Genomic DNA, 52268 nt, shown 5'->3' with positions numbered 1-52268 from the left:
CCTCGGTGGGGAGAGCCGGTGGATGAACCGTCCTGGGCTGAACCCGTGCTGCGAGGCCGCCCCGGTGCCCTGCTTGGCCGGGGTGTGGGTGCAGGAGGGCCCTGCGTCCGTGGGCCCTGCATCCAGTGCTCAGGCCGTTGTCCGTCCGGCTGTCGGGGTCTCAGCCCCCCCGGCTCAGCTGCTGCCCTTTGGTCACGGTGGGTGAGCCAGGCTTTGCCTCTCCGCTTGGGAAACGTGACTGCAGCAAGCTGTCAGCCTGTGGCAAGTGGGGCATCTCCTGCTCGTAAAGAGGAGGTGAAGGCAGAGTTTGGTGGGGACTCAGATCTGGTGGAGTGTAGGTTGGAAAAATTCCCACATGACAGACTTCTTCGACTCCTTACAGCAGCACTGGTTCTCACCTAGGAGCTGTTGGACTGACATAGCGTGTGTGTGTGTTTGTTTTTTAAAGGCTGACGTTTAGAAAATGTAAGAGATCTGTCAGCAGTGCCACTTTCGTGAAGTTAGGATGAGCCCATGACTCACCGTGTCTTAGACTGGTTTTTGAGATTGGCCTGGTTTAACTTGTTTAAAGAGTTTTATTTATTCTTCTCGCAAAACAAGTCATCAGGGAAATTCAGGTGCTCTTTTCTCCTACAGTATCCATTCACTTACGGATTTTTCCAAGTTTCTGTTCTGCTAGGGTAAAGAGTTCGCAGAGCAGCGGGTCGGGTTCCCCCTCTCTCCGGTACAGGTGCAGCAGAGCCTTTTAGTTCAGAGACTCAGTTTCTGCATGAGTCCCTTGCCTTGCTGGTGGTGACATCCTCAGGGCTGTGTGATGGAGGGAGCCAGGTCCCCCTGTTTTGTTTGGAGGGGGTGCAAGATCTTCTCAAATACAGTCATTACACCTTGTCTTGTTGCAGGTTGGTCTTCAGTAAGAATGGTGGTGTGGAGGAGATGAAAGGGGGAAAACTGCCCATAAAAATTCTTCAGCTGCGTTGACAGTCTTAGCAAATCTAACCTGCTTTTTTAGTGGGGTGGGAACTAGCTTCTTGGGCTGCTAGGACAGACAAATGTCACTGCTAGGTTACAGCGGGACTCTGCGTGTCCTTCGGGTGGCTGGGGGCTTTCCCAGTGTGGGAGACTGGCCGTGAGCTGTCAGCTGAGCTGTGGCTGTGGTACCATGGGCACCGCTGGCAATTTTCTTACAGCTCAGAGTCTGCACCTGATTTCTGTTGGTATTTAGGATTTTAGATACAGACCGGATTAATTATAACCACCACATGCAATGAGCATTAAACTGCTTCTTTCAAATCATCTGTTGTTTCTGTACTGCTGTAATTACCTGGACTGGAATTTAATGGTGTGTTGGGTTTCAGCCAGCGTGCTTGCCAAGGTAACCCTGCCACACACGTGACGTTGGGTTTGTACGTTTTGCACGCACCCTGGAAGGGGTCTCCTGACCCAGGTGCTGCCAAAGAGCATTCCATGGGTGGTACCTCCCTTGTAAAACCGAACAGCTAATGCTTTCGACCAGCTGATTGAAGAAAAATATTGGTATTTCCTTTAAAGGCTTTGGATACGGTTAGATGTTTGTCAATTAACTTTCTGTTGCATTTGCTTGTGCTCTTTCTGAAAGCATACTGGCTTTAGGCTGGACCTTCCTCTTCACTTTCTTCAGGTTTATCTAACAAGGATCCTCTTGACTTTGGGAAGGGAGAAGAGCTGTTCAAGTTCAAGATGATTCTAAGCAGAAGAGGAGGTCAGGAACACTTCTAAGCTGGAGACTGAAGGAAGGTTCCAGACCACCGGAACAGTAAGGGCTGTTAGGATGGCACCCCGCACCCCTTCTTCAGATCAAATGTGTTGAGAAGGACACTGTTCCTTCTGGTCCTACAGTCCTAAGTGTGTTTGTCTTGGGGCTCGAAGGATTGCCCGTGACTGGTGTAAAACCTGACGGTGAAGATGACTGGAAGTGTGTGTGTGTAGTTTTATTTGATTTTGTAAAGCAAGTTGGAAATAGTACAACAAGTGCTTAGGCTAAATGGTTGCTAATTAGTTCTAACTTGACCCTGTGCTGCTGCTGAGTGCCTGGCTGGAAGAAGCCAGGTTTCCATCAGCTGTGTTCTGTGTGTGAACGTGTGCGCTGGCGCTCTCCTGGCTGCTCAGAGGGCCTCTGAAAGGCTGGAAGTGCGGTGAGGGAGCGTTACCTGAGGTTACCTGTCTGCTGGAGTCTCGCGCGGCACTGAGGGATGTCCATCACCTTTTGCGTTCTTTCCCTCCGAGTCTCTGGTTTAAGCAGATCTTGGCTTACTGCGGGTGTCTGGGTGAGCTGCTGTGGCTCTGGTCAGCTGCTGTCCATGGCTGGCATCAGTTCGAAGGATGTGGGTTTGCATTCTGGAGCAAATACACCACCTCAGAGGAAGGCCATGTTGTGCCAGGAAATAAGCATAAAATACAGATATCCTGGCTGTAATTTAGGGAGTACGTCAGCCTGCCTGGGAAAAGGCATACAACTGCTTTACCAGGTCCTACGAAGTGCTGGCACCTTGTTGAGTCACAGCTGGTTGCCAGTGTGGTGGTGAATATTTAGTTCTCGTTTATTGACTTCTGATGTGGTTATTGCTGTGTCAGTCACGTGCTCCCTGGAGGATTGAGCAGGTTGTTGTTGAATCCACCTTGGTCTTTATAAGCCAGAGTCCCTAATGAGGCATTTGTTTAACAGCTTTGTCACAACCAGTATGCAGTTCTGTAGTTAAAAGTCCTCTGAAAATGCCCTGCTTATTCCTCCAAGGCTCTGGGTAGGGACCATCTGCATTTCCCCTCCTGCATCTTGGGGCAGGGGCTGCTGAAGTGCTGTAAGACAACACCCGATTCCCTTCTCTAATACCTCTTCGCTGGTGCCTTTCAACCTTTCTTGCTTTATGGAGACTGCTGGTGTTGTAGATGCCTGACCAGTTGGGAGCGGGTTGGAGGAGGGCCTGGTTTGTACAGAAGAATTAGTACCTCCATGAAACGGGCCAAAAATGGGTAGTTGCAAGGAACAGTCTTGATCTTTGCTGTGCTTCAGTGCTTGAAGCAGTAAAACGGTCCGTGTTCTCGCATGCAGTCTCAGGATGCCCCTATTGCTTTAGCAACCAGTGAGCAATGCACCAGTGCTTTCTGCAGCTCCTTCGTCAGCTCGTCTCGTGTTCCAGGGAGCTCATCTGCAGTGTGGAGCAACACAGGGAGCACGTGCCCTTGAGATGGCTTTTCTCCTCTGGAGTAGGCTCTTGAAAGAGAATGGCAGACCCTGGCCGTTTCTGGGAGGAAGTTGGCCACCACCCCCCTGGTGACACCTGCCCTTCCTGCCTTCTCCCCAGCTACCCACGAGAACCAGAGAACCAGACTGGAGCGCTCGTGGGGCACAAGCAGTTGCTTTTGTGACTCGTTTGTTGCTGGATTGTATTTAACCCAGCTCAGAGCCACGCTCCTGTTTGCTACCTGGTCACTTTTGGTCGCCCCGCAGGGATGGGCTATGGGGAAGGTGAGTTGGCCTCATCCAGCCGTGGTGCTGGTCCTGGCTCAGGCTGTGTCTAGGACTGTGCTGTCAGCCCGTCCCTCAGCATGCCGCCGTGGTAGGTGTCTGGCTGAGTAATTAATAAGGATTCAGTTTCTGCTGCTTCACTGGTAATTCTAATAATGGTGAGAAGCCTAAATGGACATGTAATTGCTTTCCATTAATGAAGATTGTCCAAAACAGCCCTTGTTTTCATGGGGCTGCAGTTGTGTTGCTGGCTCTGTGCTCCTGCCCGTTGCAGGTGGTATGTTCCCTGCCCCCGTGTCACTCGTGCATCACATCCGCGTGTTGGTTTGTGTGGCCACCGGGCTAGGATGCTGGCTCTGGGAAACCATGACTTAGGGAGCAGGCTGGTGCTTAGCGCTGGTGCGTTATGCCAGTAAAACCCCTGCACCATCCCGGACTGAACGTGAAGCAGTTAGCTGCTGTTTGATACCTTGGAGAAGCCTTGGGTTCCCGTTTGGTTTTGCAGGGGATGAATCAACGAGTTCTTGGCCGTTCTGGGTGACCCAGTGGGCTTTTTTCCAGCCACCGTAACGTTTTCCACCACAACAATCTCTTACACCTGCTACCTAAGGTAGTGGGCACTCACGTAGGGTACTTAATCTGCTTCAGCGGTGTCACCCGTTCGTATTCTTTTATCTAATGCTCTCCAGTGTTTTGTCCTGGTTACTCTGGGGAAGTAAAGTCAAAAACACATTTTTTCTTTGCTGTGGTTTCTTACCGTGTTTCCTCCTTGGTTATTTGTGAATGATTCTTTCCTTGTGAGTTGCTGTGTTTTCCTGGAGGATTTCTGATTGGAGCAGTTCTGTGGAGGATCAATCCAAAGATTTTTTTGCTTTTCTTTTTTTTCCTGCCAAAGAGGATGGTGCTTAGCATCCCCCTTGTGTCCTTCGCGACAGGGCTCTGTGTAAAGCTGGCCTTGCAACACCTGCGTAAGGTAGGTCAAGGTTGGTTTATGGACAGGGGGACGTGCGAGAGCAGGGTTCAAGAGGCATGGTAGTCTGTCTGAAAGCCTACAGCTGTCTAGAGTTGGAAATAGAACCTAGAGGTGGAGCTGCAGCAGGATTTTAATGCATAGAAAATATATACAAGCCTTTCAGAGACCTAAAAAATCCTGTATCTTGTGGGGACATCACAGTGACCAGAAAAGAGGACATCCCATTTTTTCATTCTTGAAGTTTCTCTGTCCTTGTAGTCCTTGGTGTGATGTTTACAGAGTGTTTTGTCTCCAGCTTGGGCAAACTCGGAGTTGCTTGTGACGGGTTGAGAGGAGTAATGCATAACTGTGGTCTTACCTTAGCGTGGTGTTCTAGCAGCTGATTTCTGAAAGCTTGCAATAGAATATCTTTCTGTAGCTGCTAAAAACTGTGTTACAAATTTGTGAAGACAGTTTGCTGCAGTCTCTGTTAGTTTTGCTGTTCAGACCTCGTGTCCGCGGCCGCTGGTGTACCTGTAGCAGCACTGGGAGTGCAGGGATGTTGTGCCCCGCAGTGGATTCCCCTCTGAGCTCCTCAAAGTGATTTTTCTCATGCTCTTTGTGACTAACTACACTGACTATGGTTCTTGTTTGCTTGTGAAGGAAGCACCTCTGGGAGGAAAAACTGCACGCTGCAGGAGGTGACTTGGGAAGATGAAGGGAGCCTTCCGTCTGAGCGTGGAGTTGAAGCTGTGGTTTCCAGTTAGGGGCTGCTCTGTTGTGGGGAGTAGCACAGTCTGTTTGTGAGAAATCCTCACCATTTGTTAGAGATCTCAAAAGCAGTTCTACATGGAGCACAGACAGTGCAGCAGGTGCCTTGAACATGCTAGTTGTGCATCTTGGTGGTGTTCCAGTTGTACGAGAGAGACATTTTCATCCCAAGGTGCTGGAGGGGCTGCCGGGCGATGCTCTCCCAGAGAGCTGGCTCCCCGCACGCGTGGGGTTTCGGTGGTGGCGAGCAGTCCTTGCCTGCTGGACCTCTGCATCCTCTGCACCTGGGATGCAGACCTTCTGCAAAAAAACCTCTGCTCTGAATTTGTGCAATATAGGTTTACAGAGGTGAGTCAAGCCCCAGGATGTCTCGTCCATGGGATGCGAGGGAGCTGTCTGCCTCTGATCCCAGAGAATCAGCTGCTGGGGTTCTGCAGCAGCCTGCACAAGTGTTGTCTTTACAGTTAATTGATGAAATGTTCCAAACCACAATCCTACTTAACCCACGTAAAATGTGAAATTTATTCCTAAACTCCAGTGTTCATCATGCTTTTCTGAACCCGAATATAAGCATAAACCACCACGATATATCTTGGGTGGAGAGGCTGTACCAAGCCAGCTGTGCTTGGAGATTATATGCAGATTAGCTTTTTAATTTGTTGCTGCTGGGAGGGGTGGGAAAAGATATCCTGTCATTTGCAGCACCTACATTTTGTTATGCTGATTGTGTAGGGCAGATTCTAGGTAGATTCTGGACCTGCACTGAAACTGGCTGTTGCATCTGGAAAGAAGGATGTGCTTCTATACTGTAAACATCTGGATGCTTGTAAGCTGAGCTCAGCAATAGCTGAGCACTGCCATCGCCGTGAAAGCACTCCCATCTGTGCAGGGTAAGAAGAGCCTTTCTTGGAGCATAAAGGAAAAAAGCCTTAATGGAAAAACAGAGCTGTTGATGAGAGCCCTTCCATTTCAGAGTAAATCATGCCTACTGCTAGCTGGGGGGACTGCAGATCCTTCCGTAATGCCTCCATAACCATTCGGATGATTAGTTGCTGCTTCTGTAATGACTCGTTTTGAAACCAGTTTTATGCTGTGTAGGCATTGCACCTGGGGAAGAGAATGTACCTTTGGCTCAGTCCTTTCATCACACACATGAAAAACCCCCACTGGGAAACTTCAAGGGAGATGGCTTGGGTGGAGCTTTTTATTTTAGTTCTCTCCTGATACTTCTCTGAAGTTTAACGCCGTGTGGTTCGTATCTGAGAGTGAAGTCTTTCTAGGAAGGAGCAACTTTTGTGATACTCTCATACATCTGAATCGATGCGACTGACTGCAGAATCTCAGGGGTCTTGCACATGCTTCATCTCCTGAAATTTGAACTGTAGTGCGTCACCTTAACGATGAATGAAACAATCCTGTGGTGAAGCTTTCAGAGCTGAGGTTGAGTTTAGTTTAGGGGTTGTCTCTTACAGGCACCCATGTTTCTGCATTTAGAACTGTCAGAGTTATTAATTAAATTCAGCATCAAGGCATATGGTCTCTCGCACTCACAGGGAAGGTTTTGTGTGGGTTTTTGTGTGGATACGGGGGTGAAAGAAGGGAGGGGAGGCAGGCTGTGCCCGACGGGAGCCCCTCTGGCTGTGCAGGGTGTTGCAGGGACGGAAGCCCCATCCTTCTCTGAGCAGGTCGAGGGTGTTTGTGGGACTGGACTTCACACTGGAAGGTGGAGAAAAGAGGAATAATTCATCATAATTGAGCAGTATTGGAAAGAGCTGACTCTTACTGCCAGCTTACTGTCCCTTCTCTGGAAAACAAGTTAAAATGGAATTATTTCTACTGGAATGATTTGTTCTAGGGTTGGTTTTTCCCCCTGCTTCTACTGTTGGCAGTGGCCATCAATAGTACAGGGAAGGAGTGAACTAGCAAGTATTCTCTGTCTTGTGCTCTTTTATACTGTGAATTAAAAACTGCACAGACCGGCTGTTCTCTGGGAAGCACTCATTTAGAGATCTTTTTTCATTCCCTTGTTTTTTTTTTTGTTTTTGTTTTTGTTTTTTTTTTTTTTTTTCTCTAGGAAACTACTTTGCAAGTCACTTCTTTATGGGAGGTGAGAAGTTTGACACCCCTCACCCTGAGGGCTACCTTTTTGGCGAGAACATGGATCTGAACTTCCTCGGGAATAGACCTGTTCAGGCAAGTTCCTATATGCTGTCTATTTTACCCTTTTGTTTTCTGCCTGTTTGGAAAATCTTGTGTGTAGGGCTTGTAGAAGAGGATAGCACAGATTTAAGAGACACTCGCTACTGGAGGAGCATCATTCCAGTCTGAGCTGCAAGAGCGTTTTCCCACCCCATGTCCCAGCTTGCTAGCTGCCATAGCTGATGAGATGCAAGCAGAGTTCTTCTAAGAAGCAGTCTTCACCTTCCAGGCTTATTTTCACTTCGGGCAGAATTAAGAAGTAGTAGGAGAAGAAGGGCAGGGACTCAGGAGCCCAGATTTTGGGACTAATTCCGATTGCTTGCCTGAGCAAGTGTAAAACATGCTACAGAGAGGAGAAGGCTGGGAAGCGGATCCACTCGCAGAGCCTGAACTTCACAGGGCTCCTGGGCACGTTGGGTGGAGTCCAGCCAGTGTTCAGTGTGTGCTGTTCTCTGTGCAGACGAGTGCCTGCTGGGTACAGGGCAGTGCTAAGACAAGTTTTGATATTTGGTGATTTTTGTTTGCTTTGTATCCTAGGTGGGATGCTCAGAAGGTCTCTCCTTTAGTTTTCCCAACTGGAACATGGACGTATTTCTGGGCTCAGAGGTGTCTTATGAGATGAGAAAAGCTACCTGCTTGAGTGATTGGCTTGTTCTTTTGTTGTGAACAGGGAGTAGCACTGTTGTGAGGGACAGACAGGAATTTTATGCAAGTGTTATGTTTTGGATTTCTCTTGCATCTCAGAACTGCTTAAGAAGAACCAAAAGGTAATAGAGAGGGAGCAATTTGGAGATGTTTTCAGAGTGCTGGAGAGGAAAGGGAAGAGAGCTGCTTGCTTTGCCAGCCATCTTCCTAGTTGTTTCTGCAGCTTCAAAACATGAAAATGAAAAATTGATGTCATGGTTCTCATCTTCAGAAAAGCTATGACTTAGTTAATTCAGAGGCAGAGGCAATCTGTTTCACAGATGGGGGAAACTGAGGCAAGATGACTCAGTGTTTGAATTTGGACTGGTGAAAAGCATGTTCTGCTTTCTGAGTTGTCCTCAGGCTGTGCCATTGGTGTTCTCAGCACCACAGTTCGTTATCAGGACTCTCTGGGGGGGAGGACAAGTGAGAACCTGGATTGCCCCTGTTCCAGCAGGAAGTGCAGATGAGCAACAGAATTAGGAAGGAGGGACTTTACATTGGAATTGTCTGGACATAACAGTGCTCTGCCGGCATGGGCGTGCTCACCACATACCCCACACCGTGTCTGCATGCAGGGCCGGTGCAGGACAGTTAAAAGCTGACCATTTCTTTGCTCTGCACCTAGCAGCTGCACAGCTCTCCAGCAAAAGGAGGAGATGCAGCTGTTAGCTAAATACCCCATGTGCCTGCGGCTGTGGGGACTAACTTTGCAGAGTTAAACTGACTGCATGTCTCAGCTTGGGTTTACTTGTAGACATCCTGGCACTGAATTTCCTCATTTCTTCAGAGGGGAGTGGGTGAGAATGCTATTAACACAGTAGGACGATTGCCAAATAGGTTTAAGAGAGGAAGGCTGTCGTGGTATATGGTTTGCCTATGTAAAGTTAACGCCCTTTGGCAGCTCTGATTAATCTTCAAGGAAAAAACCACTTGAATATGGAGCAGCAAAACTGCTTTCTGGAAGAGGGCCAAGTTCTCACTTTGGAGTAACTGAGGTCTTGACTGCTCTGTGTAGAGCAGTGCTACCAACCACAGTACCCAGCAGCCGGGGAGCAAGGGAAGTGGCTGCTGCTGCCCTGTGAATTCTCTGCTGCCTGTGGCTGTGGCACGGGGTCTCTGTGCCGTTCTCATGTCGGTCAGGAAACAGCACCTTTTTCCTTCGGGCTCTGGCTTTTGCCGCACCAATACGTTTCTTTGGTCTGAGGGGACAACGCTGAAGGATTGTGTCCTGGAGCTGCCCTGATGTTCAGCTGCAGCAGCGGTTGGCTGCTGGTTTAGCGGACGTTTCTAAGAAAACACGTATATTGGCAGTCCCTGGTACTTGTGTTCCTTGTTGGTCACTCTCTCTACACCTCTGCAGGGCTCCTCGTAGATGTATGTTTGAAGGACCCCAACTCCGATGAGGCTGCTTGGTGGCACTGTTGGTGGGTCATTCGGAGCACCCTGCTGCCTGCAAACCTGTCCCGTCGCTCTGCACCTTTGTGTCATGCCATTGCTCCGACTTGGAGCGTGCCTGTGTTTTCATTCTGAGCACTTGCCAAACTTCGCAGTTGAGTGAGGGGATGTTTCAGCTTCAGACTTCCCCGAGCAAATGGGAGATCTGGCAGGCAGGTCTGTAGCTGTACAGGCTGTGGTCACCCCAGTAAGCAGTTTCCTTTGCATTTCTTGCTGGAGACTCTGTGATCAGTAAAGAGAATTACAGTCTGAAGCATTACCATGCTCTAAATAAAGGACAATCCGTGAGAGAAGGTCTTTTGACGGTAGGATAGAATGAGGCCCCCCAGCCCTGTCTCCTTTTCTTTTCCAGAACATTTGTCCCATTGTTTCAGAGTAAAAGAGTTTTCCCCCAGTAATCCAGAGCTTCGGCATACTGATTAGCAGTCAAGTCACTGTTTGCTTGCTGTAACACACATGAAAGAGCTGCATTTCTTCTGCTCAAGCTGGAGGTAGTTTCTTTAGTGGAAATAAAAGCTTGTGAGAGCAAGGCTTTCCAGACTGAGAGTTCAGGGGGCAGAAAAAGAGCTTGTGAAAATGCCCTTTCTTAAAGTGTGTACTCCCAATGTGAGCTATTGCTGGGCAGAGCAGGATTTTCACCCTGAAACATGCTTGATTTGTCTGTAAATAGAATTCTCTATTACTCTTCCTTTTGGCTGTTGTACTGAGTACCCTTCGATGTTGGTGTTTCTTGGTTTGGGTAAATTGTATGTCAGGTAACACGCTGCTACCTTTTATAGTGTAATAATAGAAGAATTATTTGCCTTTTTGTTCCAGTTTCCCTATGTAACTCCAGCTCCACATGAGCCTGTGAAGACACTGAGAAGTTTGGTGAATATCCGCAAAGACTCTCTCCGTCTTGTGAGGTACTGTCATTGCCTGAACCATTCATTTTACTCGACCCAGTGATCTGGTATCCAGAACCAAACTATATTTGATAAGGTTTTGGGGAGATAGGTGAATTCCAGATCCTTGTTGGTACACATGTGCAAAGGGTTCTGTGTTCCCTTGTGATCAGAGCTTTCAGGTCATTTATGTGCTCCTTATCCCTAGATTTGAGAAATCTGTGTTTCCATACAGGACCAGTGATGTGTCTGTCCCTACAGGAGACTAGAGTGGTAAACAAAACCATGAAATCATTAGCATGGATGGAAGATATTAGTCAGGCCAGTAAACCCTACAGACAGATTCCTTTGTGCAAAGAGAAGCCAGAAAATAGCTGATCCTGGTGCAGGTCACAGGGCAGGATGACTGATTGGTCTTGAGTGAAACTTCCTCAGGTTTCTCCTGCTGCCAAGATAAAGTTTGCTCCTAGTGTTATGCGTTTGTTGCAATGGCTTGTGTCCCATGCAGAAGGGAAGGAGGTCTGGGTAATCATGGAGGTCTGTTACCTTTCACTGCTCTACACTGAGATCTAACACAGCACTGGCTGGATTAAACGCAATGGCTAACGCTTTGACCCATGGCTGCCCTCTTCCAAACAGCTGGCTGAAGTACAGGGGCCCAGCATACAGTGCTTTGTTTTGGTCTGAGTGACCGGGCAGATGTCCAGGCAGAGCATTTCTCAAAGACTCTGGAGTCTCTCTAAATTCTGCGTTACAAGTGCAGGGCTGGAGTACTGGCAGAAGGCCAGCTTCAACTCCTGGCCAAGGTGGTTCTGAGAGCATGGTGTAACGTGAGTACTTTGAGTCATAACCACACGAAACCCTCCGTTTCTTTTTATCTCAAAAATGAAGGTTGGTTTTGTTTTGTTTTGTTTTTAAATGAGCAATACCCGTGGTTTCAAAACTGATTGAACAGGAAAAGAGAGAAGAACTTACGGAATAGTAACCATTGGTGAACTGCTCTGAATGCTGTCTGGCTTTTTCAGCTAAAGGGTGAAGTATTTCTCTAGGAAAAGTCTTGCTTTCCTCCCAGACTCGCCGTGGAAAGGGTATTGCATTTCCCTTTCAGACAACCACGTAAACAGCGTAACATCTCTGAGAAGCCGAATGGGAAGTGGCTTTCTCGCTGGAAGAGAGCTTGCTGTGAGAAGAGGATTCGGTGGGGTTTAGCGTGTACAGTTCTGTCACTGTGCTTTCTGTGGTTGCCTGTCCTGTGCCTGAAGCAGAGTTGCAGCTCTGGACTATTTGAAATACAGCGTCCATGCACCTTGACGGTGTGTAGGTTTGCATCCTTCTAATTCCCAGTACCGTTGGTTCTTTCTCTGCCTCATGAGCTCTCCAGGCTTTTGTGCTGTGGTGTTAGTGCTGACGACAACACCGCCAACATTATTGTATTTGATTTTATACTGATGGAGACCCAAAATGAGATTTTAATTGCCAGTCTCCAAGGGCACATTCTGTCTCGTGCTTTTCTACTGTTCTGGACTAGAGGTTTTTCCTTTCTCCCTCTGTGCACCTAAAGACACTTTGTGCCCTCTCCAGCTTGGCTCATTCGCAGCCAGTGGTTGAGGCTTACGCATTTTCCAGAACTAGTTAAAGTTTAATTTACTACCTCCTCCACCAAATAAAATGATGCTGAGCTGAGTGTCTAAGTGTAAGGTAGGCTCTGATGGTAAAGTCCTCACAGGCTTTTTGTTTTTCCTTGTGTTTAATTGAAAATTCATTGTTCACCTGTGAAGAGGGTGTTGATCCATAACGTGGCATGCAGGGCTTTATGGAGGAATATGAGGAGGTTTCCACTCTGGGCTTCCTGCCCTGCTCTGACCAGACAAGATTCTGAGCTTTGCCAAATCTTGAATATTTACAGCAGCTTTGGAGAGAAGCAATAAACCTGTGGATATTGGTGTTGAAGTTCTGAGTCTTTGACACTTTGTGTGAGTGCTTGCTTCCCAGCGGGATGAGACTCCGTGAACCTCAGAGGAGAGCAGAATGGTTTTTGCTGTTAACCATTAACAGAAAGAGACTGCCTCGTGTCTGTCGTGTGTCCCTCTTTTGGCCCTGGGCTGGAAGCTTTCCTTCAGAGCTGGAGCACCTAATGGGCTGGTGCTGGCTCTGTTCTCTGACCTTGGAAGCACTTCCAGTTGCAGGAGGAAGATCACTCATGAGGCATTGTGTTTCATGGAAGAGTTGTACCCTGGGTCAGCCTTTCTGCTTCAGGCTCTGGGCTTCAGGCAGCATTGTGGGACAGAAGTGCTGAAGGAATCAGTGGCTCTGGCGGTTTGGGAATGTGTTTGAAGCAGCAGCAGTATCACGGAGAGCAGAGACACCACCAAGCATTTCGGACAAGGGCCTAAGAGGGAGGATGGCAATAGGGACCAAGGGGAGACAAGTGAGTCATTGTGAGGGAGAGAGGGGAAATCCTTTCTCTTCCCTCTCCAGCACAGCAGGGCTGACCTTGATCCTTGGGGCGGTTCATCGTGCGGTGGTGGGGGTGCTGGGACTGCTTGCTCTGCAGCCCTGAATAGCGTTGAACTGTACAGATCTCTGCAGAACCCCCAGATAGGAAAGCCTCCATTTGATGATGATCTCCCCCCATGAAAGTCAAAGCTGATAGAGATGTCAGCTGGTTCTTACTTCATTTGGTGCCTGCTCTAACACTGTTGTAATGTATATCTCACAATACTAAGCCAAGCAATACTTGGCATTTATCCTGCATGTCTACTGAGTTGTTGGTCAAACTTTTTAATATCCTCAAAGGATGAAATCGGGTTTGATTCGACCTCTTATTTCTACAAAATTGTCGTGGCTGCTGTTAATTACGTTTTTATCTTTTAATTCTTTAACAGACAAACAAAAAGGTCCAGTATTTCCATTGTTTTATCCAGAAGTGATGTCAGACCAAGTGGCCACAGCTCCCTTGGTCATCCTGCTTTGCCTTTTTCATCATAGCATTGGATCAGCTCTCTGTTCTCGAAGGTGGTCAGTCTCTTCTGCTGTATACACGTGATTGTGAAGGCTATGCGATTAATTTGTGTGCATGACCAAAGGGCACACCTGGCAGAGTCACTGGTTTCTAAATTTGTGCATGCATCTGTGGCCACCTCACCTCAACACTGTCTGTAAGGCTTGGCTAAACGTACACTGTGAACTTCAAGTGAGGTGCAGACAGAAGAGCTCTTGAACCACTCCTGAGCCACCTCCTTGTCTGCCATGTTCCTTGCAAAGAAAGAAGGAATGCAAAATGTGTGAATTTCTCTCATTACTTCCCTGAAGTTACATCCCACCGTTCCTGCACCTCAGGTGGAACATGAGATGTCTCTGCCAGTCCTTTCTTGTTCCTTGGTTCGGCTACCGGCTGGCACAGCTGCTTATGCAGTGGTTTCTCACCTGAGCTATGTGGCAGGCTGTTTTCTTAACCTCAAGCTCTGGGTGTGTTACAACAGGAAGATGTGTACACAGCCCTGCTGTGACTGTCACCATTCAGGCACGTGTACTTTGCCTCCTGCTCGAGAGATGTTCCAGGCAGACAGGGCTCTGACTCTACTTCTTCCCAGCAGATGCATCCTCCAGAATCCTTCTCTTCAGGCACTGCAGTTGGTAGTGGCCCCTCGGTGGTTTCCCAGGGCAACAGATCTATTCTAGTCTAGGTTTAACCCCCTTTCTTCCCGAAAGGCTGGAAGCACGTTCTGGGTGCTGGCAAGGAGATGCAGAGGGGAAGCTGGGAGCAGGAGGTGATCTGGGCACCCGTATGTTTTGTGGTGTTGATCGGTCACTCACGCAGGTGCCGGGCATCTCTGTTTGAATACCTGCCTATATATGCGGTGAGTGTAGGTCTGTGAAGTAGCCTTCACTGGTGCCTGCCCAGAAGTTGTGTTGGTTCTCCCCTACCCTGCTTCTTCTGGAAGAAATGGCAAGTGTGTCGTAGCCTAGATCCTTCACTGACGACTTCGGATCGATGGAGAGCGGTGCAGCAAGAGATAATTTGCAGAAGCTTGTGCTGCTGCTTTCACAACACTCATGAGCGGATTGTTGCCATCTGTGTTCTTGGGTCAGTCCAGCACAAAATGTTGAGGCTACCCCTGTGCTTTCTAGGCAGACCTGCCCTGCTGGCTAGAGTGTTTCTTGTTTGCATCCTTCAAGTGCCATGATTTTATTCTCTGAACGCAACTAGCCTGTGTGACAATACCATCTTGCTCTACACTGCACACTGTATCCAGGCTGCTGCCGATGTTCAGACTCTCAGTTCTTGGGATTTGTTGTTCTTACACTAGCATGTTGGGTGTATTCTAGTTTGATTTGCTGTTCTGACCTAGACGAACCTCTGGCAAAGGTCTTCTTTGGAGCTCTCCGAGTCCTTCAGACGGAAATGTGAGTGTATGCTATAGTGATTTCCTAGGGTTACGTTAGTACACGTACGTGTGTTAGTATTTGGTTACACTGCTCTTAAATTTTATTTTGCACATTCTGTATTAAATTGCTGAAGCTGAACATTTCATTTGTGTTCATTGTGGTGTTAAATAAAATTCATGCTGGAACCCTCTTAATTAGGCAGCAGTTATTAATCTCGGTGAACTCGGTAAATAAGGATTCCCTTGACGGTTTTTCAGTTGAATTATGGAGGTATGCCTAGCCCATTTCTGAGTGTTTTCAACAGTGCAGCACATTCATCAAGGCTGTTTAATGAAGGGAGAGGTCGACTGATACTGTGAAGTCCGAGATGGTGCCAAGCTTTTCCTGAATAGTTTAGCTGCTTGGCTTTGACCCAGGCATCGTGGCAATTAAGATAATGCGAAGTGAGGCTGGAGCAGGGCGGCAAACCAAGTAGTGCTGTGCACCTCTCAAAGGCAACTGGCTGCGTTCACCGTTCCGTTCTTTCTGTCACTTTGCGCTTCAAGACGGGGAGGTCTTCTCATGGTGTGTTGTGTTGGCTACTTGTTCCAGGGTCTGCTGGTCTCCCTGGCCACTCCTGGCAGCCATCACTCGCTGCTTGTCCATGGCCATCGCTCGCTGCCCTGGAGCTTGCTTCGTACCACGCTCTTCACCACATTTGTTACCTGCCTGTTCCTGCAGGAGGGAGAAGGAGTAGTACTGGGCAGCGGTGGTCACCCAGTGGGATCCAGCTGTACAGTAACCCACAGCCAAGTTATGACTCACCTTTATCTTAATTGAAATAACTTCTGAACTCATTCTTGTATTGGTTATCATGTGTTCATACAGTAAATGTGTGCAAGCTTCAGTCATTAGCAGTGTCAGAGGTTTAGCTGATGATTTGTACATTTAAAGCTATTTGAAGTTCCTATATTTGGATGCTTTCTGATGTGAATATCATCTTCTGTGCGATACTGGAGGTACCTTTTAGTGAGCTTCAGGAGTTCTTTGTGTTACAGAAGCCTTGGTTTTTTGCCAGTCATGCACCATGTCATTTGCAGTGTTAAAAGAATTTGGCTTTAGACTTCTCAGGCTCATGCAGGACTTCTGTAGCCCAAATGCTGAGCCTAATGTGAAGATTTAAAAGGAAGGAGAATGTTTCTTCTCCTAAGGGTTTGACATTCAGAAGTTCACTTTCTTGTCTCATTCTGCGCCTTGGCACTGTAAGGCTGGATGAGATCCCTCAATGCTATCACTACATAATTCACTTTAATAACTTAGTCAAATCTTGGAAGAACCTTCCTCAGAGGAAAGAATGGAAATTTCCTGGGAAGCCCCAGCTGGGAGCCCATGGTGCCTTGACTGCCCAGAACACCTACGCTGGAGTACTCTTGTCCTGATTTCCAGAGTGATCTTAATGATATCTCATAAATTTGCATTCTAATCCTATGGCATTGTCTTCCAGGTATAAAGATGATGTTGACAGTCCTACGGAGGAGACCGGAAAGCAGAAGGTCCTTTACAGCCTGGAGTTCACATTTGATGCGGATGCTCGCGTTGCCATCACCATCTACTGCCAGGCTACAGAAGAGTTTGTTGGTGGCATGGCAGTGTAAGTCCTGGGCTTGTGGGCGTGTGGAGGGGCACGGGAGCTCTCACGTGATGAGCCTGTCAAACATCTCTCGTTAATTACCCCCAAGGGCAGCGCTGCCACAGATGGTGGAGAGCAAAATCTCTTATTTTTCTGTTTTGTTTTATATATTCTGATAGCTTTGAATATTACTTTCACTTCTCTCCCCCACATAGCCAATATCCTCTCTTGTTCCCTTTTTTGGTTTGTTTTTTGGGTGTGGAGAAACCATTCTGTGTGTAACAAAGGAGAGGAACTCACAGCTGTGTGCTTTGTCAGCATCATGTTCTATGAAATTAAAAAAAACCAACCACCCTTCCCTTCAAATATTACCTGTTTTTTTCCAGATCACCTAATTCGCTGGATTTCTGTGTTCCCTTTGACGGGAGCATCTGGGCCTCCAAAGTAAAGTGCAGTTTGACATTTACATAGCAAGTCTGTGTGGAATTGAGGCCCACACAAAGCCCCTTTTGGGATAAATTATCATCTCAACACAGGCTGTTGTGAGATGGCTATCAGGAGGATTTACTGCCTGAAACCCTGGCTGTGCGGTTTCTGCCAGGTACACATATTAGCCTTTGGCTAGCTGTAGAAAGAATGATCAAAACATGGAGTCTTTCTCATATCCTGGTAGCACATCCCTACAGATTTCAAAACATTTTTATTTAAATTGGCCCGTTTCAACCATTGCAATCAACACTATGTCCCATAAGACTATGAAAAGTTTCTTCTCTGTATTAAGAGCTAAGGTGGGTGAAACGTGCTCTCCCTGGTGTCAGTTGGGTGCACGTGAGCTGCTGGTACGTTATGGCAGGCTTCCGATGGCCATGGGACAAAGGATTCCTTTTGTTCTATGGGGAAAGGAAGATTCAGGCTGCAGAAGCTCTTGGCTTCCTCTAGTAGAGGCTTGTGGCTGGTCAGCGGCTCTGTGCACGTAGTGCTGATGGCTTCTGCAGTGGTGCTCTGGATTTGGGCGTAACCTTATGTTTCATTAAAGGGATCTGCAAGTTTCAGCAAGGAGAAATATGTATGACAAACCATAAAATGGCTTATGTGTTTTATGCAAAATATAAACATCCCACTAATGATCAGTGACTAGTGTCTTTTTAGAAATGAGACAAGCTCTATGCTCCCATCCAGATGTGTGCTCCTCCAAACTGGAGGATATCCCCATCCAGAATTTTTGTTTAGGCCCCTTCTCTTCTTCTGTTGAAGCCTATGGCTGCCTTTATTTTGGGGAGGTCATAAATCAGCTCCTTTTAAGTGCTTGAAAAATATCTCTCAACAAACTCTGAAACCCCTTCTATTTAGATCCTGCTTTTCCTGAGCAGAGCTGAATGCAGCAGGATGCCTTAGAAATCCTGATAAAAGTTTCCGTGTTCTGTCTCTTAGGTCCTTAGGTTTCCTGTGAATTTAGTGCTAGTGAAGGTGTTGGAATGGCAGCCTTGGAGATTGAAGTCCTCTTTTCCTAATACAGGTACAACGTGGAGAGGTGGCCCGTGTCCCTCGTGCTGCCCTGCGCTGTTCCTTGGGTTCTGACCTAAGAAGGAAACCGTCTGTGGGGAGAACTGAGGGCCTCTATGGCCAGGGTGGATGTATTCACATTGCCAGACTTCAGCTGTGGCTTAAATCAGCAAGTCTTGTTTTAAATAATCTATTTGAATCTTGTTTTGCATATTCACTTGTTGGTTTACCCCAAAGGAGAGTTTGTTTGTCACTGGTCAGTAACAATGAAACATCTGTGTTTACAGCTCAGTGCAAACTTCATATCAAACTTCCTACTGCATTTTACAAAGCACTTACATCTGTAAAGAGTGTGCATATAGTTTAAAACTTATATTTTCAGACTCCTAGTTTTGCATTTTGTCATGTTAAAATAGCAAAAAAATCTTATCCTTAAAAGAAGAATAACTTTTTTTTTTTTAACCTGTGTCTTGAACCAAGCTGTGTTGGAAGTGCAGCTGAATCACCGAGACCAGCAGTGTGGGATTCTCGTTGGTTGAACTGCTCTATGTTGGACTCTTAAGAGACTGTCTTGTCAAGTTTTGCCTTGAATCATAGTTGCCTAAAGGTAGTATTATAGTTACCAAATATAACTAACCGCTTCTGGACAGAGTGTGTTTTCAGTCTTCTGTAACTAGTAGCTCTCCTCTCAGAACTCTGTCGGTTGGTTGGAGGAGGAAAACACAGTTTCTGTTTCACTTAAAAGAACGTGTTTTACTGAAATTTAGTGCCATGCTCTAAGCCAGTGACTGTCACCAGTTCTGTTTGTTCTTTAAAGCTTAGGCAGTGAACATGGACTACCTAATTGCTGTTTAAATTTAATTTAAACAATTCCTAGATAGAGTTTCTGAAAGTTAATACAAATATCAACTTCAAAGAAAAATATTTTTCTCGAATTTGAAGTTTTTAATCCACCCTGTCCATGGTTCATTGAGAGATGGATCTCTGTGCAGATGGTGGAGGAGAAGCCTTTGTTCATGAACCCTACCTGCCTCTGCACGAAACCAGGATCAGCAGTCAGCAGTCATTACCTCGCTAACGAAATAGAGCTGACGATGCAGTGCTGCCCTGTTCGGGTGCCAGCAGTCTCCAGTGCACTAAACCTTTACATCAAAAGTCAAAGCACTTGGATTCAGCTTTGGCTTCCACCACTGGCCTTTTATTCAATAAATCATACTTTAATTTCCCCATAGTACTGGAGTGATGAACTGTCCGTCTCTGCTCTGGAGCTCTTGGACAATGAATGTTGTGTAAGTGTGGGGTGTGGGGGGCTGCACCAAAAGCCAGGGAACATTTTGGAAGGCATGATCCTGATTTCATGCAGATGTGTAGGTAATAAGGGCTGGGGGAAGTGAGATACAAATATAGACTTTATAAGCTGCTTTAATTCAACCCAGGCTATTTTTCCATGTGGAAGTGGCTCATGAAGCACGTCTTGGGGCTAGTGCAGCTGCCCGAAGTAGGCATCTCTGCTTCTCTGGATTTGCTGGCTGCTAGTAAAAACCTTTTGAAGCTCTGATTTCGGCTTTGCAAAGCGATTCTGAAAGGGCAGTGCTATAATTACTTTGATTTACTCTTTTCAAATTCTAGTGGAAAAAAAAAATCTGGGCTGCATTCTTCGGGCTCTAAGTGGAGTGAGTGCATTTTTAGAGCACTAATAGGAATGCAGCTTCCCCCTGCCTGGGCTGGTAGGTTTTACTTTTTCTCAATTTCTTTTGGTGCTAACAGCTACATTCAAAAAACAAGCACGTGTAAAAGCTGCACTGTGTATAAATTCAAAACTTTTTCTATTGCTGTGTCCAGTAGTTGATTGGGAAGAAGATGCTTCTTAAAACAAAACTTTTTTTTTCCACTCTCCTGAATTGATGCTAAATCCTAAAATGGGAGAAACTTTCTGGACCCTTGTCAAAAGCAGAAATTTTCTCCCAGTCCCCAGCCTGCAGCATGCCTCCTTAGAAGCGCTAAACAAGTTATTCTTGCTTCTCTGCTGAAACAACCACTGATCCTGATAGTATCAGCGCTGGGAATGTTGTTATGTTCTTACAATTTGGGGTAAGAGGAGGAAGGCGGCTCTCCCTGAGCAGAGGCATTGCTTGTTGTAGCCTTTGCTCATCTGAGAGCCACTGCACTCCGTGTATCGTGGGCCTGCCTTCAGGATTAGCTGGTCTCCATGACCAAAGGGAAGCCTTTCTCTCTGCAAGCCGGTAAGCTTCCTCCTGGAGTTATGTGGGCTCTGTTTAAAAGCTGGTGGCTTTATCAGTATGCGCTGCCTGTCCTAACCTGTCTCAAAGGAGCGCTCAGCACTTTCCCAGGTAATTGTGCTGGGAGATATGCTCAGCTATACCATTTCCCAGCCGAGATGCTGGGAACACATAGATTCCAACCGCTGCCTGCCTCTTGTCCTCAGCTGTTGAACTCTTGAGTTTGACGGGGAGCTGTATTGTCACCACTGTGGGACCACAGTTGACCAGTAAGGTCTGGAGAAGGCAGATGCATGGCTGTTGGTGATGGCAGGGGTGTCTTCACCTCTGCAGCCCCCTGCCCCAGGGAAGGTACCCAGCACTTTCTGCTGCTAGTGCAGATAGCTGTAGGAACCTCTTGGATGAAATGGGAATTAGTTTAAATCTAGAGGGGACTGCTACTCTCACCTTCTGAATATCTTTTGCCTGGTTACTTTGCGGTGAGCCTACAGACTCCCTAGAGTAAAACAGGTTAGTTCTCAGAGGATGGGCTGGTGCATTACCCCCAGGGTCACAGAGACCAGATCTGCTTACGTCCAAAATCCCTTTAATGGCATGGAATTAGTGGTGACCTGCCTCTGAAACACTCAAGACCCCTGGTATCCTCAGTTTATTTATTTTTCTGGTTGTGTCCATTTTCCCTGGTTTTGGAAGTTGGCAAAGTGTTCAGCTGTGCTTCTGTTTCCTGTGCCAGGCCCTCCAGTGAGCTTTAGCACAGCATCTTGCGCGAGGATCTGCTCTCATCCCTGGTTAGTGGTGGGTGTGCTCTTGGGGAGTTGGTCTGAGATCTATCTGCCTTGGAGAGAGTGATTTTTCTCAGTTTGATCTTTTCTTTGGCTTCAGCTTCCTGGCAGCTGGGTAGAAAGCAGGAAACCATCGTAACAGCTTGACTGCCCACCCATGAGGACAAGCCTTGTATTGCTCTGTGTCACTGAGGCACAGCTATACCTGTCAGCTGTCCTACAAACAAAGAGAAAGGTGCTGCCAGAATCCATGATGCTAGCTGGGTTTTAAGACTCTCCAGCCAGAGAGGCAGCCCAGTGCCTGCCGTAGAGGTGATGGGCACGTGCAGCAAGGAAGGTTCAGCCATCACAGCTGAAAGGGGAAGGGTGAGCAGGATGGGTCCTCTCAAAATGGCATGAGAATCTCTGCCTTAGCATATAGGAGGCACAAACATGTAGGTGTGTGAGCTGTGCCTCGACTGCTTGCTAGTGACTGCCCATAAGCGTGTGATTTCCCCCCCAGATAAATGCGAGGGACCTCTGTATTGCATTTCCATTGCAGGGCTGGCACTGCTCCTCAGCGGCTCCTAGAGAATAGCTGAAGGACTCCCAGTTCGTGTTGTGGCTTCTCCTGCAGTAACTGGTTCATGTGTTCGCACCCTTAGATGTCTTTGGGTTAGGAGACAGGTGTGTTTTTGGAGCAGGCTGCAGAGATGTTAGTATTCTCTTTTTGCGTGTGCTCTGTGAACATACCCTTTCCTTTTCTGGCAAAAGCCTCGATGTGCACGCTGTTAGCCTGTTCCTGGGAGGGCCCCTGGGACTTTTCCAGCTGTAGGTATCCTGCTGACTAGCAGGAAGGATTGCGTAGTTAAAACATGACAGCGGCGGTTGTCTCCTCAGGGGAGGAAGTCAAACCAGCCCCGTAGCTGGAAGCAGTTAAAACAGCCAGCGCTAAAGACATGAGCAATCCCGGCAGATCAGGAGCTGATGATAAATATGACATGAGAGGTTTGAGTTTTGCAGCCCATTCTTATGAAAAAGATCTTCCTCTTTGGACAGAAAAGGTTCTCTTTGTATCCTAGGAACATTGCCAAGCTCTGTTTCCTCATTATAAAGAGAAAACACGACAAAAATAGGTCACTCTAGCTCCGCAATCCTTGCCCTTTTTCAGGGCTGTGCTGTTTGTGTTGCTGATGCACAATTGGGTGTACTGGATTTTTTTTTTTTTAATCTCATTTCCTTGTTTGTTTTGCAGTGCCTGCTACACTCATCTCAAACATCCTACCGCAGTCTTTTAAGCTGACAGTGACACTGCAATAGGTTATGTATTCTGTCTGTAGGTGGAAGTTTGTTTTTTTAAATGAAATCCAACTGAAGGAGGTAGCTCAGTGCATGGCTGTTTTCACTAAAGCTTGCATAGGAGAGACAGAGGCACTCGGGTATTGCTTTGGTTATTTAATAGCCTCTGTCTATTCAGGACCTTTGAAAGGTGCTCTTGCCGCTTTTGGCTGCAGACTGTGGTGATTAATATGAATTCTTTGTGCGGAGAGTTTTCTTCTGTGTGAAGAAATCGGAGGCAAGTGCTGTTTTCTGCTCGGCACAAGCCTTTACAGCCGGAGTCTGCTTTGATCTGGGCAGACACTGGTCCCCAAGGGAACACTGTAGTGTGCAAAGTTCACAGGCTGGAGGGCTGAATTCAATAGATCTCATAGAGCAGACAAACCCTCTGTCTTTAATAAGAGCTCTGGCCTTTGTGCTGGGCTGTGTAGCTGTTGTGTAAGCCGCGGGCTTTGAAGCCGGATGGAGTGGCGAGCACAGTTCTCTCCGCAGCGAGTGCAGCGGCTGCGGGCAGACCTGTGTGGGTGCTGGAGCAGGTCACAGGCTGGAGGGCTGAATTCAATAGATCTCATAGAGCAGACAAACCCTCTGTCTTTAATAAGAGCTCTGGCCTTTGTGCTGGGCTGTGTAGCTGTTGTGTAAGCCGCGGGCTTTGAAGCCGGATGGAGTGGCGAGCACAGTTCTCTCCGCAGCGAGTGCAGCGGCTGCGGGCAGACCTGTGTGGGTGCTGGAGCGGGAGGTGGGCGGCAGGGTTTCGGCTGCCTGGTAAGGTGTTTGCTTCCTCCTGCCTGGAGGAAACTCAGTCCTGGGAGGAAGCAGGAGGGGAGGAGAAGAGTGGCAGGGAGTGCAAGGCACCAACTTAGCACCCGGTTAACCTCCAGACTCTGCGCGGGAGACTCGCTGGGCTGGATCTTGCCTAAATCTGAGACCTGGGGCTACGGCCTTCTTATATTTTGGTAGTGTTTCCTTTATAAAGAAAAATAACTTTGAGTTGAGACACTTGTTCAACTTCCCTCTTTCCCAAAAGCTGACCTGTGAGATCTTGGCCCAAAATGAAAGGGGAGTGTGCAGGTGGGAGAGAGGGGGCCGGTGTGCTGCTCCACGTCAGCTCCTGGCCCCTGTGAGCACCAGCAGAACGGGACTGGCTCCCTCCTCGTCCCCTGTAAGAGAACGTGGAGCCTGCCAGGCAGTCACAGCCTGCAGCAGTGGAAGGATTGGTTCCTGAGTACCCTCTAAAGCTCTCATGTGACTCTGCCTTGTCCTCAGTTCACTGCAAATTGCTGTGTGATGTTCGTAGCTGTTACTGAAGAAAGAGGGCTCTTCTTTTGTCCACAGGCTCTTCAAAGCACAGGCTGTCTCAAAACCAGTACCTTGGGGCAGCATTGCTACGTGCATCCTGCTTTTCTTCTGCTTTTCTCTGAGGACTAGGGTCTGGGGCAGTGCTTTGCATAACTCTGAGGCAAGCAGGCTTGGATCCCCCCTTGGTCCTCCTCAGTCAGGGGTCCCAGTGTGCCTCTGGTAATGGGAACCATGTTCTGACTGTCTGAGGCAGCCCAGTGCCAGGCAGAGCCGAGCGTGAGGAACTCGGCATCAGCACGAGCTGGGAGTGGCGCCTTGCTGAGAACTTCCCCAGGCGCCGATGAGCGAGAGGGGGAAACGCCCCACACATTCGTATTGCATCTCCTGTGAGCATGTAGCAAAGGAAGTTTAGCTCTGCTTAGCCAGAGGTTCCCAAACACTACCATGCCATTGGGAGCTCCGTTGGGTCTGCAGGTGCCGGTAGCGAGTCTGGAGTGCGTACAGGGAGAAGCCCACATGAGCCAAGGCATGACCTTCTCTGTGCAGGCAGCAACTGCTTCTCAGCTGATGGTGGCAGAGTGAGACTGGGGGAATAATTTTAGTTTGTTTCCTGTTCTTTCAAAAATCACTGGGATGTAGTCACAGGGCTTCTCATCTGCCGGTTTCCAATACACAGCTGGCTTTAGGGGGTGGGAGGGTTTGGCGTAGAGGAAGGAGGCAGTGCAGGGTGTAAGCTTTGCTTTGGGGGAGTAGAGATGGGTCGAACTGCTTACAGGAGGAGATGGGCTGCATGAATCTTGAGGACAGAGCTGGGGGCTGCTGCTGCAGGCAGTAGCGTGGTACCTCGTGTTGCTGGTGATTCTCATGCTGTCAGGGGTACCTGAGCAAGCAAACAAGTTTAAAAAATTGTGACCAGAGATTTCTGTTTGGTCCTGACCTAACAGGACAGACCCCATTTCTCCATCGTCCTGAGCTGCCAGTGATTGCAAGTAGGTTTGTTAGATCTCCCATCTGGATGGAGAGCTGGCCTGGTGCAGTCTGAAAATCTGTTCAGCTTTCAGCCTTATTGCTTCTCTGCTGTCCTTTATTCTGGATGTATGCTTTCCTTATGTAACGCATCTCCATGGCTCTACAGAGCTTCTCTGCTATTGTTTGCTTTAAGCACACAGAAGCACAGGCAGGGGATAGAAGACTTGTGAATAGAGCAGATGCCAACAAGAAGAGCTGGGGATGGGTAGAGACCCTTTAGACACTAATATGCAGGATACTTGCTTTGTGACAGCTTGCCAGGTTGTCCTCCCGTGCAGCACAGCGAGTGTGTGTTGGTGTGGTGGATCCCGTGTGTCACCTTAGAAAGATGATGGATCTCTGTGGTGATCTGGGATCATCAGCGCTTCCAGGGTATTCACCAGGCTTTTGGCCCGCGGGTGCTCGGCAGCACTGGCTGCTGACTGGGCGTCTTCAGCGTTCCGTCTGGGTGTCCAGAGCCAAGTCTGACCTGAGCTCTGGCAGTGGGGACTGGGCAGTCACACAGTCCAAGGCACAGAGCTCACTTGGTTCACTTGGGGCAGCCTCCTTGATATTTTTATCATACTCTGCAGCTCAGAAAATCTATGTACCTGCTTTATTTATTTTCTCAGGGGTAGTGAGAGCAGCAAGTCTATCCAAGCGTTGTTCTACCCCATCTTCATCAAGTAGCGTTACTTGTTTTCCTGGTGCAGATTGGTTTGGGCTTTGGTGCTGTAAGTGCAGGTCCTCCGGCCCTCCTGACACTACCATTGGCATGTTCACACCCCTTTCCCAGCGCTGCTGTGGTGCATGTCATCCAGGCAGTCTGACCTCCACTCTCTCCTCTGCACTTTATTTCTAGTTGGTTCCTGACTTGCTGTCACCTTAGATAAGTCCCTCTTCCATCCCCTGCATTTCCCAGCTGTAGAGGGAGAATTGTGCCTCTCTGCAGAGCTGGGAAGCTCTGAGAGTGCCACAAAAGGAGCTAGATACAGGCTTGCTCTATTCATTGTGCTTGACAACTCAGTAAATAAAACTTCATTCAATTGCTCGCTCTGTAATTCACGCATAAAAGACCTGTCATTCTGATCTCTCCCACACCATACTTTAAATGCATGATGGAGTGAGACCTGCTAGTGAAGTAGCGCAATTTCAGTGTGGTACAGAATGGTCTTTGAGAGTAAGTTATTGTCATAAATAACGTCACGCACCTGCCTTGGCAGGAAGAGCAGAGTGCATGTGGTGAGCCTGGCCTTCGTCATGGCCTTCCAGAGCTTAACGTGGATCTTGTGACACTTGATAAGCAGGAACTACACTAGCTTTCCAGAGAAAGGCACCAGGTCATGCTGGTGAGGACCCTGGGTTTTCCTCCTTGGCTTTGAGAGGAATTAATAAATATTCATCATCTTCTGGTATCCAGGTTCTTGTACCTTCAGCTGCTCGTGGTGCTTTAAGGCTGTGTGTTAGGCAGCGCTGGCTGGCCTGAGCCCCGGCGGGCAGCCACTGTCTCTGCAGGCTCTCGCACTCTAGCAGCAGGTAGGTAGAGCTCTTGCATGTGAAGTTTCCACAGCATCTCCTAAAGCCGAGTTTTAAGGTCCAGGCGTGTCCTCTCTCATCACTTGTGCCATCCTCCAGCCCAGTCTTCCCATCTCTGGTGGGATGTTCGGTTCTGCCGTTCTTGGTTGACTGTGCACCTTGGGCTTTTCCCACAGTTTTTACTTCACCCCCTCTGGAAGCAAGCTGCCCAGGCTGCTTGCTCCTTGCTTACAGAAACCAGAAGGCATTGCCTTGGATGCAGAAAAGCTTTGTGTTGCCATCCCCTTCTGGTGTGCTGCATTCCTCCACAAGGTGTAATTAGGCCAAAGGAGCTTGGAGCTTTCCAGCCTTTGCTTACATACCTGGTGGTGTAAGCTGTGTCTGTGTTTCAGAACAGCTGAATGTCCTCAAAAGTACAGAATCCTGTTTTTCAAGCAAGGTTTCTTTTCTTTGCCTCTGTGCACGCTCTGTTAGCTGCTCTGCTTGCCAGGGCTCAGTACTGAGTCGGTCACATTGAATGCCTTGATCTCCTCTGGTGCTGTCTCCTTTGCAGGCTGGAGTACCACTGCCGTGTTATTCTTTGAGAAATGGAATCAGGAAAATCTGAGGAGCTTGTTGTCAGGGCATCCTGTGTGGTATCCTAAGCTGAATTAAGGGAGAACTCAGCCTAGAGTTCCTGGTGCTAGTGTGACACCTGTCCCTGGAGCATGTCCCTGGGCTATCTGCTCCAAGACCAGTGGCAATCCAGTTTGAACAGTCAACAAGGCTTCAAGCCTGTAGCTGTCCAGTGTGCAGTGGCTGGAGGCCAGCGCTCTCCCAGTCTCATTGTGTGAAGCTCTGCTTAGGAAGTGATGGTTAGTGTGCAGAAGAGATAACATCCCGTTACTGTGACCAGCTGTTAAAGTCTTGTGGAGCTGGAGCCAGACCTGTCTCGTTACTGTGCCGGGGGAGGTTTTCATTTCTACAGTGTAAGCCTTTTGGGCAAGGATCTCTCCCTTTCTCTCTGGTTTGCCAACATGCAGTGAAATGTCTCTCCTGGGGCAGGTGGCACCGGGTGGGCTCTGGGTGCAGAAGATGGTGGGTGGTAGCTGTGGTCCTGTTCCAGAGATGTCCAACGCAGCCGGGCAGCACTGGCATTTCAGTGCCATGCCTTGGGACAGTGGAAGAATTGTGGCTCTTCTCTAGGTGGCCGGTGTGGAGGACAGCTCGGTGTCTCTCTGGTGGTGTTGGCAGCCCTGCAACACCTCTGGAGAAGCCCATGAGGAACAGAGGAGTGAATTGGGATGGCTCTTGCTTGCCAGGATGGTGGCAAGCCAAGCAGCGTTCTCACTGCAGAGCTGTCCCACGGAGGCATGGGAGAGCTTTCAGTGCCGTGTCGGGTTATGTGTGGTCACTTGCTCCTTCTTCTTGGGTTTCCTGCAGAAAATAAGACTGTGCTGGGCTGAAAGCCAGCATTGCCTGGATTTAGTGAGCTAGCCTTTGCCAGGCTGCCGCACCCCCCAGACTCCTCCAACACCCAGTGTTTCCAGGCAGGTCAGTATGGATCCAATCAGACCTTGCCTTGTCTGCGCTGCTTTCCCTTCCCTGTGCTCACCTTCTTGCTTTACCTTTCCCTTCCCTTTCTGTATCCCCACGGAATGGCTGCCAGCCCCTGCCAGCTCTGCCTCTTAGAGCTGCCACTTGTGATTGCCGAAAGGTGGACAGGCGTGAATGAACAAGAGTGTACCAGAGAGCAGTCATTTGTTACAGCAAGTTTTATTTTTCCCCCCTTTCTTCAGATACAGCACAAAGAATCCCTCTCTGCAGTCGGAGACGGTTCATTACAAGAGAGGGGTAAGCCAGCAATTCTCCCTCCCATCCTTCAAGATTGATTTCTCAGACTGGAAGGATGATGAGGTAAGTTTCTTCTCAGTGTCTCCTTCTTTCCACAACCCTGTTGTCCCAGAAGCACTGAATTCCATTCAATGTCAGGACGTTATGCTGGAAGACACCCTCTCCCAGCTGCCACGGCGTGTTTTGTGGGTATGATGCCATTGGGGCCCTGGGAGGAGCAGGTGTGAACACTGCATGGGAACTTGGCAGGTAGATGAGACAAACAGGGAAGAAACCCAAAGAAGAGATTTCTTATATCGCTGATCAGCTGGCATCCCAGCACCCGGTGTAGGAGGCAGACTGCAGAGATTGGCACTGGAGATCTTCCTGGAGGAACCCGCCACTCCTCAGCCTTCCTCTCCCTGCCAACCAAAGAGCTTGTGGGAGCAAGTGTCTGTGTTGATCTCTCTTTTTTTTCCTTTTTTTTCCTTTTTTTTTTTCCTGGTCTGCTAGCATAGTGGTCTCCAAAGTGGGGTGAGTGCAAGACAATTCATTGGGGTGTGGGAAGAACCTCACTGGCACATGTAAATAATAAACATGCATATATTGGGAGTGCATGCTCAACATTTCTTTACTGATGGGATGGATAATCAAAATAGTTTGGAGACCACTGCTCCAGAAGAGCCCTGCTCTGTTTAAGGGCCATGTCCTGTGTTATTAACTGTAGCAGTAGAGTTGTGGAGGGTTACTCTCCCTTCTGGGCAGATGCACACTGGTGCATTAACGCTGAATAAGAGGATGCCTTCCTCCTTTTAGTTTAACCCATAACTGCAAACAGACAAGGGCCTGGTTTTAATTAAGTTCTGTGGCTTTTACTACATAGTGAGATCTGTGTAGTGCTATTAATTTTGGTATCTTTACAAAATTCCAACCCACGCAGTAACTCTCTGCTTCTTGAGCCTCTGAACTTTGGCCCAAGGGCTTCTCCAGCATGTGATGCAGGGCAGGGAGGCCTTGGTCTTTCCCCTGCTCTGTGCAGAATTGAAAGAAGAGATTTCTGATGCAGAGGACTTGGTCTGCAGCTACTGCTAATGTATTTCTTCCCCTGGACCTCTCTCCCAGGTCAACATTTTGATACAGTGCTTATTTCCTGACCCAAGCCTGTATAAGTGTATTGTGTATGTGAAGCCCGGTAGATAACTCTACCTATTTAAAAAAACAAAAAACAAAAAAAAAAAAAAAACAGGGGAAAAAAATCTTTCATGTATTTGAAAAGATTGAATAGCTATTGTCTTGGAGTTACAGTTATAACTATAATCAGTCCCGTGCCTTAACAAACACCGTAGCAGTTACCAAGAGCCTGCAGAGTCTGGTCTCCTGATGTCTTGGCTTGTCTGCCAATATATGATTTCATAAGTTCAGCCTACAAAAGCCTGAAAAGGCTGCTTTTCAATCCCTTCTGTCATCTGAGAGAGCTGGAAAGTAAGAGCTCAGATCCCATTCTTCTTAAAGATTTGAGAAGCTTAATTTTCACTTTTGTTCCTGACAGCAATGTTTTAACTCAAGTACTAAAGTTGTGTCCCTTTGACAGCTTAAAGGGAGAGATGCTGAGGAAAACTAAGCTTCTAGCTGCCTTTGCTTGATTCTGCTGCATCCTCTGTCTCCTCTCTTTTCACTGGTGTTACTGGGAGCTCTGGTTGTGGAGAAAATATGAAACAAGCACTGTGATTTGGAGGAGCTTCTTCTCCCCTTTTAGCTCTGTGGACTTACCAGTCCCTGTCCTTTCAGGTCCAGTAGAATGCATACGGCTAAGCCTTCCCAAGTGTCCACTGAAATGCAGCACTTCAGCTGACACAGCTGGCAGAGTGTTATCGCTCAGCTGTGTACAATCGCATGCTTCAGGTCGCTTTCCGGCTTCATTACTGGCGTTGTGCAAAGAATCCAGATTTACTTCATACTTTTGCTCAGTGTAATACTCACGTATGATGTAGTTCTTGGCTGGCCAACAGAAGGGAAAATAATGTTCTGTCGGGTTGTTGTGTGGAAAGCTTTGTAAGAGTTTACTTTGTGATATACTGGTTTGCTTGCAAGCTATAGTGGATGGCTTCCATTGAGACAGTTGTTTTCAGGTCCCTAAAAATGAATGTGGAATGGACCCTTAAAGAGCCTTTTGTTTGAGAGCGCAGAAGTTTATAGCATAAAGCAACCACAATTCTATGATGTGACTTTTGCTTCAAATGGACAAACTGTTGTTGTACAGGAATAAACCAGAGCAGGAAGCAAAGCAAAACCATTAGCTTTTTTTCAGCAATTTTAATCAATTGTCCTCCATGAATTTTTCCCTCTGTGGCATGCCATAATGGTTCAAAAATGCCAGCTGGAAAATAGTGGCTCAGTGAGTCTCTACTACAACAAGTGCTGAGAGTTTAAGTGAGATTTTTGTGTTCACTCTTTTACTCTGCTGTTTTGGAAAGACAATAGATTCTGGTAGTTTAAAGGAGGAATAAAATGTAAAACCATCATACAGAGGCTGAAAATGAGTATCCCTCAGGTTTGAAGATTAGCTGGGTCAAATCATAAGGTCTTCCAGCACACGCTTTCCATTTGGAAGCAGGTTATGTGCATTTGGACGGATATGTGTGTGTGTGTGCAAAGCTTCCAGTTTCTGGACTGGCTGGAGGAAATCACGGCAAACGATGCTGGGGCTGCGGGAAGGTGAGGGAGGCCCCAAAGCACTACCTGAACGGTGCTGCGGCGCTTTGAACGGCATCTCCGTTTTCATTGGAGAACTGAAAACAGACTACCTGAAGCACTGTGGTGAAATGACATCTTTTTCTCTCTTGGCAAGAGATGAGACAACCCCCAAGTCAGTAATTAACAAAAACACCAGAAATCCAGTCTCTGACCGACCTCTGTTCCTGGTGTCATACAGTGTTTGTAAGGTTGTGTTTCTCTTGTGTTTGTAAGGTGACATGGAGCTTTTGAAGTGCTTTAATGAAGTGCAGGGCAAAGGAAAAAACTGAGTCTATTTTCCTTGCACTCAAGTGAGATCTTAACTTTTCACTCTTGCCCATTAGAAGTTCAAGGACCTGAATTTCCCAGTGTGCCAAGAGATGGAAATCAGCCTGGTGTTTCCTTCAAGTGTTGTGTGAGCTTGAAATTTTACAGATTTTTCTCTACATTTTCAAGAGCTTAATAAAAGAGACAGGGTTTCTTCTGAGGTGTAGGGAGCATACTGTGTACTGCTGGGCTATAACCAGTATATCCTGACATACAAAAGCAAAACTGTGGCACTAGGTATATTAATTAGTGAGAATTAAGTAACATAAAATCCAAACAGAGATGCTTTCCTTTGCTAGTCGCAGTTGGAGTTCAGTGCTGTGTCAATGTATGTGTGTTGTACTTATTCTGATTGACTCCCTTTGAAAGTCGGTGTTTGCATTTTAAATCCTCTTGCTTTGTTGTCTGCTTTTGAGACCAGGGGCTGGGGCCCCATCAGGTGGTGCCTCCATTCCTCTGACGTTAATGCTGTCTCGAGCGGTGTCTTCAGCCAAGCGCTGTGTGAATGGTCTAACCTCATCTTGTTTCTTTCCCCCAGCTGAACTTTGACTTGGACCGTGGCGTTTTCCCGGTGGTGATCCGAGCGGTGGTGGATGAAGGCGATGGTAAGTGCAGTGCGCCCTTGGTCATCTTCTAGCTCTCTTTGAGGTTGTGTGGCTGCTTCAGGGCAGGCCTCCTTCTGCAATGATGAAAACACTTTACTCATAGCAAAGGCTTGGGGAGCCTTTCTAGGATAAAAATATTTCAAGAGTTCACCTTAACTTCCCTGTATTAAAAGGGCCCAGCTAACCACGGGTTCTTACATAAAAACGTGCTTTTAAAAATAGCCTCCATTTTTTTCCAGGACAAATGGCCAGGTATTTACTGTTGGAATAGTGTTTAGGAGAGCTCCTGGCTCTACCACCAATGCCAGGCACAAACTGGAGCAAATGACTTCCTTTCTCTTCGGGTTTTGCATTTGCAGTTTGTAAGGCAAGGAGGGAGTTGGTCTTTTCCCCCTCTTTGAGGGGTAAGTTGTCTTCCTAAAAGCTACAGCTAACTGTAGTGTGGGCCTTCCCCTAGGAACGGTCAGAGAAAAATAAATGACTTTAAAATGCTCGGGCATTTTCAACCAAATACAGCTTCACGCAGCAGTTTAAAATTCTCCTGCTTTTTCTGAAGAGTGCTGAGTGGTTACAATAGGAGAGCATAGCCTTTGATGAGAAATAATGTTGGTAATTTTTAAAGCACGTTGACATTTTGGAGAGGGAAGTGCAGTAGATGCCGAGATTGTTACTCACCTTGCACAGTATTTTCCTTAGGGGGTGTGAGCTTTTGGGGTCCGTGTGTTTGCACTCATTCAGAGCATCAGCAATGAAAAGGGCACATGGAAGTCACGTTTCCTCTGAAATTGGGGGCTGTTGGGGTCAGCAGGACAACATTTCATGTCTACATTTTGTATGTTTTGTACAAAATTTAAGAATTATTAGAAAGGAAAAAATACATTGCTGATTGCATCGTTTAGTGCTGTCACTGTGCTCAGTTTCTTATCTTGTAGAAGTGCCCAGGAACTCATTGCATTATTTTACAGTCCTCCAAGCAGAGTGAAATAGAGCTGGATGAACCAGTTCAAAGTGTGACTAACAAAGCACAGTGCAACATAAAGGAAATCACTTCTGAAGTGCATCTATTTCCAGTGATTCCAGACACTGTTAGTAAAACTGACATACATGTATATTCCTTGACCATAAATATAAAACACCTTCCTCTGTTTATGGAGCTTTTGGCAACCTACTTGTACTTTCTAATACTGGGCATGCTTAGAAGGACCAAAAATAGCAGAGAAGGCAGCACGGGAAGCGTACATTTATGCACATACCATGCCCAGTCTTAGCCAATTGTGTGCTGTCATCTGTCTCAATAACCTGGAAAGGCAAGTGCTTTTAAATCCCTTCCTGGAAAGAATATCAGCACAAAAATATGCGACACTTGAGTGAGATTTGAGGAAGTTGTTGTGTATTTTGGTTCTTTTTTAACTGCTGGGACTGGAACGAGCTGGCCTTGTGTATTTGGAGCACCTGGAAAATTACAGCTGGCCTGTAACTGCTTGTGTTAAATAAAACTGGATGGGAATTAAAATAGCAGTCAGCGAGATGCTGGTTTGGACTGAGTTCTGCCAGGAGATGTTTGCGTGCCTTGAGGAGTGTGAGCTCGCAGTGGTAGCCCTCTGCCACTCCTGCCGGTGGGATTGCTCTCGGGGAAGGGCACAGAAAGCCTTCGGGGAGGGACAGTGCTGTGCAGAACGGGTCGCACAGCTCCAGCCACACACGCTGCTTGGATGCCATGGCGGATATGAAGGGAAGCGATGCCTGTTCTCTCTGGGCGATTGAAACTGTGGAGAGGGACCCGAATGGCATTTACTGAGTGAGCCAGGACGGCCTTGCTCTCGCCTAGCAGGGTGGGGGAGAGCAACCAGCTGAATTCCCAGTTTCAGCCCTCTTTTCTGCATGCCATTGTGTTCCTGATGGCACCCAAATGGCCGTGATCTCAGCTGCCCAGCAAATCTGTAGCCGTGGACTCCCTTCTCCCACCTACTCCAGTCACCCCCCCAGTGACTCCTCCATGACCTCTGTCTCCTGTTTCCATATGATGAGTCTGAACATAATTAAGCAAAAGGGTCCAACCAGCTGGAGCTGGACAGAGATTGAGAGTCTTGAGCCAGAGAGACTGGGGTTGTACCTCAGTTTCCTCTGCTGTGTATTTTTATTTGCTGAGGGACCTGTGAATGCAGTACAGAAACCTCTGTCAGCCCCTTCTTAATGCTGTTAAATTAAGAGGGAAGCCTCCGGTTTGGAAGAGAGAAGATGTTCTAAGCATCTTTTCACTCACAATGTCCTCAACCATACAAGGATTGTAAATACTAAGGGGAAACTCCTAATGTGTGCTTTCCAATGCTAAAATTGGCCTTGGTTTATGATCCAGTTGCGATGTTGTACAATGCTGTGCAGTTATACAGAAATGCCATACTGCCTGAGGGGGTACTGCACTGTGCACAAAAGAAGGTGCTAGCTCAACACGGGAACATCATCATGCCCTTTCCTACTTTGCATTTCAACTGCGTTTGCTGGAAAGAGGTTGTGTTGTCACATCTTTCCTGGACGTTACATCATTACATACTTTCAGACATTAAAAAAACCTGCAACACAGATTACAGTTCAATCAGTGGTGTTAATGAGACTGCTCAATTCAAGTGCCCTTATCTTTGGTCTCTGATTTCTTTACAACCAAGTCAAATACCCTTTCTGTCTTGAGGATGAATTCTTACACACAATCCCATCACTGTCCCATTTCTTTCATTCCTAAACTGCAAGAGGGTCTTTGAGAAGGGAGATTTCTGGGCCACGGCTGCTGTAGTTTTCTCCAGTATAACAGCATGAGAGCAGCTCTTCTCCATTTCTTTTAACACGAATCATAACCTAATATACCACAGACTGAAATAAAAGGACTGCCAACTGATGTTAAGCCAGATGGATTTATTAATCTCTGTGATAAACTCAGGTAATTAAAAGCAGGAATTTAAGGGAAGAGTGGAATCCCACCAACCTCTTTGTTTTACTTTCCCTTTCCAACCTCTGGAAACAAAGTGGGATAGTTTGGAGCACGCAGGATAACGAAGGCGTGCCTGCATAGCACCCACCGCAGAGCCCAGCAGGAGTGCGAGATGGACCAGCCTGACAAAAAGAGATGAAAAGTTTTAAATTGCAAGAGGGGATGAAAATAGAACAAGTGGCTGTTTAGAAATTGTAAATGGACTACAATTCAGTTCATGGTAGTTTGATGCTTTTGCTGCTTTCAAGGTTTAACCAGGACTGCTCTTTCTCTTTTTGCAGTGGTGGTTGAGGTGACGGGTCATGCCCATGTTCTACTGGCTGCATTTGAAAAGGTACATGAGTTCTTTTTTCCCCTCTGTCCCTGTCCTTGTATTTGTAAACATTTCCATGGGTCATTAGTTTATATTTATACAACACTTAGCACAGTGGAGTCTTGGCCAGTGTCTGGGGTTCCTGAGTGCTATTGTCGTACAAATAATTGCTCGCAGCAGCTCCTGTGCAGCCTGTAATTATCATTTGTACCTGAGCTGGTCAGGCAGCTAATTGTAGCTGGTGTTTCCTGTGCGTGGGGAGAGGGTGTGCCTCCGTGGCTGTGATGTTTGGGGGTGGAAGGTGTTGACCATGGCTGCTGCTGTGCAGTTTTCCAGGGCCTCTTGATGTCTCTGCAGAACCGGATCTGCTGTGTCCAGACCCTGCTGCACCATTGTTTGCCCTTAGTTTACACGTAGGACCAAGCCCTTTTAAAGAATTAGGATACATCCTGCATGAAGGCTTTGAGCTCCACTACTTTTCGGTGGCATGTTTGATGTAGCTGCCTACACGGTAAGGCTCAGCCAACCTGTATCCACAAGCCTTGATAGCAGAACCTCTTCCCATGATAACTGGACCCTGAAAACAGTTGCAGGATCCATGACTGCACCATATGGTGTCTGGTTGTGGTAATACTGCAGCCACATATCCTGGGCCAGTGATGCTTGTTGTGACATGCTAAGATGAGGCAAGAGATGCTGGAGCGGAGCTGGGCATGTAGAGGGGAGCAGCATCAATGCTGTGCTGTTAGAAATTCCCCGCTTCCAGGGGGGAATGAGGACTGACTGCTGTTTCTCAATCTGCTCGGTTCCTGCCGTATCCCTTGAGCAATCCCTTGAGTTATTCTGTTCCTCCTAGGTGGATAATGTGGACGGTGACAAGCTGAGTCAGAGGGCATGGGAAGTACAGTCAGTCCTCAGGAAGCCTTGCGGCTGGAAGATGCTCTAAGTGTTCTAGGCTGCTTTTTTGTTGGACTTAGTATATGAAGAAAATGAGTTTCCTGTGTTGGAGAGGCTGCTCTGAGCACTGGCTCTGTAGGTAGTTCTACTCCTGGCAATTAGAGATCTGTCAGAAATGAGATGGGCAGCTGCAGCACCCTTGGGACTAGGGCAGGGGTGTTATTCTTCCGTTTTCCTCCTCCAGCTAATCTGGAAAAACAAAACACACTGGCATCCCTCAGTTGTTTAGCAAAACCTGGGAGAGAACAGTGTGGGCAGTGGGTCCTGGGGAAGGCTGCAGTGTTTGGAGCCCATCTGTTGTCTTGGTGGGAAAGTACTGGAGGCGGAGACCCCCTAGCTTGGCAAAATGATTGTTCAGCCATTTCTGAGGAGAGAAAAATACATGAGACCGCCAGCTTCCTGCATGTTACAGCCTGGTTTTGAAGTGTTCTACGCATTTGCCTTCCTCATCTGCAAGACACCCATGCTCCTCTGGCTACTGCCTTCATAGCTTGTGGTTGTGGCTAGGGTCAGGTTAGGCTTGGATCTGATGATGTGAGTACGATTTTCACTTACAGAGGAGCGTGTCTAGTTGCTGTTTTCCAAGTATCCGAACATAGTGCTGTTGCAGTGAGCCCAGCCTCTGTGGTCAGGGAGTAGAGCTCTCGCTTGGACCGGTTTTGTCCCAGTTTCCCGTTCTAGCATCCCGTGGCCTGTGCTTGATGATAGCACCTTATAGAAAGTAGGAGAGTATACGTGTATATTGGGAGTGTCTTAGCATGAGGGCAGAAGTGAAGCTTTGGAAATTTCTGTCATGAAATGAAGGTGGCTTGAACTTCTCCAGCTTTGGAAGGAGGATTTCAAGGGTTATAGGTAAATTCCACATACTGTGCAGAGCCTCTGGGCTCTCTGGATGCACGAAGGTAATGGTAAAAGCCCCCTTAATGTTCAGGGGGCTGAACAAGGTACGCAGCAAAACTGGGAATCAAATAACGCTGGTCAGGCCATTCCATCAATGCTGGATTATGTCCCATGCCCAGGTCTGAGCTCAAGGATTGAAAGTGCTTCTCTTTTTGTTCTAGTGCTGTGAGAGGGAGATGCTGTCTGGTGGGGCCTCTTCTTATCTTCCACTCAATGCTTAAAACAAGATCGAAATCTTTCTTTTAACAAAAAGTCACAGGGAAAACTGCTTGTTGAGTTCTTTTTCCTCCCTGTTTGATTAAAGTACATTCCCCATCCTTAGAATAATTGCAGCTTTTGAAGTGTAGGTCCATAAATTGAGAGGAGGTCCCAGAGCATGCTCAGAGGACTTGGTAACTTGCTATTCATGTACATCTTTAAGATCAGAATTGTAATCTTGATGCTATCCATAGAGCCTTGCAGCTCTTCCAAAGGCAGAAACTTGGCACTGTGTGTTTGCCTGGGAAACAGGGCTGTTTTGTCTTTTGGTGCAGTGTTGTTGTCCCTTCCTTCTGAAAGTCCTTCGGCAAACAGATGGACGTCTGCAGCTGTTCACAGCAGCAGGGCCTGCTGCAGTGTCCCCTTCCCTGCTCTCTGGACTGTAGCAGGAGAGTTGGTTTCTCTCAGTTTAGCTGGCCCTTGTGGACGATGGAGCAAATAGAAACAGTACGCTGCTCCTGTCGCTGGTTTGGACACCAGGTATATACAGAATTGTTCCAGCCGTGCCTGCCACCACTGGGCAAACGAAGGGCTCAAGGCAGCCATCGCAGCTCTGAAGATGGCAACGTGGAGCATGCGTGACTTCTTTCTGACTCTGCCCAGTGGACAAGCCGCCTTCTCAGCCTCATGCAGCCCCCTGCTCTCGCGGGGCTCTGGCCTCAAGGTGGCTCTGTAGCTGGGTGTCATTTCAGGTGTTAACAATTATCCCCACCCGAGTTTTGCTGACTTGCTGAAGTGTTTGCACCAGCTGGAATGCTTGCAACCTGAAAGCATCTGGTGTGCCAGTGGGTTGTTATGTATGCTCTGACAGTCCAGCCAGGTTTAACCGGAGCCAAGGTCAGCTAGCTGTGCGCTGGAGCAGACGGGGAGCACTCTGATACCCTGTTCCACTAACTCTGCTGGCAACGATTGCCGTTCAGGTTGTCCCGGTTATACATATGCCACCCTCCCTTAGCTAGCAGACACCAGCCCTGATTGTGAGTCTGTTTTACTCTTAATTTGTACACCAACTATTTAACGCATTTCCTTTTTCTCCCACTAGCACGTTGATGGCAGTTTTTCCGTGAAGCCGTTAAAACAGAAGCAGATCGTAAGTACCTGTTTCCTGTCTACTGCTTGGTTAAAGACATTTGCTGGTGTCCCACGGCCGCCTGACTGTACCCAGTGGGAAGCTTCGCTGTTAGTTCACTGAGAGCCTGACATCTCCCCTCTTTAGCTCAGATATCACAAGCAAAGACAGTGAGCTGCTGGCAGCCCTTGATGTTGGGTTGTTTGTCCCACAGCCAGATGCATGTTGGGGGAGCAAGTACGGCAGCGTGGGACTGGTGCAGGTCTCTGTGCTCCTCTGGAAGGCAGGCACTATGGATAGATCCACTCTTCCCTGTATGTTCCTGCCTTGCTGGCATTTGGCGTTCGAATACAAAACTGGCAAAGCACAGTACTGACTCTCCCGTGTCTGTATAGGCGTAAGTAAATGAGGTTTGCTAAGTGAGGTTAAGTGCCGTATGCATTAAGTAGTGTGAAGCGTATCTGTTTGTTGGCACTGATCTCCGTAGGTTCTGTGTTTTGTGCTGTGGAAGGATATCTTTGCAGGCTCCCACTGTCCTACCTGTAGGATGAAGTGTTAGTTTTCCGTGTGTGTGTGTGTGTGTGTGCACGTGTGTTAAGATACTAGGGGATCTTATCCTGTCTTCTCCCTGCACAAGCTTCCTTGCTGTGCCCATGGTATATCTGGAGCAATCCCAGGGATTGAGACCTTTTGGCTCATCTTGCCTGTCCCTACGAGTGTCCTGGGACTTGAGCAGTCACAGACATGGTCTGGCTTTGAAGCTGTTGGTTATGTGCCAGACTGCACAGGTGATGAGGGAAAGGGAAGAAGGGGGACTGGCAGATGGAAACACGAGGGATCTGTAGCCGTTTTATAGCCCATCCTGGTGTGTTGTGATGTGCAGAAGCTGTGGACTGGCTTACAAGATGGAAATAGCATCCAGTCTTGCACAGAGAGAAATACGTAAGCAACTGCAAAGTGCTATGATTGACGAGAATTTCAGGTTCTGAAAGGAAATCTGGTAGGAATCCTGCTGCAAGGATCGGCTTGAAATGTCATAGAGAAAGGGACAAGATGGTGGTGGTTGATCCTTTAACTTTTAGATGTGTGCTGTGTTTCTCCTTTAAACTTGTTTGACTTCAGCTGCTTGTGATCGATGGCTAGGGCTTTCTGATCTGAATTAAAAAGCCTTCTACTACCAAGAAGGTCATTAAGTGCCTTGATTAGACACTTTTTGCGCTAAGATGTTCCTCCCAGTTCCCAGGTCAGAGAAGAGCTGCTAAACAGTATCAGTTAATTGTATATTCAAACTGTGTTTGGTAATTCACTATCTGCCTCGCCAGTGCTGTGCAGAGACTCACGGCCTGTCCTCAGACTTGCTCATGCCAGTAGCAGCAATATTGGCCCTCGCTGCTTTATGCTGGTGCTGTCGAGGAGTTCCTTGCCACCCCAGCCTGACGCCTGTTCTGAGCCCCGTGTGTCCCGGGCTGACCCACGCTCCCCTCCCTTCCTTGGTGCTGGACTTGGCTGCGTCACAGCATCATCTCCTGGCTTGTGGATCGAGCTGGGTCCCACAAGTATTTTTAGCAGAGACAGCCAGGGACTGTTCTGGAGAGGAGTCTGCAGAGCGTGCGAAGGCACGTTTGCAGTGGGAACATCCCGAAGAGCCGTGCCTCGGAAGGGAGAGCTTGTGTGCTGGGCTGGGAGAAGCTGCTGAGCGCCGAGGGAGCAGAGCAGCAGGATGCCAGCAGCGCCTCTTTCTCACGTGTTCTTCTGATCAGAGGAGAGCATTCATGAGCTGATGAAAAGCCGCTCATTTATCTTACCTGTGGGATTTATTTACCTGTGAGCTCTCTGAGTTTGCTGGTTTGCTGTGCACACTGAGGCTGTGTGTACCCTTCTCCATTTGGCACTCCGGACTCCCGCATGGAGGGCTGTCTTGCTGGAAGTGCTCTCCAGGGAAGTTCCCACCCTAGCACAGTATAGATTAGCAGACTCCTGCAGTGAAACACTGTGTGCTTGTCTGCCTTTACTGGCAGAGCATGGAACCTTCCCACTCAGTGTTTGGTTGTGGGTACTTTTTTATTGGCAGTTTGTTAGATGTAGTGCTTACATGTTCTCTCTCATGGCTTTTAAAATAGAAGGAAGCTCTTGCTAGAAGAACACACGGTACCGCTGAAACTGAGATAGCATCTGCACCATAAGAGCATAAAGCAGAGGTATAGAGTGTATGTCTGGGGTAAACCCTCTGTATAACATTGGACATTCTTCCCCATCGCTGCTTTTCTTTTGCCGTCCCCTCCTTGCCGTTGCCAGGATTGCGGGTAGCTTTTGTGTGCATCAACCTCTAAAGCTCCTTGGAGCAGGAAGCAGCAGCTAATGAGCTGAACCTCTTTGTTCTCTCAGCTGAGATCAGATATAGTGTATGTACCAACCTGTTTAAAGAAATCAGGGCGGATGAGTACAAACAGATGGATCAGCAGAAAAACACGACCTGGAGTTGGCCAGTGGCTCCTGTGCGCATCAGCTGAGCTGTGTATAGCAACGGAAGCCTTTGGAAGGGTGACGTGGTGTGGGATGGGTTGGAGAAGCATGAAGGTGAAGGATTGCATTATGTACAATCACCTACGCCTTCTTATTTACTGCTACTCTTTAAAAACCTAGAGATCATTCTGGTAACAGCCGTGTTGCACTGCTCACCCTTTTCCTACTGGGGCATGAGCTTCTTGGGGTTTTTAGAGGCAAGCAGCGAAAGGAACGCAGACTTGTGCAGAGACTCTGGTCTTTCCCTTCCTGACCTCTTCTGTGCTCTGACCTGACCACTTCTGCACTCACTGTCATCCGTCGTGATCCTCCGAGGAGTCAGGATGCTGTAACAAAACCCTCTTTGAAATGTTGAGTTACAAAAGAACATCTCCCACATAATTGTTCCCAAACTTCCCGGGTGAGTTCTGAGCCACTGCAGAGGATTTTGCTCAGCAGTCCAACTGCTGACCTCATTGCCTTGAAATGCCGGCCCAGGACAGATTGTCTGTAAGCTGCACGCTGAATGAAACAGGGCAACTCTGGAATTAGTTTGTTAAAGCTGCTGTGTCCCAGTTCGGAGCATTTCTGAACTAGCAAATGGGCTGGATATGGCCAGCTCCTGCCTCCGGCTTGGCACGTGATGTCTTCTGCAGCACTGCAATCCCGGGGCAGAGCCGTTGCTCTTCTGAGCACCTGGCTTGACAAGAGGAGAGGAGAGAAATTGCACATGGAAATGCCAAAAGCCCTGGGACTGACGAGCTGTTGAAGTGCTGGGTTCCTGGTGGCTTGGCTTCACTGCATGGTGTCAACTGGACAGTCACTGGAGGTGACAGGAAAGCGTTTCCTTCCCCTATTAGCGAGGTGTGTCGGCTCGGTACCTTGCAAACCCTTCACCGTTTTATGTGTTGCAGGGGAACACACCCTGCTCTGGGGAAGCTGCTGTGTAGCAGCAAATCCTGGAGGACTGGTATCTTTGTGCATCCTTGCAGAGGCTGTCAGAGCCTCGTGCTGCGCTTGCTGGGAAGAGGGGAGAACACCCCACAGCGCAGAGGGGGCTTGCCCCGCTGCGACTCTAGCCGTCAGCCTTTCTTGTCTCACTGCTTTAATTCAGCTGCTTCGGGGAGTTTGCAGGCAGCTGCCAGCGTTTGCGTAAAGGCATGGCTCCTGGGTTTGGAGCCCTGAGCAAAATCCACTGTGCCCAGAGTGCTTTCTGCCACCACACACTCCAATTTAGAGATGCCACCGAGGGCCTGGAGGTGGCAATAAATAAATGACACAGCACCAATGTTGTCCCTCGAGTGCTTCTCGTGCTGTTTGTCTGTTTGCAGTAGCTTGACCTTGCGCTCACAGGTGATGAACAGGGAAGTGATGTGCCAGTAACAAGCTGTTGGCACAGCACCTCTCCTGAGGTTACAGAGCTGGGTGGAAGTTCATCTTGGTCAAAGTTAAGCAGTGTTTCATAGAAGGAAAGGACTGTGGAAGGCTGACTGCCTCTGCCTTGTTTGAGCGATGGGTGCGTGCTCCCTCTTGGTCCCTGAGACAAGCAGATGATTTAGTTTATAGCTAATTTTGATAGTGAGCAAAGTGTCCGCTTGGGCTCCCTGCTCAGACCGGGCACTACTTTCTGAGCAAGGAGAAACTCGTTCTCCCAGCTGTCCTTTGCAATATGTATTTCTGTTAATTTTTTTGTGTGGCTCTAGGGGAGCCAGCTGCCGTGGGTGTAATGTGGTCATTTTGACACAGGGAGGGAGGGGAGGTGATCACAAAGCCGCAATGACAGAGCAGCTGGAACTCCAACTGTTGTCTTCTTCCCTAGGTTGACCGGGTGAGCTATCTGCTTCAGGAGATCTACGGCATCGAGAACAAAAACAACCAAGAGACTAAGGTAAAGGTGCTCCGGAGGCTCCTGCTGCCTGAGCTGTGGGTTTCCAGCCTGCACCTCCTGCTTCTGAGCTTAATTTTGGGGCTTGGCAGGGCAATGTGGAGATGCTTCCCAGTCAAGTCTGTGTGCAGGCACTGACGAAGCCCAGGGGTGGCAGATCCTCACTGGTGCAAGGCACAAACAGTCAGTGGAGTTGTGCTGAGATAATTTTAGATGCCATGAGGCTCTTGAGGGTATTCCGTGGGGCTGGAGTTGCTGAGAGAGGAGGATGTCAGTGCCCCATGGGGCAGAGCACTGATCTTTAGGTCTTATGGGGACACTGGGCTGGTGTCAGCTGCTGCTCTTGGTGCCCTGAGGCTGCTGGCCAGGCTAGGTGCTTCCCAGTTTGCACACCAAGGGTATCTTTCTTTTTTTTTTTTCTTTTTCTCGTTGATTGTAAATGAACATTGCTTCCCAGACACCTTTGAAATCTTCCCTCTGGTTCCCACACTGTCTCACTGCCTCTCCGCAGTTGAGGCAGTTGTTCCTGCTGTGTCTGTGCTTTGCTCCTGTGGCTCCTTCATCTTCTTCTGTTTGTTGGGGGTTTTTTTGTTTTATTTTTTTTTTAATGGGGGACTGCACGCTCCCATAGCATCGCAGGGAACCAAGCTCTCTAGGGCTTGCCCATGTCCAGAGAGCAGCCTGCACTCCCCAGCTGGAGAGAGCACCGTCACTGAGGGATGTATGTGCAAATACCTTAACCAGAAGCATTGCCCATCTTTAGGCAGGAGCTTCAGCTGAATCCCAGCTCTCTGCACAGCCCCGTGCAGTTTATGTGACATCTTTACTCTTGCTTTAGCCTTATGTAGAGTTGCCCTTTGCTGCCACCTGGGCTGCAGAGCGAACCAAGTGCTGGCCTCAGGATCAGACCGCTCTGGTGTGTGTGGAGTGTGTGGTTTGCAGAGGAGTAGCCACAGAGCCAGACAAGCAGGATTTCCTCGCAAAGCAATGCAGTGTCCTGCCCAAAGCATCCTGTGGTCTCTGTCTGCCTGTGGCAACAGGTAGCACCTGAAGAGGCAGGAGGAAGAAGTATTTTCAAAGATTTTTTTTTTTTTTTTGCACAGGACCTCTTTTAAGAGGCTTGAAGGCATCTGTTTGGGTCCTCCAGGGTCTCGTGATGAGTCTCTTCATCCAGCAATCACGCATTTGTGGCCCATCAGACAAGTGGCCTAGGGCCATTTTTGTTCTTCCCAGTATGCTTAGCAAACCATATGAATAGGAAAGCAAAAAGCCTGCTCTCCTACCTCCCAGAATAGCTGAGGAGCGTGTGTGGTGGGGAAGACAGGCTTGCAGCCTTTTGCTGGCGTAGTCAGCAGCTGGGTGTGGACGCGGCAGCAGCAGATGCTGCGTGTTGCTGTTTACACCGAGGTTGCGTGTGGTCTGTCACGTTAGCCCTGGTGACCAGAGGGGCTCTGTGAAGTGGTGCTGATGGGACCCTGCGAAGGTGGAAGGTGGCCTGTGCTGGGTCATCAGTTTGGCAGGTTCTGGTGTAACATCTGTGGCATCGCTGGGGAGACTGTGTGGCTGGCGGGTGTCAGTGAAGGGAGCCTTTGTGATCAGAGGGTGGGTTTCTCCTCCCAGCAGCAGCTTGCTCGGTGGCTCTGATCCAATCTGTGGGGCTCTGAGTGACAGAAAGACTAGGGTGGTGCACAGTCATGTTGAATGGGTTCACGCTGACCTGTTTACCAGGTGAGCATCCCTGTCTGATTCTCCTGCAGCTGCATGGAGTGAATTCACAGCTCAGCACCCTGCCCTGGCCTCTGGCAGAGCCCTGAGCGGAAGGAGCATCCGTAGCAGGGCTGGGTGGGCTGGAGCTTGCTCTCCTTGAGAAACCCCCGCTGAGAGCTGCGGAAACAGGATGCCAGCTCTCACACACTTTTGGGTGGGAAATTTCTCCAGGCTCCAGAGTTCCCTGTCAGTTCGGCGTGGCCCTTTCCATTCACGTGCCAATGGTTTGCCTCTCGTTACAGCCCTCAGATGACGAGAACAGCGACAACAGCAACGAGTGTGTGGTTTGCCTGTCAGACCTCCGCGACACCCTCATTCTGCCCTGCAGACACCTCTGCCTGTGCAATTCCTGCGCTGACACCCTGCGCTACCAGGCCAACAACTGCCCCATCTGCAGGCTGCGTGAGTATGTGCCCGGGAAAAAAGGGCATCTTCCTCCCTCCTGCGCTCCTGTTAGACCAGTGCAGGCTGTGAGAGGCAGCGTTTATTTTATATATACCCCAAGGCTCAGCATCAGACATGCTGCTGCTCTCACCAGCATCTGGAGATTCCTAAAATAACTGTCCTCGAATAGGGAAGGAGGAGAGCACGCGGCAGAACGGCCGTCTGTCCTGTGCCTCCCTGGGTGCTTGCCCTCTCCCTGGGATGGATCTGAAGGTGCTGGTGCTCTGAGCAGTGCTGTTGCTTAGCTCCCAAAAGATGGTAAAAATGAAACACCCATTCTGACACTCAGGCAGTATTTGCTAAATTCCATGGCTTTTCTCAAAAGTACAGGGGCACAGGAGTCTCTTGAGACAATGCCTGTGTTTTTGCCGGAATAGATAGATCGTGTGTTTTACCCTGTGCTTGGTCTCTGATGTATTTGGTTGTTTCTAATTGATACTTCTTGGGAAAAGAAAAAAAAAACCCTAAGACAGATGTTTGGCCTGAGAAATTAAGTCTAAACAGTTCAAACTTGGCAAAGTTGCAGTAACCAAAAGCAAGATCTTATCAGAGGAAGTGCCAGACAGCTTTGACTAGGAGTAGCACAACTGAAACACGGGAACAGCATTATCTCATCTGCGTGCTGCAGCGGAGTAGGCTGGAAAGTGCCCCAATGTCAGACTTCCTGGGAATCTGCTTCTGGGGAGTGCAGAGGCAGCAAGGATAGATTTGCACCTCTGTCCTCTGACTCTAAGCTGATCTTGCAAGCAGCTGGGTGCAACAAGAAACTCCTGGGCTTTTCCTTGTGTACAAGCAAGTTCTTACAGCTGCATCAGAACAGATGTCTGGCTCGTTCCTGTGCACCCTTGGCACAGAGGAACTCACAATATTAAAGATCTGCAGATAGAAAATGAGACTGTGGGCAGGGAGTGGAGATCAAAGCTGTTGTGGTGGGAGGACCAAGGGATGGCTGTGCTGGAGACAGGAGTTCAGCTGCTAACCCCTGGCTGGGCTCACGGCTGTTGCAGAGCCTCTCCCCGGCGTAGTGCCAGCCGGTGAGCGAGCAGGCGATGGCAGGAGCGATGCTTTCACCTCCAGCTGGACCCCGGGCTTGAGACTTGTGGGGTCTGAATGAACACAAAGCGGTTTGACATGAGGTCCCCCCCATCCTGTGGCTTGCAGTGCGCTGCCTGAGGCCGAGCTCATGTTCTCATGCTGTGTTGTACAGTATCAGGCCTGAAGCACCTCTGCACATGACTGTAGTGGGGCAGGCAGTGCCTCTTCCCTGCAAGGGCTACATGTACCCAGACTTTTTTGGCCAGCAGATCTCTCCTCAGTATAGACCAATAGAACTAGAACTAGAAGCCAGGCCACGGCACTTGGCTTTGGTGTGCTCCATAGGCCTGCTCGCCACGCACACAGGAGCTCTCCCATGCCGACGCCGTGTCTGCAGTGAGCTGAGGAGCTCCGGTGCGTGTCTGGCACAGCCTGGTCACCTTCCTGCTGTTCTCTCCTAGCCTTCCGTGCCCTGCTGCAGATCCGGGCTGTGAGGAAGAAGCCAGGAGCTCTGTCACCAGTGTCGTTCAGCCCTGTCTTGGCACAGAGTGTTGACCATGACGAGCATTCTGTAAGTACCTTGCAGCCCTGCGTACACAGCCTGGGCACTGGTCTCAGCCTGGACAGGCAGCTTGTGGATGCACGAGTTGCTTGGCCTGACGGCCAGCGACCCTGGGACCTCAGGAGGTGCACTCAGGTGCTGGAGTGAGGTCTTCCTGGGCAGTACAGCCTCTCTTCTCAACCCTGCTAGAGAGCCAGGACCTCTCCTCTTGTAATTTAGTAATACCACTGATTTTAGTCAAGTGCCCTCGTGACTTTAGGAGAAAACAAATACACAGAAACCTCAGTCTGAGAAGGTTTCTTGGGGCCTGTCCCAGCAGAAAAGTGGCAAAACTCTGGACATGGCAGGGTGGGAGCTGGGAAAACGTGGGGGAAGGTTTACAGTTTGACTTAGACACATCTGTGTGGCGGCACGCTCTGATAAAATGACCTTGGCATTGGGGTTCCCAGCACAGTGGCAGAAAGGCCTTTTGTGCCAGCCTTCCTGAGTGATCGGGGTCTTGGCTGGCAGCTGAGTGGGCATGGGATGGAAAGTGTGGTGCTGGTGGCCTCAGGGCTGTCCCCAGTGCGGTGAGGGCAGAAGCTCACTGCCTGAGCAGTGCTGTTGCACAGCTGGCCCTGGCGAGACACATGAGAGCAGAGTGAGGAGAAGGAGATCTGCATCGAGATCATCGTAAAGGCTTTCATGGGAACAGGAGGAGATTGTCACAGAAAATGCCTGGTTTTATCCATCGGCCCTCTGCAGCATTGTAGCCCTGCTGCCTTCAACCAAGGCTAAGAAATAGGACAGGGGAGAAACCCCGATGGCTGTTGTGAAGCAGAGCGTGGTGTGTAGAGGAAGCAGGCGCTGTCACCTGGAGCGAGGTGAGGAGATGTTGTGTGTCTCTTCATGTCACTAAACTCAAGAAACAACTTCTTTAAAACATGGTTTTCTCTTGACAGTGTCCCTTTAAACCCCTTAAAGTGAGCACTGTCTCCCTGCCCAGCAGGAAACCTAGAAGGGAAACAGTAAGTGGACTTGGTTGTGTTTGTTCCTACGGCAGTTCTTTGCCAGCGCTGTCACGAGCACGTGGACGTGTTACACACGCGAGGGCTTGCTAACACGCTGGGTTGGACTTGTGCCCCTGCACAGGCTGTGACACTCCACGTCCTGCCTTCACGATAGCGGGGAGATGCTCACACCCTGCACGGACCATCACTAACTTCCCTGGTTTGTGTGCGGAGGAATAAGCAAGATGGAAGCAGCTTGCCACAGGGGTCTGCCACTGACTCTCGGGGACTGTCCCCAGGTCCTGAGCCTGGCTGCTTTACAGTTCCTGGCCACGATGTTTTCGTAGCTTTGTAGGACTGAGGGCAAGCTGCTGTCCCCCTGGCTCACCCAAAAGCTTCCTTGCACTTGTCTCGTCCCCTTGGCGGTTTGATGTGGGCACATCTTGTTGTGGTTCCCACGCTGATGGATGCTGGGGTGTAGGTGCAGGCGAACAGGCACGGTTGGACCACGCCATGCATTCAGGACCACTGGCTGCAACGGGCTGTTCTGCTTTTACAGAAACAGGAAAGATGGGGCTTGTTTTTTTGGGGACTTTCCATGTTGGTGTCAGTGTGTGTCACTGGAATGCTGTGCTGGGGACAGCATGGATGGCAATTGTGGGGAAGCAGGAGCTGGGAAGGGGAAAGGTGAGGGAGGCCCCCAGGCCAGGAAGGGTCTGTCTGTGCCCTCTTTGTGTCCTCCCATCAAGTGCAGCTCCAGCTGTCATCGATATCAAGGAGGCTGCAGTTTTCTTTTGCTCAGGCCAGCCTGGATGCTCACCTTACGAGGAGTGTGGCTTGCTGTGCTTGTCAGGTCTGGAGAAAATGTGAAGCTGGGTTCAGGTATGAGGCTATTACAAGCTTGGCATGACCCTGGCTCTCTGCAAGCCTCCTGCAGCGACTGTCCATCTCCTGCTCTGGCAGTGGGCTCTGGGGGGTGTCCCGGGAGAGAGCAGTGTCTTCTAGGGTTGTTTGAAAGTTCAGTAACTTGCAGCGAGGGTGTTGTAGCCACTGGCCGAGAAATCCTCCTCCAGCCTCTCAGCTCTGCTGCAGGACCCGAACTTTCCCCACAGCAAACGAACAGCCTTTGGTCTGCACAGCCAGGGGAAAATGTCCCAAACACACAGCCAGGGGGGTTTGTCTCCCTGACTTTTCTGTCCACAAAATAGCACCTCTGAGCTGCTGTCTGGAGATGTTTTTGTGGAGATGGCTTTTGACCCCACTGCCTGCAGGTGGCAGCAACTGTGAACCAATTCCCTGCTCAGCTGACTTGGTTGTCTCGCAATCATCATCTCTGGTCTTCAGCACAAGCTCATACCCGTCACAAGACCAGTACTTAGGGGATGTGGGTTGATGCTTGGCCCTAGGTGCCACTCGTTCTTTCCTCTCTGTCAGATCTAGCTCCTTCTGTGACCACAAATGAGTCAGTTCAGCGATCAGCTCACCCCAAATTAGTGGCTGGGTTGGAACAAGTTGCTGGGCCAGCTCATCCGCAGCTGTGTGGCTGGGAGATCAGGCACAGAGGAGTTACAGGAGTTCGTGGCCAGGCTCAGCAGCAGCATGCCACCTTAGACACAAGAATCACCTCCCTGAGGGTGCAGGGCTGAAACAGCTTCATTTAATGTAAGCCTGGACTGCTGCAGTCTTGCTTCTTCGCAGCGGGTTGGGTTGAGCTGCCTGTGACCTACTGGGTTGCAGCGTAAACCCCCTTTATCTCTGAGTCTACGGGTCCTTGATGGCGAGAAGGATTTTTGGAGTTAAACCAGTGTTAGGGTCCCTTTGACTGGCAACTTGGTGACTTACCGAGGGAATGGGAACTGGTGCAGTTTTGCCCTCCTCCCACCAGGGCCAGTGGTGCTGTGATCCCTTTCCTACCCTTTAGCAGAGGCGACTGTGCAGAGAGCCGGTGCGAGCAGCCGAGGGGACCGAGTCCATGGGAGCAGTGGAAGTGCTGCAGGCTGCGAGGACCAGCTCCCAGCTGGGGCACATGTACTCCCCTCCTTCAACTCTTTCATACGATGCTGGTGGTGCTGTTAAAGAGCTGTGTGTACCAAGGCTGGAGGCACAAGTCGGGGAGTTACTGAGCTGGAAGGGTCTCTGAACCATCTGAGAAACTTTTAGGAGAAAAAATCCAAATGTATTTTATAGCAGCTTTGTTAGGAGCCTGCTTCCTTACCCTCCTTGTCCAGCTCTTGAAGGTATGGCAGGGGGCTGCTCAGCTTTTTTCTGGCGTACTGAGATGCCCAGCTCTCAAGCATTGGTCTGGAAATTTGCCTGGAGCATCAGCAGAGTTACAGTGCAAAGGGGAACGTGTGGCTGTCACAGGGGAAGAAGGCTGAGGCTCTTTGGAGAGGTGGCTGTGGGGATGGGCTGCCCAGGAGCACCGTGTGGGAGGCGCAGGGCTGGCTTGCAGCCCGACCTCCCCTTTCTAGGGAGCTTCCAGCCTGGCCAGGGTTTCTTAACATGCCCCCCTGTCTTTCCATCGCAGAGCTCTGACAACATCCCTCCAGGCTACGAGCCCATTTCCTTGCTGGAAGCGTTGAATGGCCTTCGTTCAGTTTCCCCCACCATCCCATCAGCTCCTCTGTATGAAGAAATCAGCTACTCCGCCGTGGTGGATGGGATGCCGCCTCCCAGCCGACCGCTCGTGGGGATGGACAGAGCTGTGGAGAGCAGCCACCAAAAGGGCAAGCGCAGCAAGTCTCCAGATAGGTCAGCATGGGAACGGAGGGGTCTGCTCCTCTTGCACACCCCAAAAGCTTGTGGCCACAGTGCTGGGAGCCAGGAAAGGGCTCTGGCTGGTCCCATCCCTGGTAGCTCTGCTAGCTCACAATTTTAGGAGGCCAGCAGGTATTCGTGCCAGTGAGAGCACTGGGACGTCACCCATGTGTTCAGCCTGAGGTGACCCGCTTATGTCTCCTGAGAGCTGGCTTTGTCATCAAAAGCAGGAGGATTTTTAACAAGATTTTGTCCAGACTTTGAATGCAAATGTCTCCTTTCAATGCAGTTAGCCCCTCAGTTTGCCTTTGACATCCAGACCTTGCTGGATTTCAGCTTTCCCTGGAGTTCCCCAGAAGCAAAAGAATGGGGAGAGAAGTGACCTGAATTTCAGAGCACAAAATGCTGAGTGAGACACTTCAGTTGTTGTCTCAAGCCTCCTCTGTTGGCCTTGTGATGGAGGATGTCGGTGTGGATGCCATGGAGCAGGCAGCGCACTGCAGGTGCCCCTCAGGTGTCCCTCGCAGGGCCATACAGATGGGCTCAGACCGGGTTTGTTCCTGGCACTTCTCACTGCGCTTCATTTCTAATTTCCCCCTGGGAAGGGAGCCCCTGAAGGTGTGAGGAGCATCGTGAGTCCTGGGCCTCTTGCTTTCCGTGCAAAGGCAGGATTTGTCTGAGTTGTGTTACGGTGCTGGAGCTCTGCACCGCTTGCCTCTGCCCCAGAACCGTGGCTGCTGCTGCTGTTCTCTGTGTGGCTGTCACTGGAGGGCCTTGGGGAGTTCGGCTCCATCCTTTCAGCTCCTGCTCGTGCGTGTTGGCTTATGCTGCTGGTGGAGGGACAGGGCAGGGGGGGTGACAACTTGAGCTGCTGCCACCACATCTGCCAGGGCCCATGGTGCTGCCAGCACTGCGGCTCCTCGCAAATGGAGTTTCTCTTGCCGCAGCACACTACGGTCTCCCTCGTCCCCCATCCACGAGGAGGATGAAGAGAAGCTCTCCGAGGACTCCGACTTGCAGCCGGCCCTGGGCAGGGGTGAGCTGGTCCTGGGAGAGACCAGCTCTCCAGAGGTGAGCGTGCTCTGCTGGGGAGCGCTTCTGGGGGGGCTGCTCCTGGGACATGGGAGGTGCCTCGTGACGGGCCATGGCTTCCTCAGTGACAGGGTAAAGGTGAGCTTGTTATCATGAGCAGCCTGGAGCCAACAGTCTCGGCTGCCTTTATTTCCCCATAGGGCTCCAGGGGAAGGACAAGCTGCTCCGTGTGCCCCTAACACGACTTGGGGAGCTGGGGGTGGGACAGCCACCTGGCTGCAGCCGTGTCAGAACTGACCTTCCCCCAGCTCCTGGGGGAGCCCAGCAGGGTTTGGGGCAGGGATGGAAGCTGGGCCATTGCCTGTGAAACCCTTCCACCCTGGCCCACGGTGCCCATGCTGCTGGGTGGCCCCTTGTCCCCTCTGGGCAACGAGTCGCTGGCCCCGAGAGTGGCTCTCCGGAGAAAGCCAGAGCAGGGAAGAAGTGCTGCGAAGGCATCCAGCCCACGGAAGTAACCTGTGCTGTTCCTCCCTACAGAGCGTGGCAGGAGAAGAGATGGAGGAGGCCTCGTCCCTGCAGCAGGGTAGGCATGCGCTCGGCCATGGGGGTGGCCGGACCTCGTCTTGGTGTCCCCAGCTCTGCTGTGGTGGGATGGGGACAGTCGGGGAATGGGCATAGGAGTTCAGAAACAGCCAGCCCCTGAAATCCGTCTCTGAGCTGCTGTGCTTCACTGGAGAAGGGTGCCAGGGTGTCTCCTGGGCAGCAGGGAAGCAAACTCAGCACATCTCCCTGGTTTACTCACCCAGCAGCAGCTCTCCTTGCTGTAAGCTCTGCACGAGGAGAGCTGTCCGTGCCATGGGCTCTCCTGGTGTGGCTGAAGCAGGGATGGCTGCACCAGTGTGGTGCTGGTGAGACCATGGCTGCAGCGCTGGGTGTGCAGGATGTGCCCCATGTCTCTGTGTGGGTCTGTGGTGCTCAGTCAGCACCCAGAGGGCATGAGGACGGGGTGGGAGGGGAGCGCTGGGTGTGTTTTGGGGCACAAGCCTGTGTGTGAACAGATGGGGGTCCTTCAGCCCTGGGCCAGTCCGACCGGCTCTCCGAGAGCTCTGCAGGGGGAGCATGAGGAGCTTCCTTGCGTGGAAAGCTTCACCCCGTCCCCCTGGGCGCGTGCCCCGCAGAGCCGGTCTGGGGTCTGAGGGGCTGCG

The 52268-nt window shown here is 49.4% G+C and overlaps 1 protein-coding gene across 1 annotated transcript; it reads left to right on the top strand.

Moving 5' to 3' along the window:
* Positions 1-7299: 7299 nt before the first annotated feature.
* MGRN1 (mahogunin ring finger 1, E3 ubiquitin protein ligase) lies at positions 7300-51709 on the top strand (the record flags this gene model as incomplete). The annotated part of the gene is made up of 13 exons (XM_010075066.1): positions 7300-7418; positions 10383-10471; positions 16323-16469; positions 27912-28029; positions 31544-31610; positions 34875-34927; positions 38064-38111; positions 42412-42480; positions 44487-44646; positions 46185-46294; positions 49802-50025; positions 50979-51102; positions 51601-51709. Coding segments are annotated over 13 exons (1437 nt in total), but the record flags the coding sequence as incomplete, so codon positions are not given.
* Between the last annotated feature and the right edge of the window lie 559 nt (positions 51710-52268).

Source organism: Pterocles gutturalis, unplaced genomic scaffold (assembly GCF_000699245.1).
Source record: "Pterocles gutturalis isolate BGI_N339 unplaced genomic scaffold, ASM69924v1 scaffold6082, whole genome shotgun sequence".
Lineage (NCBI taxonomy): Eukaryota > Metazoa > Chordata > Aves > Pterocliformes > Pteroclidae > Pterocles > Pterocles gutturalis.
This window is presented reverse-complemented; position numbering and strand designations above follow the sequence as displayed.